The sequence below is a fragment of the Macrotis lagotis genome, chromosome 1 (genome assembly GCF_037893015.1).
Source record: "Macrotis lagotis isolate mMagLag1 chromosome 1, bilby.v1.9.chrom.fasta, whole genome shotgun sequence".
In the NCBI taxonomy this organism is placed as follows: domain Eukaryota; kingdom Metazoa; phylum Chordata; class Mammalia; order Peramelemorphia; family Peramelidae; genus Macrotis; species Macrotis lagotis.
The window spans coordinates 263,103,289-263,174,502 of record NC_133658.1 but is presented as its reverse complement, the minus strand read 5'-3'; the positions used below and the strand labels follow the sequence as shown (position 1 = coordinate 263,174,502).

The following is a 71,214-nucleotide window of genomic DNA, read 5'->3' as shown; positions in this document are numbered from 1 at the left end:
CACTCCCCTTTACCTTCCTCCTCTTCCACTTCACTGCAAAAGCTTTTTCTTGCCTCTTTTTATGTAAAATAATTTACCCTATTCTATCTCTCCTTTCCACTTCTCCCAGGGCATTCCTTTCTCCCCCATTAACTTCATCTTTTTAATATATCTTCAAATTCAACTCCCTCCTGTGCCTTATCTATAGAGGCTCCTTCTAACTGCCCTAATAAATTGAAATTTCATATGAGTTATCAGAATCATCTTCCCATATGCAGGAATATAATCAGTTCAACATCATTAAGTCCTTCATAATTTGTCTTTTCCATCCACCTCCTCTATGCTTCACCTGTTTCCTATAGTTGAAGGTCAAACTTTCTGTTCAGTTCTGGTCATTTCATCAGAAAAGTTTGAAAGTCCCCTATTTCATTGAATGTCCATCTTTTCCCCGAAAGAGGATGTTCCGTTTTGTGGGGGTCAGTTGATTCTTGGTTTCAACAAACCTTTTAAGAGACTATGAGTGTGACAATATTGTGGCAGGAATTGTGGATATGAAAACTAAAAAGTGAAAGTCCCTGCCCTTAAGTAGTTTATGTTCTATAGAGAGGAAGAATAGGAAAATAAACTCTGGGAAGGGAGATTAAATGATTAACATGGGTTCATTTCATGTGAAGAAATCATCAGGTTCTCTGACTCAGGAGGGTAAGAAAAGGCTTAAATTTTAATTCACAGATTATTACAAAAGGTTCACAAGTTAGGTACTTTAGCAAGGTAAAGAATGTGAGTTTTTAAGAAGATAGTAAGTTTAAGCAGACAGCTACTGGGAAGAACAGCAAAGACAGTTAAGAAAAGGAAAAAAGGCGGTTAGATTATCATGGATCCAGAAGCATGGAGAAGAGGGTGGGAGAATTTGGGGATCACAATCCCTCCAAAGTGGGCTGCCCCCCAAAGGAAGGTGACGAGCAAGGGATACTTAGTAAAGAAGGACAATGGGATAGGGTGGGGGGGGCAGAATTAGTGTCAATGCAGTGGGAATAAATTAATTATAGAACATATTTCTCTTAATATTTTCTCTACTTGATTATAAATATATATTTAAAAAATATGTGTACTGCATGGCCCCAATCTTAGCCCCACTCCAAAGAATATTGACTCAAATCTAAATCCATCCTATGGACCTTACTCCAATCAAAACAGTCAAATTTTCTTTGGCTCATTGATGTTCCTTCCTTGGTCTGGAAAATCTCTAAAAAAAAGCTCAGTTATAGTTCATGCCTAGATTTTTCCTTAAGTGGGTAATTAGGTATCCCCCTATGTGGATAACAATGAAACTCAATGGACTATATGGATAGCTATCACAGGACATTATTTCTTTTGTCTCAGAACAAAAGATCCACAGCATATATGAAAAAAATGCAAGAAACATCAAATACTTGAAAATTTCCCTTTGGGGGGGGTAGAGCCAAGATGGCAGCATGGAGGCAGGAATTCCCAGAAACTCTTCCCCCCAAAACTCCATATGCCATAAAATTCTAGAGGGGCAGAACCCACAAAAGACTGAATGAAACAATTTTCTAGCCCAAGACAACTTGGTAGATCCTTGGGAAAGATCTATTTTACTAGGATGGGGATTGGAAAGAGCCACAGTGCAGTCCAGGCCAGAACTGTGCCACCAGAGCAAACCATCTCTGGTCTTTCAGGAATAGCCCACAGGGCACCTGGGTTCCTGGGGGCACCTGGGACCGTGGTAGCATGAGTGGTTTCCAGATCTCTTGGCACAGGAATTTCTGGAAATGGCTTTGAGGGTTGACATGAGAACTCTGCCCCACCAGAGTGAGCACAGAGACAGCCCAGACCTCAGGGCAGCCCCAGGAACTTTCAGAGCCTCCCAGTTCTTCCAGAGCATTCAATCCACAAGGAGTTGGGAGAGACTTCAGAGGTCTCTCTCTGCTATCACTGGGATAGCAGGACTCTGCTACTTTGCCTAACTCAGATCCAGGGTCCAGTCTGGGGCCCCATACTACCATAGTGAAGTAGGGACCCTCCTCATGGCTCTAGGGCAGAGGGAATCCTTATGATCATCCACAGACTAGAGCACAGGCCAGGAAAGCAGTCAGAGGCTCTCAGAAGACATTGAAGGAATTAAGGTCCCTGGGGGGAGGTGGGGAAGGGTTGTACCAAAAACCCTGAAAAGGTTTGGAAGTACAATAAATCAGGTCATAGGCTGAGGAAATGAGCAAACTGAAGAAAAAAAAGAATCTGACCATAGACAAGGACTTTGGTCCCATGGAGGATCAAAAAATATACTCAGAAGATGGCAATGTTAAAACTACTGCATCCAAAGCCTCCATGAAAAATAGGAATTAGTCTCAGGCTATGGAAGAGCTCCAAAAAGACTTTGTAAGAAAGAGAGGTAGAAGCTGTGTGGCCTTGGGCAAGGCACTTAACCCCATTTGCCTTGCAAAAAAAAAAAAGAGAGGTAGAGGAAAAATTGGGAAAAGAAATGAGAGCAATGCAGGCTCATCCATTCACAAAGATTGTTCACAAAGAAGTAAGAGAATTGCAACTGACAGCAGTGGAGAGAAAATTCCCACCCATGAATCATGGGTCCTTGAAATATTCAAGTAACTGTACAGGTACTTGTTCCATCAATGCCAATCAATGTTACAACTCCATCCATGTTTCATTTTTGTGAATGGCTGGAAATTTATTATCTGATGACCAGCCCTCTCTCATGTTGAATAAGGCTATTCCTCAGACAAAGGCATGTGGTCCATCAGCAGCCCTTTTCTTCAGGTTTTCCCATCTTGGTAGGATTTGCCAGATCTCCATTGGCAGGGCGTTCTAGACAAGCACTATTACCAAAACATGATGAAATGTGAGAGTATAACTTTAGTAAAAAAGGAAGTAAGAAAGCCATATTTTTGATTTTTGAAGAAAGTAGCATTTCCCAATTTGATTAACAGGTACCATTTTTACCTTTGATCAAACTTAAAGTAGAAAAAAGATAATCAAGATATCTGATTGCAGCAATCAATATCATAATAAAATTACAACTAATTTACTCAGGACTTTCAGGTACATCATGGAGTCATTTATTTTAGCTGAATTTTTTTCTTTCAAGTTTCAAAATGGAAAGACATATTTTGCTCATGAAATGTTTATGTTCGGCATTAGGTAAAGCATCTATTAATTGTGGAAGTCTCTAAGCTCTGACCCACTTAGAAAAATCAATAGAATATAATGTGAGATTTTCAAATGTTACATTTTCTGGTCCTGAAACTACAGCTGGCAGTAGTAGGGTAAGGAAAATCCTCAATAGTTTGTTTTGACTCAATTGAGATGGAAATTATTTCAACATTTCCATGGTAACTAAGTTTGTTTAGAAAAATGGAATGACTATCCATGAGCCAGTGCATTTAGAGAAGAAATGTTCATAGTCAAGACTTTACTGAGAAAGAGGAATTGATTCTTGGTGAACCAAATATCCATCAAAGCATGGAAAATACCCTTTCTTAATGCTGTGAGAAGTAGCTGATAAAACATGTAGCCAGAACTCATTTTCCACAAACATTATTAATGATGCCAGCAGGTCACCTGGAGGACTTTCATTTTTCTAGTTAATTAATGCAAAGGCAGGAGTACAGTCTTGTGTGCAAACAGATGAGAGAATGGTTGGATGTGGCAGCCTTCTTCTCATAGTGTGCATGCTTAGGGTGAATTTTCTAGCTCTCACTGGCATCAGACTTCCTTATATTACCATAACCAAGGACAGGAAGACCCTCAAACCAAGGTCCTGCCTTGGAAACCTGTCTGTGCCTCACTTAATTACCCTGCCAATGGAGAGGAATGACAAGTCAATGGGATTCTTTTTAGCAATATAGTAGACAGGACCAGGCACTGCTCATTCTCTGACCCTTTTGACTCTTCCTAGCACTTCTGCTGAGGGAGAAATAGAGTGTTTGTAGCAAACCCCAGAGTGCATACCCAAATTGAAAATGTATAAGGGCTTAATAAAGCAAGATTGCACACTCAGAGCTGAGGGTATTTGCATTCATATCACAGAAGCTATGATTTTTTTTTCATGATTTAAGAGCATTTGAAGGTAGAGGAGAGTGATTTGGTCGCCACTCCACTCCAGACTGAATGCCCAGCAAACTGAGGATGAAAGGTCAGGCAATCAACTGGGATTCACATTTCAGGGATGTTCTAGATGTATATGGTATATGTTGACTAAAAAATAAAAGATGAGACAAATTAAAATTTATAGTTGGAGGCACCTATGGCTGTGTGTGTGTATTAATGTATGTACACTGAGAGAAGATATAGAGTTACCTAAATTTAATATGCTACAATCCAGAGAATAGGGCATATTATAATGAAGACATTGTGGGAGATTTTGATTTTCAGCAAAGCTGACTATATGTTGGTTTCTTTGGCATCTTTCCTCTAAAGGATGCAAGTGTTTTTGTAGATATTGCTACTGAGGAACAAATGAGTAGGATGAGGGTATATAATTGACAAGGATGGAAGGTCTTTCTCAATGTCATTTGTGTTATACCTAGTTTCACATTCTACCCCAGTCTCAAAATCCAAACTTCTCTTTTATTCTCTCTGCTTATAGAATTATGAACTCATAGCACTGAGAATGACCTCAGAGACCTCAGAGACTACCTATATTCCAAAAGGAATCTCCTCTGTATCTTCAACATGGACATCCAGTTATTTGCTTGATGATCTTTAAGAAGGAGCAATTATTTTATTCTTAGTTCTATACCATTTTTAGATAGCTCTGATAGTTGGGAAATTTTTCTTATTTTAAGCCAAGATTGATCTTTTCATTGCAAATCCATCTTTTACAATGGAGTAGAAGGGGGAAGGTGAGGGGAACGAATGGGCCTTCATTCTCATTGAAAGTGACACACAGAGAGTAAATAATCTATACACTCAATAGGATATAGAAGTCTATCTCACTCTGGAGGTAAAAAGAAGAGGAAAGGGATAGAAGAAAAGGGATGGGGGAGGGGAGGGTTGTGGGTGATAGAAGAGAGAGAAGATCATGGGAGAGGGTAGTCAGGTCCAACACACTTCTGAGGAGGGACAGGGTGAAAGGAGAGAGAGAAAAGAATAATGGGAATGGGGAACAATAGAGTGGAGGGAAATAATTAATAGCAACCCTGGTAAAAACATTGAAGCAACTTCTTTGAGGGACTTATGATAAAGAATGCAACCCATCCCTGACAGAGCTGATGGTATCTGAACACAGACTGAAGCACACTTTTTTTTCCCTCTCACTTCATTTCTTCTTGAGGTTTCTCTATCTTTTTTTGGGGAGGGGGGGCTTACGTTTATTTTTACAACAAGATTATGTAGTAATGCGAAAATAAATCATTAAAAAAAGAAAATTGCCTTTTAGTTTCTTCATTTTTGCTTCAAAAGCAAAAATGAAATGTTTGGTTGATAAGAACCATAGAAATCTCATAAGTTGGAAATTACCATAGAGGTCATTTCATCCAACTCCAACCTGAACTGGAATTCTCTCTAAAACATTGTATTCAATTCTACAAACATTTATTAAACAAAACATTTATCAAACAATTATTTTACCTGTGTGCACAGTACAATACCATTTCACTTTTGAAAAGATCTACTTGTCAGGAAGGGCAACTAGGTGGTATAATAAATAAAGTCCTGGGCTTGGAATCAGGAAGACTCATCTTCAAATCTGGCCTTATTTACAATCTGTGTGACAGATAGTGGGCAAGTCACTGTTTACCTCAGTTTCATCATCTGTAAAATGAGCTGGAGAAGAAAATGGTAAATAACTCTAACAGATTTGCCAAGAAAACCCAAAAAGATTTTCTAAAGAGTCCTTTCTGACTGAAATGAGTGAAACTTCTCCCCCCTCCAAATAAACTGTCAGGATTTCTTTTTCCCTTCAAACAAATTGAAATCTGCTTTGCTAGGGGTAGTTAGGTGGCACAGTGGATAGAGTATATGCCCTGGAATTGGGAGGAGCTGAGTTCAAATGTGACCTCAGACACTTAATAATTGCCTTGCTGGGTGCTCTTGGGTAAGTCACTTAACCCTATTGTCTTAAATAAATAAAAAAAAAAACCTGCTTTGCTGCAATTTAAGATTATTGGATTTTGAGCTGATGAGGATATTGGATTCCTGATGTATAAAATGAGCTGGACTGGATAATCTTTAAACAGAGGCCAAGAGATCAAGGGATTTGTTCAAGTTCAGACTATTTGAACCCAGATCATCTGAGAGTAAAAGCAATTCTTTTACTTCCTCCATGACAGTTACTGTCCTCGAACCCTGCCGCACTTTGATTGCTGCCTTTGACCCTAATTCATTATTGATCATTTCAATGGATAAGACATTGCTTACTTCACAGGATTTTTGTCAGAAAAAAATAAAAACCTTAAAGATCTATATGTATTGATATATATCTGTAAATGTATATGTATGAATTGTTTATAATGAAATTTGTTCCTCAGTTTCCCCATCTGCAAACTAGGGATGATAGTACCCATCATTACGAACCTCACAGACTTGTGACAATGACTAAATAATATATGTGTAGTCTTTTATAAAATCTTAAAATTCCATAGAAATGTCAGTTATTATGGTTATTAATCATGATATTGAATCTCTCATCCACATGACAATTCTTCAAGTACAAGACTTTGATGGATATCTAAGCGAAATTGAAATAAGAAGGGTTAATTTATCCTATTTCCCAAAGAGGTTACCCAGGACTTGGAAAAAAAAACAAACCAAAACAAAAATACTTTGATAGTTTCCTCCAAAGATGCATATAATCTAGCTTATTCCTTCTCATTCTGCATAATTCTTGTCTGAATGTTACCATAAGTCCTCCACAAGGGATTTACTCAATGTCTTGACAGCCTTTGTCTAGATTTTTTAACATTCTATGTATGAGTTGTGGTGCAGCAGTGGCCATTTGGTCATGTTGTTAATAGTCTGTCCAGCTGTTAGGTCTCATTCTTGTTATGTGAACAACTCACTAATGTTGGATCCCGGCCTAACTTCATTCTTGTCCAGGAGAGCCCTATTATCTTTTCCTGAGGAAATGAATTCTAACCTCCCTAGAAACGCCAAACAACTCTTAATCTCACCTTGGTAACCTCCCAAACAAAACATCCTCCATGGAGACCCCAAACAGCTCCCAGTCCCTATAGAAACCATACCACCCTGCTGCCTCCTATATTCCATACCTTATAGACTTGCTCTCCCCAATACACACACACACACACACACACACACACACACACACACACAAACACACGTTCAAATCCAACTTCAGGCACTTATTAGCATGTGTAACCAAGCAAGTCATTTAATTCTGTTTCAGCTTCCTCATTTGTATAATGATCTTTAGAAGGAAATGGCAGAATCTTTGCCAGAAAACCTCAAATGGGTCATGAAAGAATTAGACACAACTGAGATAAATGAACATCAACAACAAAATATATACATATACATATGTATATGGAGAGATATAAAATGGCAAGATGACTTTTTGGATAATATCAATAGGGATCTCACCATTTATGTCTCTTACATATGCTATCAATATGATATATATAGATATTAACTGACATATATAGACTGTCAGATAAACAAATTTTTATATACGTTTGTAATATATATCACCTCTTACTGTTAATAATGGTGATTATGTGTGTATATGTGCATATATACATATATATGAGATATATATACAGTAACAAGGTCAATGTTAATATAAAATTTGTTGCAAAAGTTTAGTGCCATTTTAAGCTTAAAATAGTACGAAGACTTTCTGGGCACTCAGTGTAATTCAATTCCTCCAGAAATATGGCAGCATTTATTAGAATATCAAGTGACATAGTCAATGGTTATTGATGGGATAATCTTTATTTGAATCTTAGCACCAAGGCTAAAGGTTATCTTTCATTCTCAAAGAGGACCAAAATGACATCACTACGTTAGAATCATGTTATATAGTTTATCTGATTGTGATTGCTCAGACCAATATGGGCTCGAAACGTTCTACCACAGGTCAGACAGATTGGCTGAACTGGGGTGATTCTCTAAATTATTTTGTCTCATTTTTTTTGAGCTACTTAAAGCAATGCTTTGCTCATAAAGTACTGTGAGGGGCAAAGTTCTGACTTTTCAGAAACATAGTGCTAAATTAGTCTAAGCCATAGGCCTCAGTTTCTGTTTCTCAAGAATCAGGTGAGCATGGGAACCCAGATCTCCATCTAGAAAAATCATGTCACCCTAACCTTATAAGATGTAAACAAAGACTAACTTTCCTGGGAACACTCAGGTATATTCCCCTTCTCTTCGGACCATCAAGTTTGACCAATTGTTGTAAGGGTCAGCAGAAAAGAGAAGGGGGAATGGGTTGTGGTTTTTTAACCCTGATTCAGCTTCTGTAATTTGACTTTTTCCTGCTCTCTCTCATAGTTAGGAACTGCCCCACTTCTTGCAAGAAATGAATTAAGTTTTAATTCTTTGCTGCCACTTTGAGAGGACTCCAAGTAGTCATTTTGGGTTAGGGTTTAAATTCCCCGCACAGCACTTTGATGAAGGCATGTATGCCATGCTGGGTGGTCTTGTGCCAGTCTCCCATTTCACACAATACCAAAAATCTTGAGACTTTGAGAATATCCTTATTATACCTTCCTCTGACTACCATATGAGTCCTTGCCTTGAGTGAGCTCTCCATAAAATAATCTTTTAGGTAAGTATACATTTGACATTCAAACAATGTGACCAGAGTTTTGATTGATCAGAAGGATACTTCAGCAGTTTTCAAGAAGGCAGAATTTAACTTCACCAAAAGTACAAGGAAAGATCAGAGAGATGCAGGATTCTAGGCTCAGTAAGAAGGCAGATGGAATTCGGTTTTATGTTGAAAGCAACAATCCAAAGTGCTTTTATGATGTCCTGAAAGCTAGGGTGGTCTCAATTACTCAGTGCTCATGGAACCATGGAATCCTATTAATGATAAAGATATGACCTTGGAGAAATGGGCTGAAGATATCCATAATATTCAGATCATCATCAATCACTGTTGAAGGCATTGACATTCATCTCAGGTTGAAGTGAACCCCTCTCTAGCCAAACATACAACTGAAGAAGAGATTTTAAATGTCATTAGGCTCCTCTCCTGTGGAAAAACAACTGGTGCTGATCCTATTCCAGTTGAGATCTACAAGGTGGACATCACTTATACAAAAGCTGACCAATATTTTCTGGCATATATGGCAAGTGGAGGTCATTCCTTAGGAGTTCAATCGTCTCTATTAAGGTAAAAGAAATAGATTTTTCTATGACAATCTCTCTTTCTCTCTGTCATCGCTGGCAAGATTTTTGCCAAAGTCTTCCTGGCTTTGGCATTAAATGCCATCTCAGCTCAGACGACCCTAGGCTAGAAATGACCTTTCAAAGTCTCTGCCACCTTCCTATTGGAAGGCATCATTAGAGGCCTTCAGTGAAGGAAAATGTATGCTCCCCCAAGCTCCACCCTGCCCTTCTGAAGGGAAGATCAGTAATTGTTGCCAACCCAAGCCTTGAAGCCAGTTTTCTGGATGACCTTTGGCACGTTTCTCCTCTGGGCCCAGACTTTTGGGTACACCAAAAATCCACACTTGATCTCCTCATTATATTACCTATCAGTGCTTGTAAAGTGTGAGTCAAAGCTTACTTAAGTGGTCACAGGCTTATTCCAGATCCCAGGTGATTTTTATTTTGACCAACCAAAAAAATGACCGGTCAGCAAGCATTCACACTTGATTAAAATTCTCTAAATATTTAAGTATGGGGATACAAATAGAAAAGAGGCTGCTCAGCTATGATGGATGTAGCTCTTCTCCAAGTTCAGAGTTAGGACAGTCCTGGGAGCCCTGTTATGGACGATGCCATACCGGGCCACACACGGGGGGAAAACCCCAAACTAAAAAAAAAACAAAAACAGAAAACAACCCCCAAATCCACAGAATCTCAGCGAACACTTTGTTCACTTTAAAAAAGCTTATCCTGCTTTTCCTTTCTATTCCAAAGTTTCTTTCTTTCCCTTTAGTCCAAATTCCCCGACCACAAAGTGACTGGAACACAAATGAACGAGCCCACCATTCGCCTCTAAGGGGGTGGGGGCGGGGAGGAAGAAAGCCGCGTAACTTTAAACATGCCGGTGGTTGAATTATACCTGGAAAAAAGGAAATAACGACATAAAAACACAACACAAAAAATACAAACAGCACAATTTATGCCCCAGAGAGGCTTACAAGAGGCGAATTTTGGGGTTATTTGAAGAACGTCCATGATGCTAATATGGAGATGGAGGTGGATTCCTTTGGGTTCTAAAGACTAGGCTCCGGGGCGGATCCGGGCTCGGCCCGGTCCCAGGCCCCCGTCCCAGGCCCCTCTCCCGCTGACATCCGACCCCCTATGCTCTCCTCACAAGGCCTCCAAGCCCAGCAAAGCCGCGTCGCTCGTAGCAACGCGGGCGGGGCCTGCGGGACGGGGCCGTGCGCAGGCGCGGTGAGCCCCAGAGTAGGCGGGGCGGAAGCCCAGGCTAGGGATGTCGGGCTCCGGCTCCGGGTGGGGGTGGAGAGGGGCGGAAGGTACTGCGCGTGCGCGCTGGGATGCCGGCCCGGGGCTCGCTGCCGCTCTCTAAGACGCGCCGCCGGGCCTTCCGGCTAGGGCTGCAGTCCTGGCGGCAGACTCCGCTCCCCAAGACTCCGTCCAGTCTCGTCCCTAAGACTTTCTCTCTGCGCGTGCGATTGGAGGAGACCGGCGACATGTATCGGCTGCCCAGCTGCCACGCGGACACCACGGTGCGGGAGCTCAAGGAGGAGCTGGACCTGATCGCCGGGATCCCCTTTCACTTCCAGCGGCTCCTGTACCTGGACCAAGGTGGCGCCTCGCGTGCGGCCGCCCCCCGGGCACCTCCCGCGCCCCTCTGGACCCACCTGGGCCCTTGGAGGCCCCGGCCCCGCTCCGTGCCCTGCTGCCAGACCTCCCCCAGGGATGAGGCTGAAGGATGGAGCAGTCACAAAGGAGTTTTGACAAATGTTTCTTCCTTTAAAAAAAATATTTCTATTTTTGAGGCAGCCTTACCTCCTTTAGACAATGAAATAAGTTTAAAAGTTTTTATGAAACCCTTTAGGAGAAATTTTAGTTTTATATTTTAAAACTAGTGGAATCTACTCCAATTTTAGTTTTTTTCCTTTTCTTTTTTTACTTTATAACTACTATCTGGATGTAACTCTTCTCACAAGTTCAGAGTTAGGACAGCCCTGGGATGATGCCATCCACTTCCAGACACGGCGGGGGGGATCCCCAAACTAAAAAACAAAAGCCCGAATCCACAGAATCTCAGCGAACACTCTCTTTTTCCTTTCTATCCCAAGGTTTCTTTCTCTTCCTTTAGTTCTAATTCCCCATCTGATTCCTCAGATTGGTGGAAATGATCTATCTAGGAGCTCAAAAAATCCCTGTCTGGTTGCTCCTAACTGGAAAAGCCAGCATTGCACCGCCTTGGAATGCATACTTGTAATTTAAGCATTTATTTGTTTAGAAAACTCAAAAACCTATGGCGGAGGGAGGAAGCATTCATGTTTGATTAAAGCAATTCAACAATATTTAAGTGTTGGGGATACTTAGACAGAAAAGGATAATTCCTATTCTCAAGGAGCTTGCATGAGGAATGGGGATGGAAAGAGTATGCTCTTGGATCCTTTGAAGGATACTGATTCTGCTACTATGGAGGCAAAATGGTCTGAAAGAAACCAGATTTGAAGTCAGAAGACCTAGGTTTGATTTTAGGTTCTGACACTTCCTAATTGTAATTCTGGTTTGGGGCTAGCCATTTAACATCTCTGTCTCTTCAGCTGTAAAAGGAAAGAAAGGGATAATAATGCTGGTACTTTTAACTCACAGAGTAGTTGTATGGAAAATGCTTTGTAAACTTTTAAGTGCCATATAAAAAGTCTTTTTAATCTTAACATGTTAAACATAGTCAAACATGAAAATATTTTCAAGATTGTTTAATAATAATAATAATGATAATATAATAATAATATTGTACCTTTCTTTCTCCTGTGCCCCTCCTCCCCTTTAGGGGAACATCAAGCAGTCAGTATATTTTTTTAGAATTTTGGGTGAAGAGGTAAAGGTTTTCATTCAGTTTCATGATAATCCTTTGACACTAAAAATAGAACTCTTGAATCTGTAATTCCCTGTTTAGGTACATTAGTCAAAGTTTGGAATTTATGATAAGTCCATCTGTATTGGATTGAGGTGTACTTTTGTGCTGCATTTGAAAAAGCAGTTTGATACTAACAACAGCAATAGGGACATGGTTAATTTAAGAGAACATTTAATAAAAGTTATATACTTGAAAGCAACAGTTTTCAAATTATTATTTCATAGAAGCCTTCCTCAAACACTGCTAAAATCCAATCTATGTACTATTGAAATGCTGTTTTAGCAGCTACATATATGATCTAATCTCCATTATATATTCAGACTCTGGAAAATGTCAACATTAGTCACTCAATTATTTTTGGGTTGGGTTGAATCTTATGAGGATTCCATTAACATGCTAGCATTTTTGAAAGATATGGAACTATTATCCCATTAACAGCTAATAACATGAATCATTCTCTATGTTTATATTATATTTAATATATAACAGTTCAGTGTTATGAGCAAATTTTTATTCTAACACATAACTTTAAATAGATCTTTCTAGTTATTTCATATGATTTTACTGACCTCTGCACCTTTCCATAATATTGTTTAAAAATTTTTTATTTTAAAATTGTCATTGTTATCTTTTGTTACTTTTGTTATTGGTATATGAACCAAATTACATTTTTAAAGGCTGTAAATACAATAAAACTGATTTGTACAAATTCAAATGAGATTTTTTTACAAAATTAAAAACACATTTTTTATTTCAAATGTCAGAGAATCTCTTTAGTTGTCCAGTGTAATAATTTATGTTTAATACTTATTCTTTTGTGGGGGGAATTTCCCTATAGGAATTTTGATGGATGATTCCACATTAGGCTTCCATGATTTTGTTCCTGGTGGAATTATTTCAATGTGTCTTTGGCATCAAGATGGATGGCAAGAACTTGCTTTGGCTGCTATGGAAGGGGACGCTAGTAAGGTGTTTTCATGCTTCTTTAAATATTATTTTTTATGAAGCAAATATAAATCTAAGAGAAGTATATTCTGAAGTTTTTTTACCTTAAATGTTTACATTAAAAATTAGATTCAGAAGAATTAGTCTAACTTGTTTATTAAGTGCAATATATTTCTGTTCAATCTCTTGATCTGAATAGTTTTCCCCTGACTACCCAACAAATTTTCTTTACTGTTTCTCAAAACAGATCAGTATTTCCTGAACATTTACATAGTATTACACAAATTGAGGCGGCTAGGTGGCACAGTGGTTAGACTGGGCCTGGCATCAGGAAAACCTGAGTAAAAATCTAGTCTCAGATACTAGCTGTGTGACCTTGGGCAAGTCATTTAACCGCTGCTTAAGTTTCCTCAAGGATAAAATGAAGAGAATAATGGTACCTTCTTAGAATTGTAAGGAACAAATAAGATAATATTTGTAAAGCTCCTGGCACATAGTAGATGTAATTTAAATGTTAGCTGTTTTTATTATTTTTAGTGCCACTTATCCTTTTCAGAATATTTTTCTAAGCTTTCATTTAGGCCATTATATACCTATTTATCTCCATCATAAGCCTTGTTTTCTTGAAACCGCCAAATACATGATTGAATATCTCCCCAATAAAGCATATTGGGGCTTTCAAAGTTTTCTTGGATTTTTATATAATTTTCTTATTACATGATAATTCCATTTTTTTTTTTTTGCCAGATATCTTGTCTAGGGGTTACTGAAGACTCTCTATACAGAACTGCACATTCTCTACATTTAAAAGCAGAAAAATTTAAGACATGGATAGCTGACAGAGCTTTTGTGGCTTTATATATTGCATCACATAGAGGCCATGTTGAAGCTGTACGTTTTCTCCTAGAAAATGGTAATATAACTACCCCTTAGCTTATAATTTAATTTGTATAATTTGTATTGTATTTATAAGACTTTTGAGGAATGGGAATAAATATAGAGTGCTAAGCACTTTTCAGATATCTCATTTGATCCTCTCAATTCTAGGAGGTAGATGTTATTATGATCTCCATTATGATTGAGTCAGAAAGAATAAAATATGAACATTTTCGTTATCCTATTTTATATCTTCAGTCATGTCCTACTCTTTGTGAAACCACATGACACACCAATACTATCCATAGGGTTTTCTTGGCAAAGATAATGAAATGGGTTGCTATTTCCTCCTCCAGTGGATTAAGGTAAACAGAGGTTAAGTGACTTGCCCAAGGTCACACAGCTAGAAATGTTTGAGAAAGAATTTGAATTCAGATCTTACTGATTCCAGGCCTGATGTTTTATCCACTGAGCTATCTAACTGCTCCCACATTATGTTCTATCTTTGCACTAAAGATCTCTCAACTAGATTCCCTTTTAATGAACACAAGCATTTTTCAGATTTCCTCCATTCTTCCTTCACTTTGCATGTTACAGAAAGCTTTTGAGATTTTGGGGGTTCCCAGGTAGGGAACCCTGACTGAACCTGACTAGCTTGGGTATAAATTGTATCTGATCCAGTACCTTCAACAGTACCTTCAATCCCAAACCTCCTTCAACTTCACTTTCTCAATATATTGAAAGATTTTTTAGGAGAGTTTTTTTTTTTTTTTTTTGGTATTCTTAGCACCTAGCACAGTGCCCTGAGAGCACATTGTGTGAATAATGGGTGAATATGGAGATAACAATTTAGATTCACAATGAAGCATATAAATTTATGTGTCATTTTATTCTATAGCTATTTGTATTAGAATTGAAAACCAAATGCAATGTCAATCTACATAGATGGTGGAGGCTTGGGGGTTGCTATCTGACCCTGCCAAGCAATTCTATTTTTTTTTTTTGCTAGGCAATAGGGTTAAGTGGCTTGCCCAAGGCCGCACAGCTAGGTAATCATTAAGTGTCTGAGGGTGAATTTGAACTCTGGTACTCCTGACTCCGGGGCCAGTGCTCTATCCACTGCGCCACCTAGCCTCCCCCACCTGCCAAGCACTTCTTAACCCTGCCAGAAGTAGTGGAGGAGAATTGAAGCTAAACTAAAGCAGAGTCCAGGCTCTCCAGGCTCTTGGTTGTATAATGGTCATGAATTTTTGTTTCAGAGTCATTTTTTTTAGTTATGTCCAGCCCTTCATAACCCCATCTTTGCCAAAATACTAGAGTGGCTTGCTATTTCCTTCACCAGATCATTTTACAGATGAGGCAGCTGAGGCAAACGGCTAGGTGACTTGCCCAAGGATCACTCAGTAAGTAAAGTACATGAGGCCAGATTCTGAATTTAGGAAGATGAGTCTTCATCTCTACCCACTGTGCCCATCTAGCTTCCCCGGGATCTTGGATTCAGAAAACTTTGCTTGAAGCCCTGCCTCTGACAATAACTTCTTAACCCTGGACAGCTGGAGATGAAGAAGCTCCAATTTCTTCATCTCTAAAATGGGACTAATATATCTTGTACTACCTGTGGTCAGGATTATGAGGAGAGAAACAACTTTGTAATTCTAAAGTGCTTTGTAGATAAGAATTATAATTAATAAAAAATGACTTGATGAGCATAGTAGAAAAGAGATTTTGAATAAGGACCAGGGTTTCAATGAGTGATCTTCAGCAAGCTATTTCCCATCATTCTTGGTCCCAGTTTTCTCATTTGTAAACTGAGAGTTTGAACTTGAATGGTATCAAAGATACATCCAACTTCTAAATCCTGTGAACCTGTGACCAGAGAATAATCCTATTTTCCATCTACTTATCAAACCCTTTTGTAATTACCATTCTAGGCTTTTTACATTTTACAATAAAATGGACATTTTCATAACTCAGAAGAGTTTGGTGCATTTTTTTTCTGAAAAAAGATTACTGGTGACCCCAGTATTTTAAGAATCTGTTTAAAACTTTTAACTCCACAAATGGACAAAAATGAATTCCAATGTATTCCTCATTTATTTGCATTAAATTTTTAAGCATTTAATTTAAATATTTTTTCTGATGTGCCCATCAGTATCTGGTATAATACCCTATAGAGAAGATTCAAATTGAATATAATTCTGCATAATTGGTGCTTGTTATTTAGTTGTTCAGTGATGGGACTCTGTGACTTCATGGACATTATAGTTCATGGGATTTACTTGGCAAAGATAGTGGTGGGGTTTGCCATTTCCTTCTCTGGTGAATTAAAGCAAATACAGGTGAATTGACTTGTTCGGGGTCACACAGCTAGTTAAGTGTCTGAGATTGAATTTGAACTCAGCCTTCATGAGTCTAGACCCAGCATTGTATCCACTGAATCACCTAGCTAACTGTCTCCTTGTCATTTATTAAATCCTTCTTATGTGGCAATACCATTTGATGTAAGAATCCAAAATAACAGGTCAATGACTTGTCTCTTATTGGCAAGGAATTTACCATTTTATTAAGAGATATATTCATTGGAGCAGCTAGGTGGTGCAGTGGATAGAGCACTGGTCCTGTAGTCAAATCAGGCCTCAAATACTTAAAAATTACCTACCTGTGTGGTCTTGGGCAAGCCACTTAACCTCATTTGCAAAAACCTAAAAAAAAGAAAAAGAAATATATTCATTAATGTTACAATTTTCTATTTTAGAAGTTATTTAAAAAAAACTTGACTACTGTTCTGTCTTTCCTATTGTTACAGGGTGTGACACAGAATGTGCTATTTTGCATCCTGAGTGAAAACTAACCAACCAATCAATCTACCAAACAAACAAAACAAAACTCCACAGTATGGTCTTTTTTTTTCCCCAGGTGCTAGTTGTCTGGCTAAAACACCAGTGGGCAGAACTGCTCTTCATGTGGCTGCAGCCATGGGACGACTCTACTGCATAGATCTCCTTCTTGAGCATGGGGCATCTTTCTTTGAAAAAGACTTAAAAGGAGAATCGCCTCTAGATGTAGCACGCCGCTTGAAACGTAAGCAGAGCACCCTGGTACTCTTTGCTTTTCAAATGAAGAGTCCAAATTTTGGACTCCCCGAATTAAATCTTTGTCATTCAGCTCTACCACACTCTTCTGAAAAGGGCAATATACAAAGGCTTGAGTCTCACTCTAGAAGTTTTGAATGTCAATGTTGTTTACTTTAGGAAATTTTTAAAGTTCAATTCAAGATGGTCCCAATGAAAAATTGAAGATTTACACTCAAAGACAACTAACATTAAAGTAGACAGAAGCTTAGAAGCCATCTGCCTCCTCCCAGTCCCTCATTTTACAAATGAGGAATTTGAGACTGAAAATGATTGGTCTTTGCCCACAATGACCCAGATATTTAGAGGCAATTTTACATTACAGATGTAGTCAGGAGGCCTTGTTTTGAACCTCAGCATTCGATTACTAATAATTTGTCTATGGACAAGTCATTTAAACCTTCTGATCCTCAGTTTCCTCATCTGTAAAATGATAATAAAACCCACATTATCTACAAGATTATTGGGGAAAAAGCCAGGACTAGAATTCAGGTTTCTTGACCTCCTACTTTGGTTCCACCCACTGTGACACCAGTCCCTTACTTTGGTTCAAATGCCAAATTAAGGATCATTTGGCTTTGTCTGAGAATATCGGAAGCATGTTGATTATCCTAGATCACCCAATTCTGTTTAATGGTAGACTTTCAGAGTTGGAAGAGAAATCAGGCATTTTGTTTTCCAAGTTCTCAGACATAAAGTTTCATACAAATGATATACATGCCTTTTCAATATAGGCCCTTTCAATCATGGGTGTTAGATCCCTAGTGGATTGACCTAAATATTTTTGAAGTTATTCTTCTGGTCATCCTGTTTGGCTTTGGGGAGAGGTGTAATAAACAATTACCATATTCCCCAAATGGACATCATTTAGTGAATGGAAGTGTAAGTAGTAATTTTGTAAAAGAACATTTTTCTTCTAATTACTCCAAAAGGGTCTAATATTATGAGTCTGTTTCTGACATAGCATCCTGGTCAACAGACCTACTATTTACTAAGAACTAATAAAACTGAAAGTTTTTAACTTTTTCTGCAAGGCTTTTTATGATATTGATAATTGACTCATCTAATAGAAACATACATGTTTCTGTGAGAGGAGCTCAAAAAATATGGAATTAAAGGCTGACTAAGAACTAGGTCTGTGATTCCATTGATTTGGAATAAGCCAAAGTGAGGAAATTCAAATTAAACAATTCAGGTTGATGTCTACAACTTCTAGTTAGAATACAGAGACTTTAAGTGATTTGTCTGAGTCAGATAGTCAATATGTGTCAGAGGCAAGAGTTAACCAAAGTCTCTCTCTGGTTCTGAGTCCATCTTTCTATCACCTAAACTCTACTGCCTCTACAGGTTCACTGCAAAATCAAAATCAAACCCCCTTTTTTCCCTAGAATAGGTAAAGGGATTTGTCTTATTTTGCAAAATGTCAGTTCAGGTACCATCCTTGTGACGAAATGTCTCTCAGGATACCTTAACATAATTTATTGAGCATACATACAGACACAAACTATTTGTTATATAAATGGTAGCCCCCAAAGCATACAATTCTTCAACCAGTTTTGCTGATGTCAGAGGATTCAGGTGTTTTATCCTCTAAAAGCCAGCCTTCTGGGAACGTAGACTTTCTCCTTCACTTCTGTTATATTCCTCTCCCTTTCACTCCCTTCCAGAAGAACATGCCCATTCAACCACTTCAAGGAGAGAGATTCTTTTATTGCGCTGTAAGAGTATCTTTTCATATAAACTATATCTATCTATCTATCTATCTATCTATCATCTATCTATCTATCTATATTAGGTAAGATGTAATTACAGGTAACTTCCTCAATTCAGTTTAACAAAGATTTACACATAGATTAATTGTTACTCTTATAAACTTTTTTCAACTTTTCAACTCTGCTCTGATCTGCTGAGAGAAATAACCTTGGCCACAAGCAGGGGTTGAAAGTAAGGTCTTTTGTGTCTTTGCTTCCAGGTACATCAAGTAACCTTATCATATGGAGAAGACGGTGTACTGACACATATAGAAGACTCTAGAAGTAAAAGTGTAGCAGATCCTGGAGTCCCTGGTGCTCCTGTGTATATCATGAAAAAAATAGAGTTGTCATTCATGTATACTGGCCTCCAACACTGACCCTCCTTCCCCTCCATTAATGACCTTTTTTCCCATTCTTCCTCCTTTGCTGCACAGTTGCTTACACAAATTCATCTTCTGTTTGCAGGAGACCTGACATAAATGATCAACCTCATTCATTCACATTTCCAACTTGCTCTCCTCCCTTTTGTCCTGTCTTGTAACTTGTATTCTCAAAGGTCAAAGAAGAAAATTAGTTAACTTTAAATGCAATTAGCTTCTGCTTAGTGTAAGATGACTGCTTCCTAGGATTTCAAGGTGAAAAGAGCCTTCAAATCTATCCCAAACCCCTGGTTTTGTAGATAGTCTTAAGGTGCTAAGTGATTTGCTTAAGATTAATTAAATAGAAGCATTAGGATTCAATTACAAGTTTTAGGACTCTAAATCTAATATTTATTAATTAGGCTTTAATGTCCCTACATCCCTACCATGACAAAGTTGAAATTTTCCCAGGAAACCAATGTAAAGGACAAAGGGTTCAAATGATTAGAAATAAAAGGGTAAACAGAGTCCAAATAACTAAGTCCAACTTTAAAGTGTAGACGAAGATTGTCTTAACTGAAAAATTATTTACTTCCCATTTTTTCCTCCTTCCATCTGCCCTAGTGGGTACTAAAGAACAGTACTCAAACTAGATAGTTTTTGGTTGACACTATTGCCAGATCTGGTGGAAATTTTAGTTCTTTTTTCAGAAAAACAACAACTCTTGAACATTTTGGTTATCTCCAACTCCTCATTTCCTAGTCTTATAGATCTTTGAATGTGGATACCTAGGTCATCTTGTTTGGTTGCAGAATGCAAATATGTTTGTGCTCCATGGCCATTCTGATCCCTTCAGGTTCTTCCTGTTCAATAATATGTCTCATATTAAGCATTAGACCAATTTACTTTTAGGGTTTGTTACCATTAGAGTCTTCATCCTTCTGGAAGATTCTAGGATTCCGGGTTTTGGAAATCCTACATTTGTCTCTGGTTCTTTCTGACCTTTTAAATTTGTCTTAATAATATTCACCCCAAAATTAAGTTTTGACTTTAATTTGTTTTATAACATAGGTTTTTAGAAGTCTAGAGATGGAAAATGACTTTAAAAGACAGAAGACCAGATTTCATACTGAGATTAAACTACTATACAGAACAAAGATTTTGTACACTTTAATGGTAAGTTGATTTAAACATTAATGTACTTCTAAGGCCTAGAAAGCAAAATTAATTTCTAGACAATATAGAAATAAGGTCTGTCTGAATTGTTTCTTTCTCTTTCACTTAAAAAAAAATGATTTTCCCTAAATAGTGAATGATGTTTTTATGGAAATGTAAAAATTGCTTTGAATTTTTTTCTCTCTCTTAGATTTGGAAACATTTTTGACTGAAGAAGAAAATTTGATTCATTTGCTGGAGAATGGACCGTACAATTGTGCAGTGGAATCTGCAGTCAGTTATTGAAACTTCCAGTAGAGGGCACTGTGGGATCAGTCAATATTCAGATAATCCAGTTTTTTAAATGCATTTTAAAATGCTATTAAGTAATGTAGTTTATGTAACATTTTTGAACTTCAAAAGGCCTTCACTTAAAGGATTTGTTATTTTTTTAGGTTTTTTTTTTTTTTGCAAGGCAATGGGGTTAAGTGACTTTGCCCAAGGCCACACAGCTGGGTAATTATTAAGTGTTTGAGACTTGATTTGAACTCAGGTACTTCTGACTCCAGGGCTGGTGCTCTAGCCACTTAGCCATCTAGCCACCCCTCCTGAAGCTTCACAAACCAAGAACCCGTGTTTTAGCAATATTGATTTGGCAGATGGAGGATGAATTGGAAAGGAAAGAGACTTAGACAAAGGTTCTCAATGATGAGTATATGCAATAGTTCAGATGAAAGACAGTGACAACCTGAACTAGGGTATTTGTGCTATGAGTAGAGAAAAGAGAATGGATGCAAGAAGTGATAGAATTAATAAAAACTTGATTACTATGAGGTTGACTAGATCTTACATTGCAAACTTGGGTATCTGGAAGAATAGTTATACCTTTGACATAGAGAAATGGAGTGATAGGTTTAGAGGAAAAGTCAATTAGTTCTGACAGATGAATTTGAAATGCCTAAGGGGCATCCAAATATATAAATATCAAACAGGGATTTGGAAATACAGGTCTGGAATTCAGAAGAGAGATCAAAATTGGACCTGTAGATTTGGGAGTTAACCGTACAGAGATGATTGTTTAATCCATGATAGTTAATGAGACGAACACGAGAGAAAATATAATAATATGCTCTTCACAAACAGCATTTCACCTTTAAAGGGTTGCAATTATAATTATAGAACATGGGGCCATCACTTCAGACAGAAAGTCAGAGAGAGAGAACATCAGAAAGAAGTCAATGTTCTCTAGCAGAGTACCTTTCAGAAAACTGAGAATCATAGAATATACCTGAGGAGCATAAAAATTCATGGATTCTACTTATTTCCATTTACTCTTACAAGTTTGTAGAACTTTTCCTTGGGTAAATAGCCATTAAAGGGGTCCTGCTATTAAAAAAACAATAAATCTTTTTAAAGACTTTTTAACCTTATTTCTAAATTTTCAATAGGAAATACACTTAAATGATCGATGATGTATGAGGAACACCTATCAGTGTACAACATCACATCTTAAGAACCTGTACTCTACTCTTATAGGTTAAATGCAAAAAATTCGTCTTTCTTGCCATAGGAAAAGATATAAGCTATAAAAGCTATCTCAAGATTTGAACAACAGCTAGCAAAAGGTGTTTTTTTGAAATATAATGAAAATCAAATGATCATTTTTCTTCTCTCCTGATGAGGAAATTTAAAGAGGATAAGATTCTATTGAATTTCTGTCAGATGGAAACTAGAGTGACAACCTTATCCTCCTTATGGAGTACCAGATATCAATGACTCACTCATTGACACTGAAGGATAAGTCTTTTGAGCAAAAAGTTTTTTTGTTTGTTTGTTTTTTCTTTCCCTAAATCTATGGGTTGAGAATGGAGGGAATCCTTCAGTATCCTGTTTTGGTCCCAATTTAGATAAAGGGACCTACTTCTGACTCTGGCTCTATTGCAAAAGCAATAAAATTTATATACTGAAGAAAGTTTTCCCTCTGAGTAGTGGTGGAGGTATGGGAATGAGAGGAAGTGGGAAGAAACAATTTAGCTTGCAGCTTTTAGATCGTTGTGAAAGTTTCTTTCCAAGAGAAATTCTAGGGGCAGCCAGGTGGTGCAGTGGATAGAACACCAGCCCTGGAGTCAGGAAGACTTGAGTTCAAATACAGCCTCAGACACTTAATAATTACCTAGCTGTGTGATGTTGAGCAAACCCCATTGCCTTGCGACCCCCCCCCCAAAAAAAAAAACCCAAGAGAAATCCTAAAGTCAATGACTTTAGCAGTCTAAGAGAAATAGCCACACCTCTCTGAATGGAGTAAGCATTCTCACTACCTAAGAGTAGTATGAAAAACTGAAATCTGACCCACCATTACTGCTTGCTCTCACTGAGGATACAGCCTATATATTTGAAAGAATGCTGAATAGTGCAGTAGTTGAGTCTCAAATCACTTCATGGTCATTTGTATGCATAAATTAGATGCCTTTGTGGGTTGAATCCCAGTGAGTATTGATTGAATGTATTCCTGATAATAAATTAGATGAATAAATCTATTGCAAATTAAGGCAGGTATGGGGTATGTTGCTTATAGAAAACATTTAAATTTAATGCATTGACTGTGAATGGAGAATAATTTCACAACTACAAGTTTGCTGATGACATAAAATAGGGAGAGGACAGCAACAGCAGAGGAACAGAACAAACACATTCAAAATGATTTGGATAGAACAGAATTATGGGCTGATAAGTGACTTATGTAGTTCATTGCAGAGCAGTGTAAAGTAATGATGTTAGGGACTGCAAGTAATCAGAGTCTATGGTCAAAAAGAATCTCACAGAATACTGATACGATCTTGATATGAAGTTGAAGTAATGAACACTTACAGATTTGAGGAATGCAGACCTCTGAATGAAAATTTTCCTCTGCAGATAACTTATTCAACAATCAACAACCTTGAGGATATTATAGGACACCCACTACACAAATATAACCACAGACAAGTTCTAGACACATGTTAGAAAAGAATAAGACACGTCAGAATAATACAAGGCAGGCAAGTTATAATCAAGTAATAAACAGTGATAACAGCTATTAAATATAGGAACAATTCAAAAGGGGAAAGTAGAATGAGCCGATCTTTGGAAGGATGAGTAGGATTTGAAGGAGAATGGAAAGTTTTTCAGGTGAAGGAAATAACATGAACTGAACAAAGATCAAGAGGCAGAATTGAACATGATAGGTTTCTGGGATAATGAGAAGGGACTTCATTTGGTAGCTTACCTTAAGTTTATCAGGCATAAAGACCTAAAACAGAAAATGAGTTAGAAAAGATTTTTATCTTTAAGATACAACTAGATAAAAATTTTCTCTTTTACAAATACGACTCATTCTGTGTTTTTTGTTGAACTTGACCAGGGGAAAGAATACCAGTTGATTGGTCATATCTGAGCTCTGGTTTCAACAATGCCACTCGAGTTTTGTGACCAAGGGCAAGTTAACATGCTTTCTCATAACTGCAGTTTTCTTTCTTTTTTCTGTTATTCAAAGAAATTTTTAAATCATTTTTAGTCATTTTCCCTTTAAGAAATTTGCTAGAGAGAGAAAACCATGAATAGGTAGGCGCTTAAACATCAAAAAAATTGACATACAATTGACCACAAATATCCTCAACATAGAAGATAATTTCATTCCTAGTACTGTGGCATATAAGTGTCTTATCTTGAAGCCTCTTGGAAGAATGAAGGAATGGTCCAAATTCTTGATTAGAGTTCTTTTGATCTTTTTTTTATTGGTTTCAGTTTTTGTTTGATATTTTTATTCATTTCTGAATATATCCTTTCCCCTTCCTCTAGCCAATTAATCAACCAATCAATAAACAAGCAATTATTAAGTATCAACTATTGCCAGGAACTATACTAAGTACTGGGAAAGCTTTAAAAAAAAGAAATAATCTCTACTTGTAAATATAAAAAATAAATATGATTACAATAAATACAAATATGGTCAAAAAGTTACATAGAAAGTAGTTTTTTGGTGGTGCACTAGTGGTTGGAAAGATAAGGAAAGGCTTCATGAAGAAGGTGGTTCTTGAGCTTCATTCTATTTTATTTTTAATGATATTTTATTTTCCAGTTACATGTTATGAACATTTTTAAACATTCATCTACTTGCATATGTATAAGTTACATATTTTCTACCATCCTCCCTTCTCACCCCCTTTCCACTTAATGGGGAACATTCTGGTAAAAGTATTACCTATGCATTTGTGTTTAATATGTTTACATATTAGTCATTTTATGTATGAGGAATTAGGACTGAGGGAAAAGAAAGAAAACCATGAGATAGAAGGGAAAAAGAGTAGAGAAGTTTTAAAAAAGTGAACATAGTATCCATTCAGATTCTGTGGAGTTTTTTTAGTTTGTTTCAGTTTGTTTTTCTCTAAAAGTGACTGGCATTGTCCATAACAGGGCTCCCAGGTTGTCCCAGATCTCTGAGATGCTGAGAAGAGCTGTATCTATCACAGTTGGTTAACTTACAATGTGGTTTTTCAGGTGTACAGTGTTCTCTTGGTTCTGCTCCCCTTTTTTTGTTTGTTTTGTTTTTGTGAGGTAATGGGGTTAAGTGACTTGGCCAAGGTCACACAGTATGATTCAAACGTTTGAGGTCACATTGGAACTCAGATCCTCCTGACTCCAGGATTGGTGCTCTATCCACTGCACTACCTGGCTGCCCCTTGAGTTTCATTTTAAAAGAAAGGAGGGAGAGACAGGAGGAGGAGAGTTTTTGTGTGTGTGTGTGTGTGTGTGTGTGTGTGTGTGTGTGTGTGTGTGAAAGATAAATGGAAAGTCATTTTGATTAGATAAAAAAGCGACTCATTCCCTGCAACAACTAATAAAAAAGAGAAAGGGGAAAATTCAATAAAGCTAACCAATAAATCAGTTACATGTAACCTTATTAGCAATGTTCTGAATGCACTTATGCAAATTGAAGGAGATACATTGTCTAACCTTTTCTTTAGGGATAAGTTTGGACAAAATTAACAAAGCACATTGTTTTCTAAAAATTGCTATTTTTCCATTTATATTCTCTTTATTCTTTTTTAGTTTTTTTTTTACAAGGCAAATGGGTTTAAGTGGCTTGCCCAAGGTCACACAGCTAGGTAATCATTAAGTGTCTGAGGTCAGATTTGAACTCAGGTACTCTTGACTCCAGGGCCAGTGCTCTATCCACTGTGCCACCTAGCCAACCCCTCTTTATTCTTTAAAGATGAATTTAAAACAGGAGCTTTTAGTTTTTTTTTAAATATTATTGTTTGGCTGTCTGGAAACCTAAGGGCAACTGGATGATGAAGTAGATAGGAAGACTCATCTTTCTGAGTTCAAATGTGGCCTCAGATACTTAACTAATTGTATGACCCTGGGCAAGTCACTTAATTGTTTGTCTTAGTATCCTTATCTGTAAAATGAGCTCAAGAAGGAAATAAACCACTCTAGCATCTCTGCCAAAAAATCTCTCAACTGGACAACAACACAGCCTATGAATCCCTTCTCAGAGTAAATTTTTTTAATTGCATAAAATAAAATACATAGTGTTATAAAGAAAACCAAACATTTAAAAATATACTTACCAAAGTTATTTTGTTTTCTAAAGTTCTCTGACTTCCTTTGTGACCCTTAGAACAATGTCTAGAACATAGTAGGTATTAGATAAATACTTGTGTACTCTCTATTTTTTGTTGTTGTTGTTGTTGTTGTTGAACAGGTCCAGGAGTGCACCATCTTGGAGATGGGAGGTATGGTTGGTATCTAATTCTTTGTCCTGTGCTCATTTGTTCATCAAAAAGAAGTCAATACAAATGATCACAGCAGTAACAGATTGTAACCATAATCTTGTCCCTAATGTAGTTCTTAGAAATAATCTTCTTTCCAACATTCCCCATATGTCTACATTTATAAAGTACTGACTTTTTTGCTTATAAAGGAGAACATTGATGTCCAGAAATTAAATTCAAACACCATATAGTACAGGATTTTTTTTTTCAGTTAGGAAAGGGGGAGAGCCACAACTAAGGTTTGGGTTTTAAGGTGAACTAAGTGTGTTTTTTAATAATGCAAGGATTTGTGGGTATGGTTTAAATTGTCCATCTTCCTGGCCCCTAATGCTCCTCTGTTGCTATATTCATGTACCTTACAGTAAATAAAATAAATTCAAGTTATAAATACTGTATTTGAATGGGCTTTACTCAGCTTTTTATCAGTAAGTTGCAGTTCTTGCTGCAGCAGCATTTTCCTTATGAGTTTTTAGAATAGGAGGCAGGAATGGCAGGGTCTTTTCCTTTTAAGTTGGTTAAGTTATGAATTATGCATGTATTGTTGAATTGTAGTGATAAAGAACATAATTTTTTTGAAAGGTAAAGAATTGGAGAGACCCAGGAATTGCCAACATGACTTTATTTTTTGATTTCACAATGTATTATCCTGTGTGGTGCCAACAGCCTTGTTAATAAATGAAGCAAAATCTGACTTTGCATTTTATTATTTACCATTTATATCTTGCAAAATGTTTTAGACTCATTATTATTAATTATGCCTCCCAAAAGCTCTGCAAGAAAAGTTGTGTTGGCATCTTCATTTTCAGAATCAAAAACCAGTCAGAGACCACAGTAATTCTTCCAGTGCTACTCTCTAATTGCAAAATATGGTCCTCAGAAGAAGCATGAACTCTTTTTAGACCACCAAGAAGTTATTTGATAGGTTATTGTTAATGGACTGTCCTTTAGAGATTGGGACTACAAATAAACTGTTGCATGGAGTTTGAGGGTGATGAGTGGGAGAGAGACAGGCTGATGTAGAAAAATGCAGACTGATATGTTAAACCTTACTAAGCCAAATAGGGTTAATTATGCTAATGTAATTTACCTGCCTATATATAATTTTTACCCCAAGATTTCCTCCCATTATAGTAAAGCATAGCTTCACTCCAAATGTGCTGCTCCAATACAGGGATCTGAGAGAGTGTATATAATTATTGTGGCCAGGACTGCAGTCACAGTGTTATAGGGCAAAGTTTCTAAGCCCTCTTTTCCCTGTTGCTACCAGATCTAAACTAGAGGGAAGTCTTAGGGTTCTCTGGGCATTTCATTATAGGATATTGGACTGCTATTTGGAAAAATGAAGAAAAATCCTGTGGTTTTAACTGCTGTTTGCCTCATTGGTCTTTAAATATAAAAAATGAATTGTTGTCCATCATGTAACTTTCTTCTTAAATCCCAGTTGCAGAGCATTTCAATGTTCACTTTCATATGTGAATTCCACAGGCCACTTATGTGAAAAATATTTCTTTGCATTTTTTTTGTAAAAAGGGATGTTTTGGGGGTGATTTCTAGACCATTATGTGAAAATTAAGACATAAAATCAGTCAAAAGTTGAACTTCCCAATAGGAAAGCCAGGCATTACCATTTATTTATCTTACAGTGAGACCAACAACATCCTGTTCTGTGGACTGATAACAAATTAAAATTAAATTACACACTCTCTCTACCCTGCCCCCCCATTTTTATTATTGATACTTTTTACTGACTTTTGTAGCATTAGGAAAAATGTTTTCCCTTTTTTCTTTTATTTTCAAGTGAGGAGGAAATAAAGATACCTATAAAGATAAAAGAATAAGAATCAGTCCAAAGAATCTTTAATATTAGGGCACTCAGAAAAAATACCCAGTCGATTGTTAATCTATATTAAGACTAATATTCTCATATAACTTATTTATTTATTTTTGGGGGGTTTTGTAAGGCAATGGGGCTAAGTGACTTGCCTAATGTCACACAGCTAGGTAATTAGTAAGTGTCTGAGTCTGAATTTGAACTCAGGTCCTCCTGACTCCATGGTGGGTGCTCTATTCACTGCGCCACCTAGCTGCTCTATTCTCATATAATAGAAAGAGACTTTTTTTTTCTGTTGTCTGTACTGGGAAACTTTTAGCCTGCTATGTAGATTTTTGTCTTCCAATGATAAATGAATTATAATAGTTACTTGTGTTATATAAAGCAAGAATTTTTTTTTAAAGAAAATGAAGAAGGAAATAGCTTAATAATTTTGTAGCATCTGGGGTTAAACTTTTTAATTTGTTTCAATGATTTCTTAAAAGCTGGTAATATTTTCAACTCATAGAAGGCAAGGTGCTGCTACAATAATCAGAAAAAGGAGTTAAATTTTGGGAATGGGAAGGTAGTAGTTGGTACAATTAACCATAGTACAACTGGGAATGGCTTAGCTATTATCCGAATTACAATGATCCAAGACAATTCCAAAAACTTTGTGATGAAAAAATGTTATCCACTTCCAGAGCAAGAATTGAAGAAGTCTTAATACAGATCGAAATATAATTAAAAATTTTTTCTTGGCTTTTTTTGTTCTGCAGTTTCTTTTGCAATATGACTAATATGGAAAAATGTTTTTCACAACTGCATGTGTATAGTCTATATCAAATTGCTTGCCTTCTCAAGGAGGAGGGTATGGAGAGAGGGAGAGCATTTGAAACTCAAAATTTTGTAAAACAAATGTTAAAAATTGAAAAAATATGGAAATGTTTTAAAAAGCTTGTCAGTTAAAACCTTTGTTTATCAGAGCAGTGTGGACTAAGGGAGTTTGGTGTCCTTGAGTTATTTTTTACTATATATAAAAATATATAATCCTTGATAGTATGTATGATTCAGCTATTTGAAATCTTGATATCATTTATTCTTTTTTTTTTTTTGGCAAGGCAGTAGAGTTAAGTGACTTGCCCAAGGTTACACAGCTAGGTAAATTATTAAGTGTCTGAGGCCTGATTTGGACTCCAAGGCCAGTGCTCTATCCATTGCATCACCTAGCTGCCCTCTATTAGTTTTTCCAGTGTATTTGTCAGAGGTCATAGAATCACAACTGGCAAACTATTTTCTCTTCTTTTTTTGCTGTTACTGTTTTTATATTTATATAGTTACCTATTATTTACACTAGAATATCATAAAACTTGAAGTCCGGAAGATGAGTTCAAATCTGACCCAATTTAATTTATTCGCTCTGTGACCCTGGACAAGTCTCTTAACCTCTGTTTGCCTCAGTTTCCTCAACTGTAAAATGGAGACAATAACAGCATTTACCTCAGGGTGGTTGTGAGGATTAAATTAGGTAATATTTGTAAAGTACTTTGTAAACTGTAATGCACCCCATAAATGCCAGTTGTTATTATTAATATACTTCACAGCAGGTAGAAGAAGAAGAAATATATTAATCTTTGAAAATCTTACAGTTTCATTCAGACATAGTAGTTACTGTATATGGTCATGGACTGAAAAGATAAAAAGACTTGCAATATCTTAAAAAATAAATAAAGCTCTTTGTGAGCTTTTAAATGCTATGTAAGACCAGAGTGAGCTAGCAGAAGAATGTGGAATTTGGATATAGGAAACCTGAATTTCAATTCTGGCTCAATTGTTTTCTATCTATATGCTCTTAGGTGAGTGATTTGTTCTTCTGAGTGGTATATTATCTTTTTCTAAAATGAAGGAATTAACAGGGGTTTTTAACTAGGAAGTTGTGAACTTTTTCAAGTATGTTTTGATAATTCTATTACAATCTAATTTTCTTCCTTTTATCTATTATGAAGGCATGAAGGTGACTCTGGGTTATTTAAGGGTATTTGTTGTCATTCAGTTATTCAGGAATTCATTTGTGTCTCATTCTTCATGACCCCATGGACCACAGCACACCAGATCCTTCTATGCTCTACTATCTCCCAAATTCTATTCAATTTGTTGCTTTCATGACACCATCTATCCATCTCATCCTCTGTTGTTTCCTTCTTCTTTTGTCTTTAAATCTGTTTCAACATCAGTAAGTCCTGTCTTCTCATTATGTGACCAAAGTACTTAAGCTTCATCTTCAGTATTTGACCTTCCAGGGAATAGTTTTAATTAATTTCTTTAAGTATTGACCAATTTAATTTGATCTCCTTCCTATTCAAAGGACTGGTTATGCTAAAGTGCAAAAATCTGGCAGATACTAATAAGGCAGGAAGATTTAATTGCCTGGCAATGGATTGGTGTTCATAGTTAATTCTAAAAACATGTTGCCAAAAGATTGGTCACTAAGGTGACAAATTTTTTGACCATGATTCATGAAGACCACAAGAAAGACAAGCAGGACTATATATAGCCTGCTTACAGATTTTTGAAATGTTGAAGAAATATTCCCATATTGCACATGAATGAATAGGGAAAAAAAGAGAAGAGATTGTAATTACAAATAAACAGTACTTGTGACTCAAACCCAGATTTTTCAACACTACATCAGATATCCTTTCTACTATTTTTGTTGTTCATTTGTTTCTGTTATATCCAACTCTTCATGATCCAAATTTTTGCAATTTTCTTTTTGGTCAAGATATTGGAGTGTTTTACCATTTCCTTCCAAGTGACTTGCCCATGGTCACCTAGGTAATAAGTGTCTGAGACCAGATAGGATCTCATTAAGAGGAGTCTTTCTGATTCAAGTTCAGTGCTCTATTGTGTCAAGAACCACCTTGGGTCATATTCACTAGCTCAATATCACTATTCTTCTGCTCTTGCCTCTCCCTTATACGCAATAGTGAATCTTCAGGACAGAGGACATGGGGACTTATTGGAACTGAACTTAATACACTGATTTTCACTTGCAAAAAATGTCGTCGAGGCTGGACATCTCATACCAGGAAGCAGCTTCATTTCTTAATCTGTTTTGAGACTTCATGGCTATGGTAGGTTACTTAGCAAAGTATGGACAAATTCACCTATGTAGATAGTGCTGTACTATCAGAACTTTTGCAAATAAGATATAATACTATGTCCAGTATAGAAACTTTGTCTCTTCTAACCAAAGTTATGTGGTCAAAGTTCTAAATATTTTATGAGTGTGTTGTATCTTTTTCAATATTATATTAGGTAATTTGTTGTTCTAACTTATGTTTATATAAAAATGAGGATGATGACAAATTATTACAATGGTAATTATAATTGTTTTTGGTTCCATAGTACCTTTTAATTTTATCAAACCACCTTCACAAACATCTTATTTTACCACAAAATGTACATATTATTACTCTGATTTTAAAGCTGCTTATAACCAAAGTGATGCTAAGTAATGAATTTATTGCCTAATAACAACTCAAGATGACCTTCTTAAAAACTACAGTGATGCATCAGTGAAATCTCAAAAGTATTATAGAAATATCCCCATTCTCTATCTAAGAAAACTGAAACCCAAAGGCATTCAATAAATTGTCTAAATTCACCCAGATAATTGATTGCAGAGCTGAAACTAGAATCAGAGGTTTATTGATGCTCAGTTTTAAGACTTTTTCATTAGACTATAATATATGGGTTGAGAAATGGTTATCCTCTTTAATTTGGCTAGTCAACAAAATATAAAAATGTGGGGTTTTGTTTTCCATTTGCAGTGCCTTCATTTATTTTACATAATATATGCATATATGCTCAGGCTAATAGAGAACAGACTTTTTTTTTTTTTCAAGGCAATGGGGTTAAGTAGCTTGCCCAAGGCCACACAGCTAGGTAATAAGTGTCTGAGGATGGATTTGAACTCAGGTACTTCTGACTCCAGGGCCGGTGCTCTATCTACTGCACCACCTAGACATCTTAATTAGATCTATTTTTGCTTTTGCTTTAGCTGAGAATATTGATTGCTACTCCTATATATTTTTTTACGGCAGCTGAAATATAATAGACCCATTATTTTAACTCTTTATATGTGTATTTTATTTTATTATTTTAGGTTTTTGCAAGGCAATGGGGTTAAGTGGCTTGCCCAAGGCTAGGTAATTATTAAATGTTTGAGGTTGGATTTGAACTCAGGTACTCATGATTCCAGGGCCGGTGCTCTATCCATTGTGCCACCTAGCTGTCCTGAGAACAGATTCTTAAAGGATAAAAGATTCAGAGTTGGAAAGGACCTTAAAAATCAAATCCAACTTTCTTCTTTTACAGATGAAGGAATTAAAACCCCAAGAGGGTAAAATGACTGCATAGGTAACAAAAAAGCAAGAGTTGGAAATTGAACCCAATTATCTGATTAAAGAGAGGGGTATCTTTTCATTGTACCATAGCAATGTAATAAAAGGAAGTCATGTGGTCAAAGGGGAAAAAAGCTCAGAACTAAGAATGGGAAGAACTGGCTGCCTCTGCCACTAACTAGCTGTATGACCATAGGGAAATCCCTTCATTTTCCTCATCTGTAAAAAGACATGGTTGGACTAGTGTTACGTTAGCCAGCAAAATATATCAGTAGCAAACCTCTTTCCCTTTTTGAACCTTATTTACAAAATGACAGAATTGGACTTAATAATTTCTAAGTTATTTTCCAGTTCTAAATCCTATGATCCTATAACCCTTTCAGCTCTAAACACTTGAGTAAAAGGATTGAAAACTAGTATGATCTCAGTTTCTTAATGCAAGACCTACCCTTTGCCCTGGTAATTAAACTTTTAAATAGTTGCCTTAAATACAACATGGGATGGAGTAATATAAAAGAACATTTTTGGATTTTAATTAAATATTTATCTATTCTCTTATCTTTTCTTTCTTATGGCAGCATAGTTTGGTGACTAGAGAGAGACCTGACTTCAACAGAAGGCCTGGGTTAGAATCCCATCACAGACACCACTTGTGAGATCTTTGGGCAACTAACTTACTCTTTCCTAGACTTCACTTTCCTCTTCTGTGGAATGAGATTAGTAATATTTCTACAACTTATCTCACAGAACTATTGAGAGAAAAGCATTTGGCATATAAGACTATATCAATGAGCATAACCTCATGTCTCAAATCCATCTGCATAAGATGCTCTTCACTGATGGAGTTTGATTACTTGATCCTTCACACCTATGTAAAGAGGCTGAGGTTGTTTGGAAGTTAAGAGCTTGGAAGAAGAAAGATCCTGCAGGGTCTTATGGCTTCCAGCTTTGAGAAAGATTTTTTTTTCAGGGAGAAATTTCTGAAGGGAGAGAAAGGTTCTTTGAAGAAGCTGATGTGTAGAAGATCAGCAACTCAATCATGTCTCTTATCTCAGTTTTCTACTCTAGGGACTCTCCCTTTCAATGGAAGGGCTCATTTACTCTGTGTATTGTCTGGTAAAGTGGTTTCAAATAGGAACATTCTTGTAGTTATACATTGACATAGAAAATCATCATGTTGTATTTTCATTTATTTTGCTAAACATTTCTCAATTAGATTTTAATCTTGTTTGGCTCCACTCAGGAATTTTATGGTTGGGTCCTGGGATGTATTTGACACTTCTTAGTCCAGTATATTTATTTTCTCATCCGTATATTTTCTCATCTTTTCTGATTTCTGTTTGCTATCAATTTGGATAAGTGAATTTATTTCCTATTCACTATGGTGGATTTGGCACTTAGTGGGAAGATAGTCAAACCTTTGATATGTAGTTTGGGGCACTCTTTCTCTGTTAAGGAATAACAATCAGCAATGCAGATTGAATTTAATTATTTTCTTTAGTCTAACATTATTTAGAGAACGCAAGTATTTCTAGTTAATGCTTTTTCTTTAAGGAGAGGGGAGTGGTCCACCTCTGGCACCAATCCTTTGCTTCTCCTCCTGGAAAGATTCAAAGTGTCTTGAGTGGAGGAGATTCTAGAGTCACTCTTCATCCCTCTCTGTGAGTCATATTCAAACAGACCCATAAACTCCATATGAACCACAACCACACCCCAATATGTGCTTAAAAACTTTAGCTATAGTTTATTCTGAAACTAAAATATATTGATTCATTCACAGTAGTAGCACTTCGTCATTCAGTTTTTTCTTTTTTATTGATATTTTATTTTTCAGTAACATGCTATGGTAGTGTTTCAACATTTATTTGTTTTCAAATTTAAAAGTTACATATTTTTCTACCACCCTCCCTTCCCTCCTCCCATCCTTGTTGGTGAACAATCTGGTAAAAGTTGTATATTTGTGTTTAACATATTTACATATTTGTCAGTTTGTATAAGAGAAATTAGGACTAAGAAAAAAAAATAAACTGTGAGATAGGATGGAAAAACATAAGAGAAGTTTTAAAAAAGAGAACATGGTATATATTCATATTCTGTGTGTGGGGGGGGTTGTTTTTCCACTGGATGTGGATGGCATTATCCATAACAGGTCTCCCAGAGTTGTCCTAGATCTCTAAACTGCTGAGAGGAGCTGCATCCATCATAGTTGATCAACTCACAATATTGTTGTAAAGGTGTACACTGTTCTCTTGGTTCTGCTCCTTTCCTTCAGCATCAGTTCATGTAATTCTTTCCATGCTTATCTAAAGTCCAATCATTCATGGTTTCTTATAGAACAATAGTACCCCATAACATTCATATACCATAACGTATTCAAACATTCCTCAATTGATGGGTATCCCCTCAATTTCTAATTCTTTGCCACTACAAAAAAAGCTGCTATAAATATTTTTGAATTTGTGGAACTTTTGCTACTTTTCATGAATTCTTTTGGTATTCCTGGGTCAAAGGTGTGATCAGTTTTTATTGCTTTTTTGGGTATAGTTCCAGATTGCTCTCCAGAATGGCTGGATCAGCCCACAACTGATTCACACCAACAATGCATTAATATCCCAATTTTCCCACATCCTCTCCAACACTGATCATTTTCCTTTTTGTCATTTTAGCCAATCTGATATGTATGAGGTATAGTACTTCATAGTTGCTTTGATTTGCATTTCTCTAATCAGTAATGATTTGGAGCATTATTCTACATAATAATATATGGTTTTAGTTTCTTCACCTGATAAGTGCCTGTTCATATCCTTTGACCATTTAACAATTGGAGAATGATACATCATCTTATAATTTTGATTCAATTCTGCATATATTTTAGAAATGAGACCTTTATCAGAAATATTAGCTGTGAAAATTGTTTCCCAGCTTTCTGTTTTCTTTCTAATCTTGGCTGCATTAGTTTTATTAGTGCCAAAACTTTTAAATTTAGTATGGTAAAAAATCATCCATTTTGTAATTTATAATGCTCTCTATTTCTTTTTTTGATCATAAATTCCTCACTTTTCCACAGATCTGACAGTATTTCTTGATCTATCAATTGATCTATGCTATCATCCTTTATGTATATATCTTATACCCACTTTGACTTTATTTTGGTATACAGTATGAAATGTAGATCTAAGCCTAGTTTTTGCCATAGTGTTTTCCCAGTTTCCCCAACAGTTTTTGTGGAATAGTGAGTTCTTATCCCAGAAACTAATGTCTTTGGGTCTGTGAAACAGTAGAATACTATAGGCATTTATTGCTGTTTCTTTTGTACCTATTCTAATCCACTTGTCCATTACTCTATTTCTTAGCCAGTACCAGACAGTTTTGATAACTGCTGCTTTATAGTATAATTTTAGATCTGGTACAGCTAGGCCACCTTCCTTTGAATTCTTTTTTCCATCAGTTCCCTTGATGTGCTTACGCTTCTGTTGCTTCAGATGAATTTTGTTACTATTTTTTCTAACTCTTTAGAATAGTTTTTGGTAGTTTAATTGGTAGGGTATTGAATAGATAATTTAATTTATGTAGAATTGTCATTTTTATTATATTGACTTAACCTAATCATGAGCGATTGACATTTTCATAATCATTTAGATTTGACTTTGCATGAAAAGTATTTTTTTAATTGTGTTCATATAGTCTCTGGATTTGTCTTGGGAGGCAGATTCCCAGCATTTTATGTTGTCTACAGTTACTTTAAATAGAATTTCTCTATTTTTTGCTCTTGGTCTTTTGTTATTCATATATAGAAATGCTGATAATTTATTTTTATATCCTGGTTTATTTTATATCCTTCTACTTTGCTGAAGTTGTTAATTGTTTCAAATAGTTTTTAAATTGATTTTTCAGGGTTCTCTAAGTATACCATTATGTTGTCTGTGAAGAGTGAAAGTCTTGCTTCCTCATTGCCAATTCTAATTCTTTCAATTTATTTTTCTTCTCTTATTGTTAAAGTTAACACTTCTAATACAATATTGAATAATAATGGTGAAGATGGGCATCCTTGTTTCACCCCTGATCTTATTGGAAATTCTCCCAATTTATCCCCATTACATATAATGTTTGTTGATGATAGTTTTAGATAGATATTTATCATTTTAAGGAAACTTCCAATTATTCCTATACTCTCTGATTAATAGTTGTCAAAGACTTTTTTCAGTATCTATTAAGACAATCATATGATTTCTGTTGATTTTGTTATTGATATCATTAATTATGTTGAGTGTTTTTCTAATATTGAACCATTCTTACCTACCTGATATAAATCCTGATCATGGTTTATAATCCTAGTAATAATTTGCTGTAATCTCTTTGCTAAAATTTTATTTAAGATTTTTGCTTTAATGTTCATTAGGGAGAGATTGGTCTTTAATTTTCATTGTTTGGTTCTTCCTGTTTTAGGTATCAATACCCTACCTGTCATAAAAGGAATTTGGCAGAACTCCTCCTATTTTTTATAATAGTTTATGTAGAATTGGAATTAATTGTTCCTTGAAAATTTGGTGGAATTCACTTGTAAATCCATCTGGGTCTGGAGTTTGTTGATGGTTTCCTTAATTTATTTTTCTGAAATGAGATTATTTAACTATTTTATTTCATCCTTTGTTAGTTTGGGTAGTTTATATTTTTGTAAATATTTATCTGTTTCACTCAGATTGTTAAATTTATTGGCATATAATTGAATAAATTTCTCTTTAATGTCCTTCTCATTGGTAGTGAATTCATACTTTTCATTTTTGATTGATAATTTGATTTTCTTCTTTTTTAAAATCAGATTAATCAAAGGTTTATTGATTTTATTTTTTTTTATAAAACCAACTCAGTTTTATTTAGAACAATGGTTTTCTTGCCTTCAATTTGAATTAATTTCTCCTTTGATTTTCAGAATTTCTAATTTGGTATTTAATTGGGGATTTTTACCTTGTTTCTTCTCTAGCTTTTTTAGCTGCACACTCAATTCATTGATCTTCTCTTTCTCTATTTTATTCATATAAGAAATTAGAGATATAAAATTTTTCCCTAAAAACTGCTTTGGCTGCATCCAGTAAATTTTGGTATGATGTCTCTTTGTTGTCATTTTCTTGGATCTTTCTGATTTGTTGTTTGATTCACTCATCCTTTATTTTAGGTTATTTAGTTTCCAATTAATTTTTGATCTATCCTTCTATGACTTTGTTATATGTAATTTTTTATTGCATCATGATCTGAAAAACATGCATTTATTTTTTTCCTGTCTGCATTTGACTGTAAGATTTTTATGTCCAAGTTCATGATCAATTTTAGTATAGGTGCCATGTACTGCAGAGAAAATATATTCCTTTATATCCCCATTCAGTTTTCCTCAGAGGTCTATCATATTTAAGTTTTCTAAGGTACTATTTATCTTCTTAACTTCATTCTTGCTTATTTTGTAGTTAAATTTATCTAATTCTGCTAGAGAGAAGTTGAAGACCCAACTATTGTAGTTTTGCTTTCTATGACTCCGTTTGTTTAACTTTTCCTCTAAGATTTTGGATGCTATATTACTTGGTAAATATGTGTTTAATAATAATAATAAACTTTTATTGCCTGTGATTTCTTTTAAGAAGATGTAGTTTCCTTCCTAATCCCTTTTAATGAGATCTATTTTTGCTTTTGCTTTATCTGAGATCAGGATTTCTACCCCTGATTTTTTTACTTTTGCTGGAACATAATATGTTTTTCTCCAGTGTTTTACCTTTACCCTGAGTGTACCTCTCTGCATCAAAAGTATTTTTTGTAAACAACATGTTGTAGGATTCTAGTTTTTAATCCAATCTGCTTTCTTCTTCCTTTTTTTTGGCGGGGGGGAGTTCATCCCATTCACAGTTATAGTTAAGATGACTAATTCTGTATTTCCCTCAAGGTGTCTTTTCCCATTATATTTTTCTCTTTCCTTTCCTCTTATCCCTCCTCACCAATGTTTTGCTTCTTTTCTCCTTTAACTTTTCTTTTTAATTTTAACTTTAACTTTACTTTTACTTTCATCTTCCCTTTTATCAGTCTCTTCTTCCTCTTTCATCAATCTCTTCATTCCTAAATCTGTTGAGTAGGATTTATTCTATGTTCACACCCTCCATTCTTTCCCTCTACTGTAATAGGTCTTTGTCCCTCTTCATGTGATATTGTCCTCTAATGCTAGCCAACTCCAAGTATAATCCTTTTTTTCATGTCTTTATTGTTTTAACCCTGTCTTGTACCTACAAAAAATATTCCTTTTATCTGTTCCTTTCAGAAGGGTTGATTGGTTGATTGATTGATTACTTGATTGATTAACATGCAACATTGCCTCATAATCACTATCTAAATACCTCCCCTCTTCTGTCCCATTAGACATGAGACTTCTTGAGTCATAAATCACAGCAAATTAATCAATTCAAAATACTTCTTCTCAAGTACCCTACATGGATACACAGTCTTCATGAGCCAAAGCATCATGTAAAGTCAAATCATTTCATGAACCATTTATACCCCTTCCAACATATTCCCTCCAATTGTAGTCAAAGCATCAAGCAAAGCAAGATTGCTTCATGATTTTTTTATGCCCAGTCCCTCTAAGTACACTCTATCATTCCATTCCTATAATATTCCAACCCTAATGCTACAACCCTTCCCAACCAAAATATCAGGTACACTCTCTCCCTCTGTCCCTTTAGCCTTCCAACCCTAGTACTATAACCCTCCCCAACCAAAGTATTGGGCACAATTTCTCCTTCTGTCCCTATAGCACTCCAATCATAGCATTACAACCCTCCTTAACTAAAGTATTGGGCACACTCCCTCTGGCTCTATAGTATTCCAAATATAGCCTTATAATACTTGTTAATTAAAGTTTGGAATAAGGCAAGATTCTTCCTGGTATATTTATGTTCAACACTTCTAAGTGTACTTTCACCCTTGGCCCCTATTGTACTACAACCCTGCTCAGTTAAAGTATTTAGTAAAGTAAAATCACTTCATGATTTAATTGTGTATGGATGCTCTAAGTGCTCTCCTGTCCTCTCTCTCAACAAGAAATACCACCCCAAAAATCAGTATTGCTTCATTTCTCATTTATACCTTTATCCTCTAAGCAGAATTCCTTCAACTATTATTGAATCTCATTAGTTGAGGTATTGTCTAAAGGCTCAATACTTCTGTGGTCATCCTATACTCATAATCTCTCTCTTAGTATTTTTTTAACTATCCTAAAGGTAATACATTTCTCAAAAGTTACATATGTTACCTTCCATTGTAGGGATGTATACAGTTTCATATTCTTGACTAGTGTTTTTCCCCTTTCTGTTTACCTTTTTCTGCATTTCTTGAATCTTGTTTTTGCAGATTGAATTTTCTGTTCAATTCTGGTCTTTTTCTCAGAAAATTTTAGAAGTCCTCTATTTCATTGAGAATCTATCTTTTCCCTGACAGATTTTGCTGAATTTTTTAGGCTAGTTAATTTTTTTTTTTTTAAGGTTTTTGCAAGGTAAATGGGATTAAGTGGCTTGCCCAAGGCCACACACAGCTAGGTAATTATTAAGTGTCTGAGACCAGATTTGAACTCCAGGTACTCCTGACTCCAGGCCCAGTGCTTTATCCACTACGCCACCTAGCCACCCTGATAGTTAATTCTTGATTGTACTCCAAGGTCCTTTGCCTTTGGAATATCATATTCCAGGCCCTCTGATTCTTTAATGTTGAGGCTGATAAGTTCTAGGTAATTATGATTGTGTTCCTTGTATTTAAATTGCTTCCCTTTGGTAGTTTTGCAGTATTTTTTCCTTTAGTTGAGAATTCTTGAATTTATTCTGGAATCTCTTTCTGGAGGTGTTCTGTGTATTCTTTCAATGGCATTTTGACTTTTTTATCTAGGATAGTATGGCAATTTTCAATGACAGTTTCCTGAAAGATATTTTCCAAGCTCATTTTCTGATCTAGGTCTTTGAGTAGACCAATAATTCATAAATTATCTCTTCAGGATCTATTTCCAGGTAATTTGTTTTTCCTAAAAGTCATTTTACATTTTCATTTTTTTTTTTACAGCCTTTTGATTTTGTTTGATGGAGTCCTGGTGTCTCATAGAGTCATTAGTTTTCATTTGTCCAATTCTATTTTTAGGATTTTATTTTATTTTTTTCAGTTAGCTTTTGTATTTCCTTTAGAAGTTAGTTAACTTACATTTTGATGAGTTGCATTCTTTTATCAGTTGGTCATTTTTACTTTTTTTTTTCAAGGCAAAGGGGTTAAGTGGCTTGCCCAAGGCCACACAGCTAGGTAATTATTAAGTGTCTGAGGCCGGATTTGAACTCAGGTACTCCTCACTCCAAGGCTGGTGCTCTATCCACTGCACCACCTAGCCGCCCCCTACTGCGCCACCTAGCTGCCCCCCATTTTTACTTTTAAAGTAGTTGATTGGGGCAGCTAGGTGGCACAGTGCATAGAGCACCAGCTCTGGAGTCGGGAGGATGCAAGTTCAAATCAGGCCTCAGACACTTAGTAGTGTGACCTTGAGCAAGTCACCAAAAAAAAAAGGGAGTTGTTTTCTTCAGTCAATTTTTCATAATTCTCCTGCATGGCTCTAATTTCTTTTTCCATTTTTCTTCTTCTTTGATTTTTAAGATACTTTTTAAGTTCTTCCATGAGGTTTTGAATTTGAGTTCAATTCATAAACTCCTTTGAGGCTTGACAGATCACATTTGTCACTGCTTTCTTCTTCATTGCATTTTTATCATCCCTATCTGAATGGTAGCTTTCTATATGGTCAGAACTCTTTTTGGTATTTTTTTTGCTTACTTTGTTAGTTGTCCTGGGGCTGGCATCTGGTCCCTAGCTTATTGCTTGCCAAGGTGTTGCTTATGGAGTCCAGCCATTGTCTATGTAGAGATTTGTTTTCTCCTTTAGACCAGGCTTTAACTATGCAATGGTTTATTCCCAATCCATTCCTGACTGTTGTGCCAGTGTTCCAAGGGCATGGACTCTGGGATTGGGTCCCTTTCTAGTGATCTATTATCCAGCAGAACTGAGACCTGGGCTGTGCTGTGGCTAAGAGCCGCTCACTGACTTTCCTGATCTCCCACCTGCAGTGAACCTTTATCCCTGAAGAGACAGACTTTTAGTGAAGATCCTCCACAATAGCTTGAGAACTTGTTTTTCTCTTTTTTTTTTGGTGGGATCTATAGCTTTAATTTCTGTGTAGAAGCTTCATTTAAAGTTGTGTAGGGAAAAGTTCTGAGAGCATGCCAGTTTTGCACTGCCATCTTGGTTCTGCCCCAGAATTTCCTCATCATTCAGTTTTTATTAAATAACACATTAAGTAGTATCCTGATATTTACTGTCAATTTTAAAATTGCATTTAAAAATAATTCTTTGCAACTTTTTTTTAAAATAATGGAATATAGACACACCTGAAATCTACTTTCAGATAGAATTTTTCTATCCCTAGCTTTGGTGGGGGCTTTGCATATTGGTGAAAATGGAGGCATAAATGTTAACCTGATAGTTCATTTGTTTCATATAATTTATAGGAAAAGGGACCCTAAACTTTAAAAAAATTTTATTTTTGATTAACAAATATTTATTTTCTCTCCTTTCCTTATTCTCCAACACTATTGAGAAAGAAGACAAAACCTTTGAAAAAATATGCAGTCAAGCAAAAACAATTGCTACATGAGACATGCTCAAAAATATATATCCCTATATGCCTATTGGGTCTGTCATCTGTCAGGCCTGTTAAATTGTGACTAAATCATTTCAGTGATAAGAGTTCTTAAGTCTTTCATAATTGTTTATTTTTAGTGTACAAATTGTTCACTTTTGCTTAACTACATCCATTCATATAGATTCTTTCAAGTTTTTTTTTTAAAAACCATCTCTTAGTACTTTTTTTGAGACTTGGTATCCCTATCTGGCACATATATGTGGAAATACAAAATCCACTTATAAACCTTCTATTTGATACCATCAGTCATGAGGACTTACAGAAAATTATGTCAAAATTTGCTTGCTTGAAGAAGTTCATCAATATTGTACATCAATTTCATGACAACATGCTTGTCCCAATTTTGGACAATGGGCTCTCATGATTTTCTGGTCACCAAATGAGGGCTGTGTTCTTACTCTCTGCTTTTTTGGCATGATTTTTCAGTCATGTTATCAAATACCTTTGCTGAGGATGATCATGGCTTCAAGGTCAGCTACTGCACTGCAGGTAAATTCTTCAACTTGAAAAGGCTATAAGTCAAGATCAAAATGGAGGAGTGTTAGTGCATGGTCTTCTGTTTGCAGATGATTGTGCAGCAATGCAGCCTCTGAAGCTGAGATTCAATAAAGTATGGATCGATTCTCTGCTGCTTGTATTAATTTTGGCCTAACAATTAACACCAAGAAAACACAGTTGTTCCATCAGCCAGCACCACACCATCCATAAGTGAAACCATCAAGCAAATGAAGATGTTTCAAATGCTGTGGACAAGTTCACTTTCCTTTTCAGTGTACTTTCAATGGAATTACACATTGATAAGGAGATTGACACACATATTACCTGAACTAGTTCAATATATGGGAGACTTCAAAAGAAAGTGTGGGAGAGAAGAGGTATTAGACTAACTACCAAATTAAAGGTCTACAGAATTGTGGTGCTGATCTCATTGTGTAAAACCTGTACAGGCTACCAGCTCCATGTCAGGAAACTTAATCTCTTCCATTTAAGTTCTCTTAGGAAGATTCTGAAGATCACCTGGCAAGTGAAGATACTGGACACTGAGGTCCTTTCTCAAGCTAAACTGCTCAGCATTCCAACATTACTACAGAGAGTATAATTATCATGGGCTGGTCATGTTTTACAGTGCCAGATACATGCTTGCTAAAAAAACTTTTATGGAGAACTCTCATAGGGGTCAGAAGAAGTGATAATGAGACACCCTGAAGGTCTCATTGAAGAACTTAAGAATTGATTGTACAGCATGGGACACACTGGCACAGGATAGCCCAGCATGGCATGCCCTCATCAATTCACTCTAGGAGGAAGGTAGAATTGAAGTAGCTCAAAGGAAACATGATATATATATATATATATATATATATATATATATATATATATTATATTTATTATATATTATATATATTTATATATATTTATTTATATATATTATTTATATATTTATATATATTTAGAGTCCCTACCTCAGGTGTTCATATGTGCTATTTGTGCCTAACTTGTGGTAGAGCATTCTGGGCTCATATTGGTCTGATTAGCCAGAGTTGGACACACACAATTTGTTTCAAATATACTATTGTCATTTTGGTCTTCTTCAATAACAAAGGACAAGAACCAATCAAGCATTCCAACATTACTACAGAGAGTACAACTACAATAGGTTAGCCATGTTATTTGAAGGCTAGGTGTACAAGTGCCAAAACAGATGATTTTATGGAGAACTCAAATAGGGCAAACACTCACAAGGTGTTCAGAAGAAATGGTACCAGGACACTCTGCAGGACTCTCTTAAGAACTTTATGCAGCATGAAAGACACTGGCACAGGACTGCCCAGCATTGCATTTCCTCATTAGAGAGGGTGTTGCATTGTATGAGCAAGACAGAATTGAAGCAGCTCAAAGGAAACATGAGATATGCAAGTTTAGAGTAGATACCCCAAGTATTCACATGGACAATCTGTGACCTATCTGTGGTAGGGCATTCCGAAATTGCATTGGTCTGATTGGTCATAGTAGGGCATCTTGTAACTCATCCCTAATATAGTGATGCCATTTTGGTATTCTTCAATAACAAAGGACAAGAACCAGCCATCACTACTGATCAGTATGAGAGTTTTGTCTGTATCTGACTTGATCATATTCACCCCTCCCTAGTCAACCTGGTGGCTTCTATTTTTGGGACCCACTGAAGAATGTTCAATTTATTCTGGACCCCCGACTGGTCTTTAACTGACCCTTAAGTCAGCTCATAATTTCTGAACTCAGTATTTCCTTCTCTCTTTTCCTTGGCACTTCTGGTGAAGAGATCACCATCTCTTTGTTGACATCATGCCTGCCCTCAGACCCCTTGTGAAGTCTAAAATTGTCAAGAAGGAGAATCAAAAAGTTCTTCAATCACAAATCAGACATATATGCCAAGAACAAGAAAATCTGACATAAACCAAGAGGTATAGACTACAAGAGTACAAATCTGATTCAAGGACTAGATATTGATGCTCAATATTGGTTATGGAAGCAATAAGAAGATAAAACACATTTTCAAGTGGATTTAGGAGTTTTTTGGCACCCAATGTCAAAGAACTAGTAGTGCTCCTGATGTGCAACAAATCTTACTGTCCTACGAACTCACTTATATTCCAGTTCTTTACCTCCTCAAAAAGAGATGATGTAAGAGTTTTTGTATATTTGAGTCCTTTCCCTTTCCCTTTGGTGAATAGGTCTAAGGTAAATAATGGGTCAAAGAGTATGCACAGATTAATACCTTTAATAATTAATGATATTTACAAATTGCTTTCCTGAATGGTTAGATCAATTCACAGCTCTACTAATAGTGCATTGATATGCTTTTTACCCCTCACAGCCGTGCCAGTATGTCTTCTTTTTTGTCAGCTTTACCATTCTGATTGATGCGAGGCAGAACTTCAAAGTTTTAATTTCCATTTCTCTAATTATTAGTTTTCTCTAATAGTTTTTTGAAGAAATTTTTCATGTAGCTTTTGATAATTTGGATTTTTTCCAATGAAAATTGTCTTATTCATAACTTTCAATCAGTTATTAATGGGGGAATTGCTCTTATACTTAAAAATTTCAATCAATTTCCTTATATGTCTTGGAAAGGAAATCTTTGTCAGAGAAATGATGCAAAGATTTTTTCCCCTTCCAGCATTGCTTTTATTTGTGCAAAAAAGCTAACTTTTTACAATCAAAATTGTCCACTTTATTTTTTGTGATCCCCTCTATTCCTTGTTTTGGTCATGAACTCTTCTTCATCCACAGATACAAAAGAATGAAGGTGATTTCCTTTTTAGTCCTTTAAATTGTTTACTTAGTATTCTTTTAAAGTTCAATCTTATGATTTGAACTTACCTTGGGAAATAGTGTCACATATTAGCCCACCCCAGTTTCTGCCTAACTGCTGTTCAGTTTTCCCAGAACTTTTTGTTGAGCATTGAGTTTTTACCCCAGTAACTGGAATCATTGGATTATATTTGCTTGACTTTCTCATTAAGAATTAATATTTATCCAATTGTTTAGTTCTATATTTACAAAAAAGAGTAGTTTGTAGTTGTACTCAAATAGGTCTTGTGTCTCTTGGTAGATAAATATCTAAATATTTTATATATTCCATTGTTAATTTAAATAGCATTTCTCTTTCTATATCTCCTGGATTTTGTTGGTAATATACAAAGATGTTGAAAATTGGTGTACATTTATTTTTATATCTTACAAATTTACTTTAGCTATTGTTTCAATTAGTTTTTAATTAAATTTAATCTTTAGAGTTTCTAGGCAAAAATATCATGTCATCTAAAAAGTGATGTTTATTTCTTTTTTTCTCATGCTCATTTCTTCAATTTCTTTTTCTTACTACCTAGCATTTTTAGTACTTTAACAAATAATAGTGATAATAAGCAATATACTTTCTTTTCCTTCTTTTAGGAAATGTCTCTGTTTATTCCACTATGTACACTAGCTCTTGGTTAAATAAACTATTTCACAGCTTCATCAGCAAAGTGTGTACCTTCCCACATCCCCTCCAGCATTTGTCATTTTCCTTTTTTGCCGTATTAGCCAATCTGATAGATGGAAGGTGAGCTCTCAAAGTTGTTGTAATTTGCATTTCTCTAGTTATTAGTGATTTAGAATATTTTTTCATGTGACAAATGGTAACTTTGATTTCTTCCTCTGAAAACAGCCTTTTCATATCCTTTTATCATTTATCAATTGGAATTGACTCCTATTTTTATAAATTTGGTTCAATTCTCTATATTTGAGAACTTTACCAGAAAAATTTGTTGTAAATTTTTTTTTATTTCTAAATCTTGTAACCATTCTGAACTTATCTTTATATATTGTGCTTTGTTTTCTGTCAGATAACTTTCCAGTTATCTCAGTAGTTTTGTTAAATAGTTTTTTCCCCAATACCTGGGATCTTAAAGGTTTATCAAGCACTAGGCTTCTGTATATTGCTCATTAGCTTCTGTATATTGTATATCTAATCTATTCCACTAATCCAATCACTTTCTTATTCAGAACCAAATAATTTGATGGTACTATTTTGTAATAAAGTGTGAGAACTAGTACTGCTAATACTTCCTCCTCCTTCACTTTTTTTTTTGTGAATTGATTCCTTTGATTGGTCTTGACCTCCTCCAGATGAATTTTCTTACGTATTTTTTTGAGCTCTATAAAACAATTCTTTAGTAGTTTGATTGGTATGACACTGAATTAATAAATTAATTTAGGTAATATAGTATTTTTATTATATCAACTCAGTCTAGCATAAATAATAAATATTTCTCTAATTACTGACTTAAGATTTTTATTTTTGGTTTTTTAAGGTAATGGGGTTAAGTGATTTGTCCAAAGTCATACAGCTAATAAGTATCAAGCATCTGAGGTCACATTTGAACTCAAGGTTCTCCTGGCTCCAGGGTCAGTACTCTATAGATTTGCCTTTATTTGTGTGGAGAGAAGTTTTGTAAATTTTGTTCATTCAGTTCCTGTGTGTCTTTTTAGGTGGACTCTGAAGTATTTTATATTGTCTATAGTTATGTTAATTGGAATTTCTCTATCTTTTCCTGTTGGTAATGTAAAAAAATGTTGATGATTTGGGGGAGGGGAATTTTAAATGCTGAAACTATGCTCAACTTGTTAATTGTTTTAGCTAGATTTTTAGTTGATTCTCTAGAGTTCTCTATACTGTCATATCATCTACAAAAGTGATAGTTTTGCTTTTCTGTTGCCTATGCTCATTCCTTCAATTTCTGTTTTGTAGTGTTACAACTAGCTTTCTATTGCAATCTGGAATAATAATGATGATAATGGACATTTTTGTTTCACCCTGATCTTATTTAAGTCTAGTTTATTTTCATTATTGATAATGTTCTTGATTTTAGATAGATATTAATCATTTTAAGAAGGGATCCATTTATTCCTTTGTTTTCTAGTGTTTTTAATAGGAATAGAGATTGTATTCTAACAAAAGCTTTTTCTTTATTTATTGATATAATTATATGATTACTGTTTTAGTTATTGATATGATCAATTATGCTCATAATTTTTTCAACATTGAAGTAGCCCCTACATTCCTGGTCAGAGTTATAATCTTTATGGTATATTGCTCTAATGATTGTGCTAGTATTTTAATTTAAAATTTTACATAAATATTTATCAGGGAAATTAGTATATAGGTTTTTTGGTCTGCTTTTACTCTCCCTAGTTTAAATAACAAAATTATATTTCTGTCATAGAAGGAATTTGGTAGGACACCTTCTTTGTCAATTTTTTCAAATAGTATATACATAATATTAAATTGATTTAAAGAATATTTGGTAGAATTTGCCTATAAAAGCCATCTTATCCTGTGCTTTTTTTGGGGGGGGGTGGTTGTAACTAATTTTTGGCTAATTGAATTAATTTTTCCAAGAACATTATTTAAATTTTATTTTCTTTTTTTAATCTAGGTAATTTATTTTTTATTCACTTCATTTAGAATGATCAGTTTTATTGGCATAAAATTGGGCAAAATAGCTCCTATTCATTGCTTTAATTATATCTTCAGTAGGCATGCAGCAACCCTTTTCATTTTTAATACCAATATTTTGATTTTATCCTTCCAAAACACCAAATCAGTCAATGGTTTAATTATTTAATTATTTCCTCCCCATAAAACCAGCTCCTAGTTTTCTTTATTAGTTCAATGAATTTTACTTTTACTTTTACTTTTATTACTCTCTCTCTTTTTTAGCATTTTCTAGTTTGATATTCAACTAGGGAGTTTTAATTCACTTTTTCCTTGTTTTCTTTTAGTTGTGAGCCCATTTCATCGATTTATTCTTTCTCTCACTTATTGATGTATGCATTTAGTGGTTTTAAATTATCCCTAAGTATTGTTTTGGCTGCATCCCTTTGTTGTCTTTATCTTTAATGAAATCATTGATTATATCTATGATTTGTTTTTTGATTTCTTATTTTTTAGGATTATCTTATTTAATTTCCATTTAATTTTTGATCTATGCCAAAGGTCTTGTATTGAATTTGATTTTTACTACATCATTTCTGACAAGGCTGCATTTAATATTTCTATTGTCTAAATTTTTTGTGAGATTTTAAAGCTCTGAGAAAAAGTTATATTTCTTTCTATTTCCATTTCATATTTTCTAGAAGCCTATTATATTTAGCTTTTCTAAAATTATTTTCAATTTTTTTGTTTATTATGCTTATATTTATCTAAATCAAAGAGAACTAAATGGAAGCCCTTAGTTTGTGTAATTTTTCTGTTTTCTTCTATAATTCATTTAACACTTTCTTCGAGAATTTAGATTCTACACATATATTTGTTTAATACTGATATTAATTCGTTATTATATTTGTTTAAAAGCAAAGTGGTTATTCCTTTGATTATTTCTTTTAATTAGATCTATTTTTGCTTTAGCTTTAGCTGAGAATATTGATTGCTGCTCCTATTTTTTTTTTTTACGGCAGCTGGAATTTAATATACCCTTTAGTTTAACTCTTTATATGTGTATTTTATTTTATTTTATTAAGTTTTTGTAAGGCAATGAGGTTAAGTGGCTTGCCCAAGGCCACACAGCTAGGTAATTATTAAGTTTGAGGCTGGATTTGAACTCAGGTACTCCTGACTCCAGGGCCAGTGCTCTATCCGCTTAGCCGCCCTTATATATGTATTTTAAATGAGTCTCTGGTAAGCATCCATTTTTGAATTTTGGGTTCTAATACATTTTGCTAGCTTCTTCCATTTTATGGCTGAGCCCATCCCATTGATAGTTTCAGGTATGACTGCTAGTAGTATATTTTTCTCTGCCTTATTTTATTTATTCTTTTCTCTCTTTTTTACTCTATTCCCTCCTTAAAAGTCTGTTTTGCTTCTCACTACTGCCTCCTTTAATCTACCTTCTTATCCTTACCCCTTCTCCCTGTCTTGTCTTAGCCCCTTCCCCTATTATTTCCTTGTTGAGAAAAGATAACTTTCATAACTGTGTGTATAGATAGATAAACATATATATGTGTTTATGTGTGTGTGTGTGTATTCTTATTTCCTTGAACAGTTAAGATAAACTTCAAGTATTGCCTACTTCTCTCCCTCACCATTTCCCCCTGCACTGTAAAAATCCTTCCTTGTATGCCTTTTATAAATGAAAATAAATTCCTCAATCTTCCTCTCTTTTCTTCCTTCTCTCAATGCACCACTCTTTCTCATTTTTCTTTTTTTCTTTTAAGATCATCCCAACATGATGGAACTCATATTCATGCCCTCTGTCTAAGTAGACTCTTTCTAACTGTTCTAATGCTGATAAAGTTCTTAGGAGTTATACATATGTACATACATACATATATATGTATGTATGTATGCATGCATACATATGTATTATTTCCTCCAAAAAGCATGTAATAGTTTAGCTTTGATAAATTCTTTTTTATTTCTCAGTCATGTTTACATTTTCATATTTCTCTTCAGTCTTGTGTTTGAATATCAGATTTTCTATTTAGTTCTAGTTATTTCATCAGGAATGTTTGAAAGTCCTCTTTCCCCCAGTAGGATTATACTCAGTTTTTTTGAGTAGGTTATTCTTGGTTGCAGCTCCTTTGGTTTTTGGAATATATTCTAGGCTCTTTGCATTTTCCTAGTGGTAGTTGATCAGTCTTGTATAATCCTGATTGTGGCTTCACAGTATTTGAATTACTTATTAATTCTTTCTGGCTGCTTGTAGCATTTTATCTTTGACCTGAAAACTATGGGATTTTGTTATAATACTCCTGGGAGTTTAATTTTAGGATTTCTTTCAGGAGGTAATTGGAAAATTCTTGCAATTTCTATTTTACCCTTCTGATTCTAAGACATCACATTAGATTTCCTTTAAAATTTCTAGAAATACATACAAGCTCCTTTTTTTTTTATCATGGATTTCATGTAATCTCCTAATACTTAAATTCTCTCTTCTCAATATATTTTTCAGGCTAGTTGTTTTTCCTATCTCACCTTTCCTTCCTTCCTTCCTTCCTTGTTTTTTGTTTTATTGCTTCTTGATGTTTTATGGAATCATTACTTTCCACTTGATCAATTCTCATTTTTAAATATTTAATATTTATTTATCCTTATTTTGTACAAATAATGTTTTTCTATACATTAATAAAATATTTTTGTTTAAGAGTAAACAAAATACCCCTCCCCCCAAAATATAGACTTGCTTGAGCAATAAAGTAAAGGGGAGAGAAAAAAATTAAAATTAAAAAATAATAATAATTGTAGGTATGGCCAGGTGGCACAATGGACGGAGCACCAGCCCTGGAGCCAGGAGCACCTGAGCCCATATCCGGTCCCATACACCCAACAATCACCCAGCCGTGTGACATGCATGCCACCCCAACCCCATTTGCCCTGCAAAAACCAAAAAAAAAAAGAAAAAAGACCCAAAATAAAATAAAATAGTAATAATAGTAGGGATGGCTGGGTGGCAGAGAGAGCATTGGCCCTTGAGCCAGGAGCACCCGGGTCCAAATCCAGCCTTAGACACCCAACGATCACCCTGTTATGCAGCCCCAGGCAGGCCACCCAGCCCCATTTGCCCTGCATCCCCCTCAAAATAATAATAATAATAATAATAATAATAATAATAATAATAATAATAATAACAAATGTACTTCATTCTTTGTTCCAACACCAACAACTCTGTCGCTGGTGGATCAGATTCTTTATGATAAGTCCATTGCAAAAGTTACTTCCATATTTTTCCACCATTGCTATTGCTGATCGCAACTCCTTCCTTTCGTATTTCTCCACTACCATGTACTATATTTTCTCTCTCCTTTCACTCTGACTCTGCTGTAGGGTAGCTGAGTGGTGCAGCAGATAGATCCCTGGCCCTGGGGCCAAGAGGCCTGGAGCCCCCCTACCACCCCTTAGGCCCAGCATCCACCTGGCCCTATGGTCCCGGACAGGCCTTCCAATCCCAGCCCCTTGCAAGAAGTAAAAAAGAAAACGTGTTATATCTGACCACTCTACCCCCACGGTCCATCCTCTCCTCCATCATTCACACCCCTCCTGCCTTCCCCCTTTCCCTTCCCTCCTTCTTACTCCAGATGTCTGTACCTCATTGAGTATAAATGCTGTTTCCTCTCCTAGCCACCTCTGATGAGAGAGAAGATTTCCTCCTTCCCTCTTGCCTTCCCCCCTTCCATATCATTGCAATAGCTCATTGTAATAAAGAAAAATCTTATATGAAATATCTTGGCCTATTCCCCCACCCCCTTTTTCTTTCTCCCATTACATTTCCCTTTTTTTCTACTGACTCCATTTTTACACCATATTTTATCTTCAAATTCAGCTTTCTCCTGTGCTTCAACTATAAAAGCTCCTTCTACCTGCTCTATTAACTGAGAAGGCTCATATGAGTATTATCAGTGTCATTTTTCTATGCAGGAATACATGCAGTTCATCATCATTAAATCCCTCATATTTTCCCCTTCTCCTCCAATCTCTATGCTTCTTCACCTGAGTCCTGTATTTGAAGATCAAACCTTCTGTTCAGCTCTGGCCCTTCCAACAGGAATATTTGAAATTCCCCTGGTTCATTGAGAGTCCATCTTTTTCCCTGGAAGAGGACATTCATCTTTGCTGGTTAGTTGATTCTCAGTTGCATTCCAAGCTCTTTTGCCTTCTGGTATATTATATTACAAGCCCTATGAGCTTTTAATATAGTTGCTGCTAAGTCCTGTGTGATCCTGACTGCAGCTACATGGTATTTGAATTGTGTCCTTCTGGCTGCTTGTAATATTTTCTCTTTGACTTGGGAGTTCTGGAACTTGGCTTTGACATTCCTAGGGGTTGGTTTTTTGGGATCTCTTTCTTGGGGGGATCAGTGGATTCTCTCCATTTCTATTTTACCCTCTGCTTCTAGGATATCAGGGAAATTTTCCTGTAGTAATTCTTTGAAAATGATGTCAAGGCTGTTTTCCTGATCATGACTTTCAGGTATGCCAATCATTTTTAAATTATCTTTCCTAAATCTGTTTTCCATATCAGTTGTTTTTTTCAATGAGATGTTTCACATTTTCTTCTAATTTTTCTTTTTTTTTTGGTTTTGAAGTAATGAGTCCTGATTTCTTGTAAATTCATCCATCTCCCTGACTTCTATTTTTTGTCTGAAGGATTTGTTTTCCTCAGAGAGTTTTCTTATCTCTTTTTCCATCTGGCCAATTTTGCTTTTTAAAGCATTCTTCTCCTCAATAACTTTTTGAACTGTTTTATCCATTTGACCTAAGCTGGTTTTTAGCATGCTATTTTCTTCAGCATTTTTTTGGATTTCCTTGACTAGGCTGCTGACTTCATTTTCATGTTTTTCCTGCATCTCTCTCATTTCTTTTCCCAGTTTTTCTTCTAACTCACTCATTTGATTTTCAAAGTCTTTTTTGAGCTCTGTTATAGCCTGGGCCCAATTTCTGTTTTTCTTGGAGTCTTTAGATGCAGGAGCTTGTGCTTCCTCATCTTCAGACTGAGTATATTGATCCTTCTTGGGATCATAGATAATGTATTTCTCAATGGTGTTCCTCTTTTTTCTCTGCTTGCTCATTTTCCCAGACTAAGCCTGTTTTTGAGGTGCTTCCTGAGCTTTTGGGACATTCCCACAAGGGTCTTAGTGTGTGTGTGTGTGAGGCTCTGTCCTCCCTCCTGGTCTGTGAATGACCATATGTGCCCCCTTCTGCTACGGGGCTGAGGTGGAGGGGGCCCCTGCTCTTCTTTGGTGGGGCCTAGACTGCAATCAGGATCTGAATGTGGTCAGAGCTCCAGAGTCCTGTTCCAGGGGCAGAGGACAGAGCAGTCTCTCTTCACTCCCCTCCCTCAGGTCAATGGGCTCATACCCTGGGGGCTCCCGCTTACTGGCTCCACTTGCTTATGTTTCCTGGATCTGGAATGCAGTGGTCATGCTGCTTGCTGTGTGCCCTGAGGGCTGGGCTTCAGGTACTCGCTCTGGCACAGGTCCCCTGATGTTCCCCCACTTTGTGCCCGGTGCTCCCTGGGGCGTAGTTCAGGAAACTCCCCTGCTGCTGTGAGCTGTGGCTCCCAGCACCCTGGGGGTTGCCTCTGTGAGGCTGAAGTTCTTTTGCTCTGGCGGGCCACCCTCTGGTGGGCCACCCCTCCAACCCCGGGGAGCCGAGCCTTTCTGCTCTTTTCCAGGTTAACTTGAGTAGGAGAATTGCCTCACTGGGTCCCTCTGTGGGTTCTGTCTCTTGAAAATTTAGTTAAAGTCCTTAGTTTTGAAGATTTATGAGAGAGCACCTAAGACAAGATTGGCTCTTGTCGCTATCTTGGCTCCGCCCCTGATCAATTCTAATTTTAAAAATTTTAAAAATTTCTTATTAGTTTTCCAATTATATACAATAGTAATTTCTATCTGTCATTTTTGTAAGGTTTGAATTTTATAATTCCCCCTCCCCTCCCCTGTCCCTCCACAGAAGGCAGTCTGATAATTTTTACAGTGTCCATGCTATACATTAATCGAAATTGACTGTGTTGAAAGAGAAATAATATCCTTGAGGAGAAAATAAAATATTAGAGATAGCAAAATTATCTTGTACATAAGACACTTTTTAAAAAAATTGAAGGTAATAGACTTAGGTCTTTGCTTAAACTCCACAGTTCTTTCTCTGGATACAGGTGGTATTTTCCATCTCAGGTACTCTAAAATTGTGCCTTATTATTTCATTGATGGAATGAGCAATCCATTAAGGTTGATCATCACCCTTATGTTGCTATTAGAATGTATAATGTTCTTCTGTTCTGCTCATCTCGCTCAACATCAGTTCATGCAAGTCTTTCCAGGCTTCTTTGAAATCCCATTCCTCTTGATTTCTAATAGAACGATAGTCTTCCATAACATACATACATACATACATATATATATATATATATATATATATTTATATATCATGATTTGTTAAGCCATTCTCCAATTGATGGACATACACTTGATTTCAAATTCTTTGCTACCACAAACAGGGCAGTTATGAATATTTTCGTACAAGTGAGGTTTTTACCCTTTTTCATGATCTCCTCAGGGTATAGACCCTGTAGTGGTATTGCTGGATCAAAGGGTATATACATTTTTATTTCCCATTTGGCATAATTCCAAGTTGCCCTCCAGAAAGGTTGGATGAGTTCACAGCTCCACCAACAATGTATTAATGTCTCAGATTTCCCACATCTCTTCCAACATTGAATATTGTCCTTTCTGGTCACATTGGCTAATCTGATAGGTATGAGAGTACCTCAGAGCTGCTTTAATTTGCATTTCTCTAATCAGTAATGTCAATTCTAATTTTTAAGGAATTATTTTCTTTAGTATTTGTGTGCCTCTTTTTTTTACCAAATTGTTGATTCTCTTTTTCATAATTTTCTTGCACAACTCTCTTTCCCTAGTTTCTTTCCCAATTTTGTCCTCTACACTCTTATTTGATTACAAAATTTTCTTTGCTCTTCTAAAAAAATCTTTTTTTTTTTTTAAGTTTTTGCAAGGCAAATGGGGTTAAGTGGCTTACCCAAGGCCACACAGCTAGGTAACTATTATTAAGTGTCTGAGGCCAGATTTGAACCCAGGTGCTCCTGACTCCAAGGCCAGTGCTCTATCCACTGCACCACCTAGCTGCCCCTAAAAAATCTTTAATGATTGTAAAAATTCATGTTGAATTTGTGTCCAATCTACATTTTTCTTTGAGCCTTTGCTTGTAGGTGTTTTAAAGTCATTGACTTCTTCTGAGTTTGTCTTGACACCTGGCACCATAATAATTTTTTATGGACAAGTTCTTCATTTTTTGTTGTTTAACAACATTTTTCTAGCCTATTTCTTTATTTTGAACTTTATGTTAGAGGTGGGAATTTCTTTACTTCGAACTTGATATTAGTGGTGGGTTCTACTCACCTCTAGGACAGAAAGAATGTCTGGTGTCAGTTTCTTGTCTTTTATAAGTTGCTTCTGATTTTACAGCTTGGTGGGTACTTAGAAGTTTTAGGTGCTTTCAAACTGGTTTGATATGGGGAATAGTCTATTTATTGTTCTGATCTAATGCTTTACAAAAATATAGATGGTTATGTTGATTTCACTCTGTCACTTTGACTTCTTCCCTCCTTTTTCATGTTTTTACCAAGAATTTTAGTTGATTTCTAGTCAAGTGTGTTTTTCTTTGAGTTTTTTCTTTGAATTGCTTTAGACATATTCTCATTTTATAGATTTTTGTCTTCAGTGTTTCTGGATCCATAATAGTTCTTTAATTTAGGATGTCTTCTTTTATAATTTACTCATTTTTCTTGTCTATATTCTCAGATTGGGATTTTATATTAGAATCAGTCTTTGCTTACTTTTGGAAAGAATTTCAGAGCATTGTATGATTTTTATCTGGTATCCTGTTGCTATATTTTCTGGGTATTGAATGATGAATTCTTTTTTAGAAATAAATTAAAATTTATTTTTCCAACCTCATGCAAAGATAGATTTTAACAATCATATGTTTCAAATTTCACATTTTTCTTCATCTCTCTCTCTCTCTCTCTCTCTCTCTCTTCCTTCCCCTCCTCCTAACAAAGCAATCTAATATAGATGATGGATATATAACTATGTTAAACATAGTTCCATATTAACCATATTGTGCAAGAAGAATCAAATCAAGAAGGGAAAAACATAATATATAAAACAAAATTTAAAAACTGAAAGGGTAAGTTTTGGTCTGCATTCAGATTCCATGGTTCCTTCTCTGATATAGATGGTATTTTTTTTTATCACAAGTCCTTTAGAATTGTCTTTGATTATTGTTCTGCTGAGTAAGTCCATAACAGTTGATCATCATATGATGCTGCTGTTAGTATATGTGGTGCTTTTTAAATTTTTTTTTTATTTTTTAGGTTTTTGCAAGGCAAACAGGGTTAAGTGGCTTTCACAAGGCCACACAGGTAGGTAATTATTAAGTGTCTGAGACCAGATTTGAACCCAGGTACTCCTGACTCCAGGGCCAGTGCTTTATCCACTACGCCACCTAGCCACCCCTAATGCTATGCTTTTTTAGTTCTGCTTACTTCAATCACCATTAGTTCATGCAAGTCTTTCCAGGCTTTTCTGAAATCCCATTCCTCATGATTTATTACAGAATAATTGTACTCCATCACATTCACATACCATAATTTGTTCAGCCATTCTCCAGTTGATGAACATTCCCTCATTTTCCAATTCTTTGCCACTATGAAAAGAGTTGCTAAAATATTTTTCAACATGTGCATTTTTTACCCTCTTTTTTTTGATCTCATTGGGACAGACCTAGTAATAGTATTGTTAGATTAAAGGGTATCACAGTTTTAATACCCTTTGGGGCACAGTTCCAAATTGTTTTCCACAAAATTGGATCAGTTCATAACACTACTAACAAATGCATTAGTTCCCCAATTTTCTTACATCCCCTTTAACATTGATTATTTTCTTTTTTTTGGTAATATTGGCCAATCTGATAAGTGTGAGGTGGTTCCAGAGAGTTGCTTTAATTTGCATTTGTATAATCAATAATGATTTAGGGCACCTTTCATATCTCTATAGATAGTTTTAATTTCATCTAAGTACTGCCTGTTCATATCCTTTGACCATTTATCAATTGAAGAATGACTTGTATTCTTATAAATTTGACTCAGCTCTATATTTTATAAACGAGTCCTTTATCAGAAATACTAGCTGTTAAAATTGTTTCCTAATTTATTTTATGCCTTTTAAACTTGGTTATATTGGTTTTATTTGTGCAAAACTTTTCAAATTAATGTAATAAAATTATCCATTTTGCATTGTATAATGTTCTCTATCTCTTCTTTGGTTATTAATAGCTCTCCTTCCCAAAGATCTGACAGAAAAATTATTCCTTGTTCTCGTAATTGGCTTATGGTATCACCTTTTATGTCTAAATCCTATACACATTTTCAACCTTATGTTAGTACAGCATGTGAGATGTTGGTCTAGGCCTAGTTTCTGCTATGCAATCTTCCAGTTTTCCCAGCAGTTTTTATCAAAGAGTGAGTTCTTATCCCAGAGACTGGAGTTGTTGGGTTTATCTAACAATAGATTTCTTTAGAAATTTACTACCATTTCTTTTGTACCTAATGTATCCCACTGGTCCACCACTCTATTTCTTAGACATTGTTAAACTGTTTTGATGACTGATGCTTTATAATATGGTTTTAGATCTGTTATGAATGATGAGTTCTTCTCAGATCACATAGGGACTCCAGTCAGAGAGTTGCAAACTTTCACCAAGTCCTGGGGGATATCATCTAGGACATTGTCTAATTGTTGCCCTCCTGGTCTTGCTAAGCTTAAGGCATTGTTTTGGTTCTAGGTAACACACATCCAGGTGGATTTCTGTCAGACAGTTGCTGATCTTTCACTCTATCAACTAGTTGGAAGGCTCTGGGTTCAGAGTAACAGAGATCCAAGTTAATCCTTGCTTCTACAGTCCAATGTTTGGTTGCTCACCCCTGAGCTGAATCCTAGATCCTGCTTTATGGTCAGAGGGAAAAAGTTGCTGATCTGTTTCTAATATGAGCCCACTGAGGATGGTGAATGTCACATTCTGTTCTGCGGTCAGAATGACAGAACTCCTGACTCATCCCTGAGCAGAGCCTAAGGGTGGAATTCAAGTTTTAACTCCGAAGTAAGAGCAAGAGATTTTCCACAGTATCTACCTTGGTTATTTGTCTATAGTCTGAATTTTTATTTTGGACTGGAAAATGACCAACTATAATTTCTCCTTAGATTTCCTAATCATCAATTGGTCTTATGTCCTTTGATCTGTGTTGAATTTGCTGTGGGGAGACCCAGGCTATACAGTTTTCTTTTACTCTGATATCTTTCACCCTCATTATTTTTTGATGTGCCCTAAGTTCGACAATATTTTCAGAGCAAAATATCAGAATGAGCTTTTTAGGAAAAGAGACATTCCTTCCTATTCTGAAAGCTATCTGAATTTTACAGAATCCTTGTCTGGAAGGAATCTTAGATATCATTTATATCATTTGACATATGGAGATACTGAGATAGGGAAGAAAAGTAGTAGCTGTTAAATTAGGTACTGTTTGGTACTTAATACCATATTTAAAGATATACCACTCCACCAAAGTGATTCTATAGTTCTTTTCTAAATGGTACCAGTGTTTTCTTAATATAGTATCATTCAAGGCATCAAACAAATACTGATTGAATATTCACTATAGTAGAGGGCATTTAGGTAGAACTAGTGAATAAAATATTGGACCTAGAGTTAGGAAGACTCATCTTTCTGTGTTCAAATCTGACCTCAGATACTTACTAGCTGTGTCCATGGACAAATTACTTAGCCCTATTTACCTCAATTTCCTTATCTGTAAAATGAACTAGAGAAGGAAATGGCAATTAATTCTAGTATTTTTGCCAAGAAAGCCCCCAAACGGGGCACAAGGACATGACTGAAACAACTAATAGCAAAAAAAAATAGTAAGGACAAAAGAAAGATATAAAATAAAATAAATGAGCTTCTGATCTAATTGAGAAGAAAACATACCCAACAATTCAACAGACATGTATAGCATTTAATACAATGTATAGATCAGTATGTTAAGTACTGGGAATTTAAAGAAAAATATAAGTATCCTATCCCTAAGGATATATATATATATATATATATATATATATGTATATGTATATATATATATATATATGTCATGCTTTGTATTGTTGGAACACATGCTACAACAGCAACAAAATAATTGTATTATTGAGATGAATGAAAAACCCAAGAGACAGAGTTTATGGGTAATTAATAATCAATTTATTAATTCAGTTAAATAATAATAAATTGGTGGTCAATAGTCTCTTACTAACCAAAGATCCCACCATGGAGAAAGGGGATGCCCCTGACAGATGAAAATCAACCCTGATTGATGGACTATTAATGAGGGATTGTACATATTAATGAGGAGATGGGTTAAAAGTCTTCAGCTTCTCCCATTGAAAATGTGACTTGATCATGACACTCAGATGCTTCCAGCAATCTGGACAAAGGAAGTCATTTCTACACAGATCGGTTTGGCTAGTTTTCTCCTCCGTGAGCTAAGCTCTCCCTAGATTGCAATGGAGCGTGCCAAGGACATGGGCTCAATGTTTTAGGACTGGAATGCACCTAGATTAGATTCTGTTACTCTGTAAACAAAAATAAGTTTCACTAGTTGAGTGGGACCTTCCAAAGTTCAAGGACCATGTACTATGAGGATTAGACCCATCTCTTCTAGTCTTACCCTTCAGATACTGATTGAAAGATCAGACACTGGTCCCTGAATGAGAAAATAGAAGGGGGAAAAACCTCAATCTTAATTTAATAATAAGATATTAGTATAATAGAAAAAATAATAATTTTTTTCAATATACATGGCATTGATATTGTAGAAATTTGGAAATAATTTTTTTAGAGAATAAAGGCTTGAATTAAAGAAAGAGGATTTTTCTGATCTTTTTTTAAGAAAGATTTTATTTATTTTGAGTTTTACAATTTTTCCCTCATTCTTGCTTCCCTCCCCCCCACCCCCCCACAAAATACATTCTGTTACTATTTACATTGTTTCCTTGGTATACATTGATCTCAGCTGAATGTGATAACAGAGAAATCATATCCTTAAGGAAGACAAATAATGTATGAGATAGTAAAATTACATAATAAGATAACATTTTTTTTTCTAATTTGACGGTGATAGTCTTTGGTCTTTGTTCAAAGTCCATAATTCTTTTTCTGGATACAGATGTTACTCTCCATTGCAGATATCCCAAAATTGTCCCTAGTTGTACTGATGGAATGAGCAAGTGCATCAAGGTTGGTCATCACCCCCATGTTGCTAGGGTATACAATGTTTTTCTGGTTCTACCTATCTTGCACAGCATCAGTTCATACAAATCCTTCTAGGCTTCCCTAAATTCCCATCCCTCCTGGTTTCCTAAAAGAACAATAGTGTTCCATGACATACATATACCACAGTTTGTTAAGCCAATCTCCAATTGAAGGACATTCACTTAATTTCCAATTCTTTGCCATCACAAACAGGGCTGCTATAAATATTTTTGTACAAGTGATGTTTTTACCCTTTTTTAAAATCATCTCTTCAGGGTGTAGACCCAGTAGTGGTATTGCTGAATCAAAGGGTATGTACATTTTTGTTGCCCTTTGGGCGTAATTCCAAATTGCTCTCCAGAAAGGTTGGATGAGTTCACAGCTCCACCAATTATGTATTAGTATCCCAGATTTCCTGCATCCTTTCCAACATTAATCATTGTCCTTTCTGGTCATATTGGCCAGTCTGAGAGGTGTGAGGTGGTATCTCAGAGATGCTTTAATTTGCATTTCTCTAATATGTAATAATTTGGAGCAATTTTTCATATGACTATAGACTGCTTTGATTTTCTCAGCTGTAAATTGCCTTTGCATATCCTTTGACCATTTGTCAATTGGGGAATGGCTTGTTTTTTTTTTTTTTTTGAAAATTTGATTCAGTTTTCTGTATATTTTAGAAATGAGTCCTTTGTCAGAAATATTAGTTGCAAAAATTGTTTCCCAATTTATTACATTTCATTTGATCTTGGTTACAGTGGTTTTGCTGTGCAAAACTTTTTTAATTTAATGTAATCAAAATTATCTAGTTTGTTTTTAATGATGCTCTCTATCTCTTCCTTGGTCATAAACTGCTTCCCTTTCCATAGATCTGACAGGCAAACTACTGCTTGCTTATAATATTGCTTTTTATGTCTAAATCCTGCATCCATTTGGATCTTATCTTAGTATAGGGTATGAGGTGTTGGTCTAATCTAAGTTTCTTCCACACTAACTTCCAATAAGAAAAGGAATTTTGAAAAAAAAAAGGAACACAGATGGCATTGTAATATTTTTTCTCAGGGATGTTGGGAGTAGAAGGCAAGGAGTGTACATGCTGTTTTTGAGTGAGTAGTTTGGTTTGTCTGGAGCACAATGTTCATGCAGAGGAGAGGAGTAGGAGATGATAATGAATTAAGAATAAGGTAGTGACCAGATCGTCAGAGATCTTCAGGATAAAGACTATACCATGCTAGAGGGTATCTTACCCATTTGGTACTGAAGATAGCAAATGAAATATCGGTTTCCTATACATATTTTTGGGAATTTCTTCTAAAGGGAATGAGAATGCTCTGTAAATCAGGAATCTAGTCAAAGTAGTTGTGTCTGAAACCTCAATTTACAAAAAAGATTCATTGGAATACCATGGCAGGTCAGGGAAATGATTATGGGTTTTTAATGAGCACACAAATTAATACTCCTATAAACAGGAACAACCATTGCCTTTGCCCAGCTGGCATTAGAATCAGTAAGGAATTTTTTTGGGGGAGGACTTGAAAAATGTCAAAAAATTGCTTTCACTTCATCCTCAGAGCTGCAGCTGAATCCAGGTGAAGCAGGTGAACAACAGTCACTCTGAAAAGCCCAAAGACCAATGGCTATGGATGAACCTTTGGTAATAAGTAAAACACCAAATTCTGTGTAGCTGTGGCATGAATTAGATTTGTTTTCCTTATCTTTTTTCTTTGTAAATGTTCTTGGTTAGTTGATTAAGTGTACTCAACTCTTTGTTGGGATTTTCTTGGCAAAGATGCTGGAGTGGTTTGCCATTTCCTTTTCCAGCTCATTTTACATGTAAGCAAACTGAGGCAAACAGGGTTAAGTGATTTCTCTAGAGTCATACAGCTATTAAGTGCCTGAAGCCTGGATTTGAAGAAGCCTCTTGACTCCACCACACTGGAGAAAGTGTGGGTCCCGAAGTCAGGAAGACTTGAATTCAAATCCAGTTTCAGACATTTATTGTGTAATCTGGACTGGGGGATTTGAACTCAGATCATCTGATACTATATCTAGGGTTTTTTCCTATCACTCATTTTCCTCTGAATATTAGTTTGTTCAAGTGTAAAATGAAGAGAAATACCCATAGCCACGTACCTCCTGTGGCAAGTGTATCCTGTGGATACATCAGAATCCAGGTTTTATGATTCTAAGACCCATTCTCTACAGTTTTGTGAGTGAGATTTTTAAGTTTAGTTTTTGAAGTGAGCAATGATCAAATTTATGGGACAGCAAGCAATATTTTCCCATAGACTTGCAAAGAATATCACTTTCATGCATGGAATAGGGGCTTAGGTATTTGTAGACTGTTGAATGACTATCCTATTTAAACATACGGGCATCATCTGCCACCTAACAAAGGCAATGATCTTTCCAGGGCAAGACAAGAGCCCTTTCTTCCCAGCAACCCTGGGCAGAGCGAGGAAGGAGAGAGTATGTGAGCAGAAGAGAATTTATCTGACCTCAAATCCTTGCCAATCATAGTTTCTCTCTTGCATTGCTTGCTGACATTTCTGGTTTAGTTGTTCTGTGGTTCTTTCATTTTGTTATTACTCATTTAAGTGAATATTCTTGCGTCATTCTTCCCCCTCCATGCATACCCACAGGTGTAGGCATAAACACACACACACACACACACACACACACACACACACAGACAAAACCCCCTATCCCCAATTCCTAGGCATATTTAATATCCTTAGTTATTAACCAAAAACTGTTAACCTTGTCATATTTAGTGACTGGAAGCAGAAAAGTCCATTTGGTTCTCAGGGGAATGAATTCTAATTTTCTGCCTGTCAGAAACTGACATTTTACATATTTTACTCTTTCCTCCCCCAGTTTAGGGCTAAATTTAAATGTGCATGTCATGGGGAAGGACCTTTTGTTCAGGACTCAAATCCTCCCAAAGCATTGGCAGGTTTCCAGTATGTGAGACTCTTGACCAGGCAATAAGGGTGGAGTGAAATTTCATGGGTGGAATAGAATGGTAGGGGAAGTGAGAATGAAAAGTTGCAGATGAGAGGTTATTGCAAAAGGCACATTAAATTTCCTTGCCAGATACCATTTTCTACCTCCTCCCCTCCCCCCACAAATAAAATGGATGAGTAGCAACTAATAGGGAAGTAAAAAGGCAAACAAAAACAAATTATGCAAATCTACCATGGGGGTACACATGTCTGTCATTAGGATATAATGATTCTTAGTTGGAATCCTAAACCACTGGGAGCTCTTCAAGAACACATCATTAGGAGAAAACTTGTCCAGAGATAGCAAAACTTTGCTCACCTGGGCTAAGGAATTGTTTGCTGTCTCAGAAATAGTTTAGATCATATATGTCCAGTAGTAATAATCATAGTTCACATTTATGTTTGCAAGATCTTTCTGTGTCATTTTATCCTCACAATAACTCTGAGAAGTAGGATCTATTATAATTCCTATTTTAAAGACAAAGAAATTGAGGTTCCCAGAACTCAAAGTGATCTTTATGTGTTCATTCAGCCAGTAAATTCCAGAAGTGGGTTTGAACCACAGTGCTTCAAGTTGAATGTTAAAGAAATAATACCTTAAAAGAATGTAATACTTTTTTCACAACAACTCTGTAAGATTAGTGATATGTTTACTATGATCACCATTTTACAGATGGGAAACTAAGGCTAGTAAGTTTTACAAGGTCATCATTGAATCTGGACTCCGATCAAGTTTTCTGATTCCCAGGTCACTTCTTATTCTACAATGCCATCCTATAAAGGACAGAATTAATTTTGGATTTTCAGTTATTTGTGCAGCTTTCATCAATTTCATCTTCTTAAAAATTGTAAAATGAATTTTATGTTGTATCCAACAATTTAATTGACAGAAGTAGCTTGTTTTAATGTTGTACATTTGCTGAGAGTAGAATGAGTGGAAGTTCAAATAACTAGGTGTTAATTTGGACCAGAGCATTTTATATTCTATCTCAACTGAAGCATTCTTACTCAAAAGGAGCCATTGAGGGGACCTTCATCTCAAAGATCTCTTCAAAATCCAGTAACTGGGGATATACTGTGTTGTAATAGAAAGAACTTCCCAGATGTGAGATTGGAGAGTTTATCTTTGAGTTGTCTCTGATCTCTTGACATCTCCATTCTGCGTCTCAATTTCTTCTTCAGTAAATGGAGATACTAGCATGCTACCTCCCTCTGTGTAAAGGGACATTGCTCTCCTGTGAGATTACCAAAAGTCTGCCAGGTCTGTAGTATGTTCAAGAGGTTTCTCTAAGCTTCAAGATAATTTACATGCCTTGACCTTTGTTCATGGGAAGAATATGACAAGAGTTAGAAAGATTTATAGAAAAGAACATGATTTTCCCATATTCAAATACTCTTCTTAGGTGGCCCTGACTATGGTGGGGAAGGAGTGGGAGATGAAACATAACCTGCACTATGAGACTAGGAAGAGATAAACGGTATTAAGTGCCCTACCATGAGTGAGAACTGGTGTCCATTGTAGAGCAGGGGAGGTCAAGAAATATTCCTAACTACCTGAGGGGCTAATGTGTTCTGGCAGGTAAAGCCAAAGGCTTTACTTCCAGAGAACTGGAAATGTGTTAATTAGCACAGTAGCATGATGACCCTGGCTTTTTTATGGTGAGACCTGTTACACTTTCCTGAGAAAGGAAGCATAGATGACAATGCCAGCAGTAGCAGTGCAGATTTCATTTTTTTAACAATCATTTATTAAATGTCCAAGAAATGCAGATCTGCATTGGTATTGAGATGAACAAGACAAAAACAAAACAAGAAAACAAGAAAACATCAGGCTCTGAGCCCAAGGAACTTACATTCTATTAGGAAAATATATGTACATTTTTGTTCTTGTTTGGTTATTTTCAGTCATATCTGACTCTTTATGACCCTATCTGAGCTTTGTTTTTTTTTTCTTCCAGCAAATGATACTGAGGTGATTTACCATTTCCTTCTCCAATTCATTTTACAGACAAGAAAACTGAGGCAAATGGGGTTAAGTGATTTGCCCAGAGTCACAAAGCCAGTAAGTGTCTGAAGTCAGATTTCAACTCAGGAAGATGAATCCTCTTGACTCCAATCCCTACCATCTTAACCACGATACCACCTAGCAATGCCATAGATATGAACATAGCTAAGAATATTATATATATATATATGTATATATATATATATATATACTAAATATATTAGCAGTTGAGGGGGTTATCAGATTAGTGGTGAAAGTAGCACTTTAGATAAGGATTCTACAAAGTGGAGGCAAGGAGAGGGTACATGCCAAAAAAGGGTACAACCTTTACAAAGGCCTAGAGGTGGTAGATGAAACATTCTTCATAGGAAATAGTAAATACATTAGACCTTTTAGGTCTACAATATTGAATGAAGAAAACATAATAATGTGAAATAATCATGGAAAAATGCCTAGGGACCATTTTATAGAACCTGAGTGCTTTAGTAGGAGCCAGAGACTAAGGCAGTATTGAACCACTCAAAGATCAGAAAGACAGAACAGTGATTCCCTGCCTTCCTTCAAGACTGTTCAAATTCTACTTCCTCCGGGAAGCCTAATTGACTGCCATACAGAATGATGAGGTCCCACAGCAGTGAATCCTGGGTCCACAGACCAGAACTGAGAACCCATGAAATATGGGGTCATGAAACAAAAATAGAGATTGTGTCCTTCCCTAGGATGGTTAGACCTGTGTCTTATGCAGTTCTAGGTTAGGGGAATCAACCTTCTAAAGACCTCCTTTCCCATGAAGTAGGATACCCCAACCTAAGGATGGTACAATAACTCTGGAGCAACTGTATAGGTTACTGGAGGTGATGGTACCTATTGTAGGCAAAAGTTTCAGCTAGGATATATTATAGGTTCTTAGGACTTGAACTACAGTTGGAAGGAACCTCAGAAACCATGGAGTCCAACTTTCCCAGTTTATATACAAGGAAAAAGAGACCCAAGGAGTTTAAGTAATTCATCTTTTTTTTTGAATTTCCTTCTGTGTAATAAATCTGTTCTGTGTTCCATTGTTCTGTGTCTTGTAGGACTTGGAGTGCCTGTAGGGAAAATGAATTCTTCTAGACCAGAGATAACAAAACGGAATCAGACGTTCCCAGAGCCTGGACCTTGAGAAGGTTGAAACAAGCTCTAGAGATGATTAATGATTGGGAAGCCCAGACAGCGCTTTGTTGTTGGACTACAGTTACATACTTTTATAAACTTTAAAGGATGTGAGCTAAGTTAGGAACTGTGGAAGTTATATTAAACTGGGTCAGGTCATGTGGAATGTATGTATTGCAATCCCAGGACAATAATGGTTTCCTGGTGACTGGAAAAGATTGACTCCCAAAAGTTTTATTTCCTAAATATTTAGTTCAAGGGATCAGCTCACATATACACAGAGGTAATCTGTATCTGTTTTTGTGGGGTGTGATTTTCCCAGGGTCCCTTTGTAAGGATGTATCTGGAAATTATATCCCTGGATATGCTAACTGGTTCAGTAGAGAGTTGGGGGGGGGAGTATTTCCTATGAGTTGTTTGCACAAGATCTGCTATTCTTCCCTTTGAAAATAAGTTCTCTCTGCATATGTTTTGAGCACAATTTATAGACTCCAATAAGTGACAACTATATGCATGTATAATTAGCAGTAATGATAAATAAAAATAAAATATGGAATTATATATAGCCAATTATACATAATAAAGCTGTAATTCCATCGAGTGGTTCTGTAGGGATCATAAACCAAGAGAGACAGAGACTCCTGAGGATTGGCTCATGTTTCCAGAATTCTGAAATGGAATTACAGTCCAACCTGTAAAATTCTGATATATTTTATTTTTTAATGATGTGACAAAGACTCAGTTTATTGGGAGCTCTGGGAATTAATGCATTCTGAAATTGAATGTGTTGCCATTAGCAATTCTCACATTACTAGAAATATCTTCATCCTCACCTCATCACTTGGCAGGAACTGGGACCTTTGGTCTATCTGTGCATTTGGCTCTCAACCTTCTTCCTTGAGGGATGGGTTGTAGGGAACACTTAATTAAGGATTCTCCTAGACCAAATGATGATTTTGACCAAGTATGTACATTACCTACATCCTCTTCCTTTTCATTCCTTTCACTTTTGAATGATGGTCTCTAATTTCCTTATTGGAGTATCTTCTTTGTAGAAGACAAGAACCAGTGTCCCTGGATCATAGAGAACTTACCAAGAATAAAAATATAAGAATAGTGAAAAAGGTAAGGGTAGAGATGTAGGTTATAAAGGAATTTAGATGCCAAATGGAGGATTTTGTATTTTATCTTCTTATTGTTGTTTGTCCTCCATTCTCATATGATATCAGGGATATCAGGCAAGTGAATTGGATTTAAATAAGAGAGGAGATGATAAGAAGACACTATAATTTATTGAATAAGGAGGGTGCCATGCTTGAAACCTGTTCTTTAGGAAAATAACTTTAGTGGCTAAATGGAAGATGAATTGGAGTGGGGAAGGCTGACTCACCAGCAGGCTACTGTGAGAGTTCAAGTGTGAGATGCAGTTCAGTGTCAGAGGAGAGAAGGGAGCCCATTTCAGACAACACCCAATAGTGAAATAGACATAATTATGAGTGACTTTCTGCACAAGGAGAAAGCCTTAAAGATTGCTAGAAAGTCAGCAATCCTCTCCTCTGGTGATCTCTGTCAGAAGGCTGTAGGGTCTTCCAGAATGTGTAGTCATACCCAATGTGGGTCCTAAGCCTGAGGGGAAGGAACTTGGACTTCCTTTCCTAGGATAAAGCAATCCTTCCTATGACCTGCATAGTCCAAATGACTCAGGGCAATAAAGGGCAAGGTCTAGATTGGCTCATGTTCTATAGTTCTATATGTTTCATTGCCTCTGAGTTCTCCTCCTTCAGCTTTCATCTTTAATCAGCTCTTTGACTTGATCCAAGAATTTGTTCAGTTCTCTGTGTCTCTGTCTGGTGACATTTCCTCTTCTTCTAGGAGAAGGCTTTGTGGTTCCGTGGAGGGGCCATGGGGTTCTATAGGTCTCCTTTAATGGAATCTTGACCATATTTAGGTATTATCCCCTTTCCTCTTTGTTTGATCTCTCTCTCTCTTTCTCTCTCTCTCTCTCTCTCTCTCTCTCTCTCTCTCTCTCTCTCTCTCTTTCTCTCTCTCTCTCTCTCCCCTTTCTCTGTCCTTCTCTTCTTTCCCCCTTTCTCTTATTCTTCTTTCTCTCCCCCCCTCCTTACTCTCTATTTTCTGACTCTCTCTTTTTATTATCCCCTCTCCTCTCCTCCAGTAGTAACCCCCAGATGGGGGTCTCTGCCAAGAACCAAGAACCAAGAGCCTGTGAGCAGGGCTCAGATTCCATCCAGAAGAGGGCAGCAGGAATACGTGCCTTTTCTCATTTCCCTGCTTGATGCCTCAGCATTTCTTTTGACTTATCTGTAAGTCTTTGGGCATTTGCATAACTATGATTCTTAGAGCAACAATAACATTATCCAAGGTCAGATTGGTGATGGCGATCAAATTATTCTTTCAGTCATCAATGTCGGGCAGCTCTGGCTGTGAAGAAAAGAGCCTCTTATTGATTTATAGAATTTCAGAACTGGAAAAGGAGAGCACCTAGAAAATCAACAATTAATCAGTCAACAAGCCTTTATTATATTCCAGATACTGCTTGTTGTTGGGGATACAAAGATGAAAGCAGAGCAGTCCTTGACCTTTTTTATTGAAGGCAAAGACCATTATAATTACATGCAAATTCTAGATAAAGTAAATACAAAGTAATTTAAGAGGAAAACAGTCAACTGGGCTGAAAGGATCATGAAAGGACTTCTTTTGGAGGTGGCATTTGAACTGAATGTTGAAAGGAGATAAGGATTCTACTGTAAGAAGCAGACGTGAGGAAAGAGTACATTTCAAGCTTGGGGCTCAATCTATGCAAAAGCAGATATAGGAAATAGATTGTGATGTATGTGGAATAGTAAGTAGGTCTGTTTGCTTGGCACATAAAAGTTCAGGAAGAGGAATAATATAAAATGAGACCAGAGAGTAGGTTGGAGTCAGGTTGTAAAGCTCTTTAAATGCCAAATAAGGGACTTGCATTTTATACAAGAGACTATATAGAATAACTGAGGCACCAGTGAGCTGAGACTTGAGTAAGTCCCTGAGTAAGGGAATGACCAAATGAGACTTGTGCTTTGGAGAAGTCACCTTTTCATCTCCCTGGAGGATGGATTTGAGTGGGGAGAGGTTTGAGGCAGGGAGTCAATTAGGTGATGACTGCAAGACTAATTAAGAGGGCTTGAACAAGGATGGTGACAATATGAGTATAGAAAAGAGAAGGAACATGATCAATGATGTGGAGTCAGAACTGACAAGATTTGGCAACTGACTAGAGATAGGAAATAAGGGAGAAATGAATGATTCTCAGACTTCAAACTTGGGTTTCTGGAAGGATAATGATGCCTTTGATAGAAATAGGGAAGGAGTGAGATTTGGGGAAAAGAAAATGAATCCAGTGTGTGATGTTTGAGATACTTTTGAGACATACTATGGGAATTGTCCTATAGGCAATTAGTAGTGAGAGTCTGATGCTCAGGAGAGAAATTAAGGCTGAATATATACTTTAGCTATGAGAATCACCTCCATAGAGAGCACTTCCATCAAATTTCATCAACTCCATTGCCATTGTCTTTTGTAGCTATTTCCTCTTTTTTTTTTTTATTTCTCCTGAAATCACTCTCCATGCAGGCTCTCATTACTACCTTCTTGACCTACTGCAGCAGCCTCATAACAGTGGTTCCCACTTCTCTTATCCCTTCCCACTGATCTATTGCTCACATGGATGTCAAGACAATCTTCCTTATGCATTTATCTTACCATGCCACATTGATTGTAAACCTTTACATGCTCCCTATTACTCTTTGAATCATGTTCATACTGCTTTGCCTGGCATTTAAGATTTTTCACAATGTAGTGCTTTCCAATCTTTACAGATTCCATTCTGCACTTATATTCCTCACATATCTCTTCTTCATTCTCACATAATCAACACTCTAATTCAGATCCAAACAACCTCTATCTGGCCTATTTTAGTAGTCTCCTTCTCTGAGCTCCAATACATTCTCCACAAAATTACCAGGGATTTTCTTAATGCATAAGTCTGACCATATTTCTCCCTTGACAGAACACCATTGGCTTCCTATTGACTCTAGAATAAATACAAACTCAGCTAATATATTCTGCAATCTTCTACCTCCACATTTTTTCCAGGCTGTTTTCTATGCCTAGAATTGACTTTTGAATTCTTCTTAATACTTTAAAATCCAATTCAGATCATGTACATCTTCCACATAACTTTTATTGCTCTTTCTCTTGGCAATGACTTTCCCCCTTGAACCTCACAAACCACTTTGTTTTCAGCTTTCTAAATTCACTTAACATTGTGTTAGTATGTGTATTACATGTATTATAATGAACTATGTTTGCATTTTATCTCTCTACAAGATTATAAACTCTTTGAGGTCAGGGATTTTGTCTTATTTGCAAGT

General features: G+C 36.0%; 1 protein-coding gene across 3 annotated transcripts; it reads left to right on the top strand.

Annotated features, from left to right (window-relative positions):
• The first annotated feature begins 10,570 nt into the window (after positions 1-10,570).
• Positions 10,571-66,812, top strand: ANKRD60 (ankyrin repeat domain 60). 3 transcript variants are annotated; one of them, XM_074210335.1, is made up of 10 exons: positions 10,571-10,920; positions 13,053-13,183; positions 13,907-14,072; positions 16,952-17,116; positions 20,351-20,455; positions 20,646-20,728; positions 31,048-31,194; positions 33,045-33,118; positions 65,636-65,689; positions 66,709-66,812. In XM_074210335.1, the coding sequence occupies exons 1-5, from the start codon at positions 10,650-10,652 to the stop codon at positions 20,356-20,358; spliced, it is 741 nt and encodes a 246-aa protein (XP_074066436.1). In that variant the 5' UTR covers positions 10,571-10,649; the 3' UTR covers positions 20,359-20,455; positions 20,646-20,728; positions 31,048-31,194; positions 33,045-33,118; positions 65,636-65,689; positions 66,709-66,812. The 3 variants fall into 3 exon arrangements, with proteins under 3 accessions (XP_074066436.1, XP_074066435.1, XP_074066437.1); XM_074210334.1 differs by lacking the exons at positions 31,048-31,194; positions 33,045-33,118; positions 65,636-65,689; positions 66,709-66,812 and having other exon boundaries at positions 20,646-20,870; XM_074210336.1 differs by lacking the exons at positions 13,907-14,072; positions 31,048-31,194; positions 33,045-33,118; positions 65,636-65,689; positions 66,709-66,812 and having other exon boundaries at positions 13,053-13,178; positions 20,646-20,870.
• Positions 66,813-71,214: the final 4,402 nt, after the last annotated feature.

Excerpts from the sequence above, each read along its gene's own strand:
- ANKRD60 (XM_074210335.1), top strand. The coding sequence starts at position 10,650 with ATGCCGGCCCGGGGCTCGCTGCCGCTCTCTAAGACGCGCCGCCGGGCC. Across the intron at positions 10,921-13,052 it reads GCTCCTGTACCTGGACCAAG|GAATTTTGATGGATGATTCC; the intron begins GTGGCGCCTCGC and ends ATTTCCCTATAG. Across the intron at positions 14,073-16,951 it reads ACGTTTTCTCCTAGAAAATG|GTGCTAGTTGTCTGGCTAAA; the intron begins GTAATATAACTA and ends TTTTTTCCCCAG.